Source organism: Haliotis rufescens, unplaced genomic scaffold (assembly GCF_023055435.1).
Source record: "Haliotis rufescens isolate VD_foot unplaced genomic scaffold, xgHalRufe1.0.p SCAF_14, whole genome shotgun sequence".
Lineage (NCBI taxonomy): Eukaryota > Metazoa > Mollusca > Gastropoda > Lepetellida > Haliotidae > Haliotis > Haliotis rufescens.
This window is the reverse complement of record NW_025963824.1, coordinates 28,025,368-28,097,456: the sequence shown is the minus strand read 5'-3', so window position 1 is coordinate 28,097,456 and position 72,089 is coordinate 28,025,368. Positions and strand designations below refer to the sequence as shown.

Here is a 72,089-nt window from a genome sequence, read left to right as displayed (position 1 = left end):
AAGTTGGACGTTGAAGTTTCATGACATGATACGTCATAACTCGAGTGGAAGAAGAGTGAGATGCTTGACACCAGGTGTCGGTATAGTTGTCAGCAATAAGACAACCTGGGGGTGTTAACCTGAGTGAGTGAGTGAGTGAGTTGGGTTTAACGCTGCTTTTAACAGTATTCCAGTTATATCACCGCGTGTCAGCTTAATGTGGGAGGAAAGCCCGAAGTGATCAGGTCTCAGACGTTTACCACTTCGGTGAAACCCACGAGCACGGGTATGGTGCTGACAAACCTAGAAACATAATTTGGGCGAACCGGGATTCGAACCCATAATCATAGGTTTCTGGCATGCCCAAGGGACGCAACTCTGCACAGCGAATCGCGGCGCCTCAGACGACTGGGCCCCCGTGCCCCTGGGGTGTTAACGAGTGAGTGAGCGAGTAAGTATGGTTTAACGCCGCTTTTAGCAATATTCCAGCAATATCACGGCGGGGGACACCACAAATGGGCTTCACACATTGTACCCATGTCATGAATCGAACCCTGGTCTTCGGCGTGACGAGGGAACGCTTTAACCACTAGGCTACCCGCCCGCCCCGGGGTGGTAACGAAGCACAGGGCTGGTGTATCATGTCTAATGTATAGTGTCAGAGGTGTTAATGACGCTTCCTGTCACGTCATTCCTGCTAGAAAACCAGGACAACAATTAATGACAGCTTGTTCATGCAATTAAGGATTATGTATTTAATGTTTTAAATCTTTCGTTCACAATTACTTCCAGTAGTTGTAGCTTATTCCATGTACGGCTAAAGAGTGTTAACGTTGGATGAACAGAGCTTCACAAAATGATTACGTCAGTACCATAGCTGTTTGATATTACAAAGCTTAAAAGAATATAAGAATTGGTTCTCAGGAAATGGCTTTTGAAAACACAGTGCGAGCAGGTGTCCTTTTCTTCTTCTTGTTGTTCAAACAAGTATGTAACCAAAAAAATCAGTTGTGTACAATCAACCCGGGAGAAGAGCCTCCCTTAATATGTATTCTTTGAAGAGTAAAATACAGGAATACAATATTTGACTACTGTTGGACAACCAGTGTGTGCTAATACACATATACCATGAGCTTTGATATTATTCCACAAGTTGAAGTTATTATCGTGACTCGAACATTGGAAGAAGTATGTCAACACATCCTTACTGAAGTACGCAAGTTCGTCCCGTTATAACACTATCTGGCTATAAAAGTGTTCATTGTGTATCTGGACTTATGTTTGTAATCCATTATATTACTTTTATCCAAGATTTCATTAATTTTGTTCACATTAATTTCAGTGAAATTGTGTCTGAAGTGATTGGCAATGACATCAACTCACCTTGAAACATTAGAGATACGAAGTTTCACATTACTTTCAATTGATTTGCGTACAGAAACGCATGCATTGAATGAAAAAATCAAATTATAAAAATAGCCCGCGTAAATACACAATGAAGCTTTTTCAGCAAGCGTACAGCAGAGCTAATTCACGAAACACAATTTTGAGCTTATTTAATATCTGAGTCAAACCATTATTTTGAACAGTCATATAATCTGCTGCAGGGTATGCTACGCGATGGTGGTCCCCCCATTTTGATGATCGCAGATGCGTCACTGTCTGGAGCTTGAAATGAACTCCTGTTAACAGCCACCCATGTTGAGGGGAAACGGCAGGTTCCATTCACCGGGGAGAAAATCGGTGCAGCAAACGACACAGAAAAATATGTTGTTTGCTTTGATAACAGTTATTGTAGCAAAACATGAAGCCCATCAAAATGTGGAATTTTAGGGGGGATGAAGACATTTCCATGTATCCGATCCCTGACTAGTTGGTAAATTCTATTTTGACACCAGTTATTGACAATGTACACGGAAAGAAAAAACCCGACACATTGGCGTTAGTAAATGAACAATCACAGAATGGAAAACAAAGTTTCTGTGGCGTATTTATGAAAATAATGGTGAAACGTTTTTGATGAGCTGTAGTTTGTGTCGCATTTAGGAAACGACACTGAAATTAACCAATGTGAGGGCTTACGATGGAACCAGGAATATTTGAAAGTCCAGTATTTACTAGACACAACGAAATGACTTTTGTTTTATTCTTTCATTTGAGATTTTAGGTATTTATTTTAGGTGAGTGAGTAAATAAATCAGATATATCCTGAATAAAATAATGCAGTTGCTAAGCAACACATTTTCAAACATGGTGACATTTTTTGCAATTACATGTCAGTGCCTGCAAGTTTCAATGCAACCCAATTCCACAACATTAATACAGAAATTTTATCCTGCAGTATACAGGGTACTGGCCTACTTGATATACTGAAATACAGTTGCAAGAGGCCTTTTTCCAAATTAATTAATACAATTTTAATTTTTTTTTCCATAGGTGTCGATAGGATCGAGGTGCGCCCTGATGCCAGTCAGGTAGAAGCGCCATACATCCGGGTGCGCCGTACGACGGGTGCACCGGCATCACTGCAACCATCACTGTGGAGGACCGGTACACTATTCACAATCGTGTCTGGCGACGTAATACGCAAAGTTGTAGTGAAAGTAGACTTGTACATACCGACAACCCACCTACGAGTTTGAAGTGTATTTAAATACAAACGTGAAACTCTTGATAATGCCAAAACGGCTTAAACTATTTACATATACACAATGTAACACCTCGCCAAGAATTGCATACGATAATGATTGCCTCGAATGTAGGAGACAAACATGTAATGCAATTACAAAATGGCAGGAATCAACGAGCCAGGTAGAAGAAAAAGCCTTTTCAAGTGGAATACACACATTTTTACTACACAAAAAGTGAACATATATGATAAGGTATACTTCACCTGTCGCAGATGAAATTTAACATTGCAGCAGAGTGATGATCACAAAATTAAGCCAGAAATTGTAGGACCACACGGGGGACAACATGTCTGTTTGGTGACAAGCAGGAATATGATCAGATGTGACATCACAAGGGACGGTCGCATGACAGCGGCCATTGGTCCTTGCAAAAAAAATAAAAATTGCGAGCCTGACCACCCAATCCCGTTAGTCGCCCCTTACGGCAAGCACAGTCGTCTTTTACGGCAAGCATGGGTTGCTGAAGATCTATTCTACCCCGGATCTTCACGTGAAAAGTAAACTGCAAACGGAACATTTTTTCTTCACCATGGACCATCGCAAGGTGCTGTTTTCTTTGTCATGAGGTAAGCAGTAGATGCAGTAATGCAGGATAAGTAAAAAAATTACATTCATCAGCTTGTTATTGTAGAGACTGTTCATATGACGGTTTGTGGAGTGAACTTTCTGGCTGATATTTGTTACATGACGAAGTGACCACATTTCCACAGTTGGACAGGGATACTATCTACCACCTGGGTTCTCCCACTTACCATGTAGATCAGACTCTTGCGTGGTCACTGGGTTCTGTGTAACCTTCTCGCTCTGGCTCGGATCCTGACTCGGGTCCCTCGAGGCTGAAATGAAGAATATGTTGTTCAGTCAGTGAGTTGGGTTTTACACCACTCTTCGCAAAATTCAGACTGGGGGACACCAGACATGGGCTTCAGACATTGTACTCATTTGGGGAATCGATCCCAGATTTTCGGTGTGAAGAGCGAACACTTTAACCACTAGGCTACCCCACAACCCCCATAAATGCTGTTTAGGAAACTAAATTTTGCAGGTAAGCATTATAACAACAGACAACAGAGTTTGGTTTGGGTTTGGTTTGTTGTTTAACACTGCACTCAGCAATATTCCAGCTATATGACTGCGGTCTGTAAATAATCGAGTCAGGACCAGACAATCCAGTGATTGACATCATGAACATCGATCCACGCTGTGACAAGTAGTCTCACTACTAGCAGCATTTGTGTATGACGTCATTTGTATAACGTCACTACTTTTCGGGTGTTCCGCCATCTTGCCTAGTAAGTAAAGTATGTCCACCAAACACTCACTGTTTGTGGTATCTTAATAGAACCCGAGGGGTCATGTCTTTTGTCTCAGACAGACATGAAGACCTAAACACAAGCAAATGGAATCGATGACATGCATCAACCAAGTCAGCGAGCCTGACCACCCGATCCAGTTAGTAGACTTTTACGACAAGCATAGTCGCCTTTTACAGCAAGCATGGGTTGCTGAAGACCTATTCTACCCCGGATCTTCACGGGTCTCTGACAACAGAGAAGTGGCATTCGACACGGTATGTGCCTTTCAAATTTATTCACTGATACGGTGGACTGACAAACGGCTTAAATTAATTAGATTTTGATTTAGATTGCTTTTAATCTACCCCACATGTTTTTAGTAAAAAAAAAACAAAACGCCTCCTGAATCCTCATGATAATAATCACTGGATTGTCTTGTCCAAACTCGATTATTTACAGACCGCCGTCATATAGCTGGAATATTGCTGGACGCGGGGTTAAACATCAAACCAAACCAAAAAACGGATTGCTTAAGTTTGAATTAGCCTAAGCTGCACACTGCCTTTGTGACAACCAGGTGAGCGGGGCTGTACAGGGTGTCTAGCCTTGCGTAAAGATATAATATAGGATAGTGCATTTCTGACACTCGTGGTGTTAATTATCAAGAAATATTTAAGCAACAACTAGGCTACTGTGGTTCGAAGGGATTGTGAAATCTAAAAGCTCAAATTGGCCTATACCTCTAGCATTAGGATAAACATTTTTTTCCGAAATCAATAGCTGTATTAATAGTGTTTTCACCTGTTGAGGAATTTTGATTCTTGTTCACATTTGGTTCCATGCCAGGATTCAGCCTGTCCCGCTTCGCTCCACTCCGTGCGTCTGAACTTCCCGCCGAAAAGGTCGTGTCGTCCACTCAAGCCGCTACAACGCCGCGTGTATCGCCAATATTGACCCTAACCTAACTTAAAGCTATATACTCTCCATTAGGTGGCACTTTCGAAGAAATGAGCGCCATTCTGCCTCGCCTGGCTGACATGCATTACGTGATGCACCAAGCAATTATTTACATGATGCACCAAGCAATTATTTACATGATGCGCCTATGCAAAATGTATCAAGAGTAGTCTCCCTTTGACCACGAATTAATATGTTGATGTTTGTTAAATTGTTTTAAATGCAGATGGGTCACTATCGAAATTTGTACCCCTTTTGGTACACTCCACGTGACAAAACGCACAACCAATGCACACAACCTTTCACAGAACATATAGCAAAGGCTTAACCTGTCTGCAAATCTAACACAACATATTTAGTTATGTTTTACTGTTGAAATGAATACAAAAACATTTTAGATACATTATGACCAAATGTTTCTGGAAAATGTTTCTAAAACGTTTCTGGAACCACACAAAATCACGTAAATAAAACATTTTTTAAAACATTGCCGGAACATTTAGTGAAATGTTTTAGGGATGTTTTAATTAACAACGTTTACATGCTTTTAATTTTTTTAATTTGAATTTTTACAAGATATACTGCTTTTCAATTGGACGAGAGGTCGGTCACCTGACCGCAAAATTGACGTTCATAAGTGTAGCATAGTCGCCTTTTACAGTAAGCATAGGTTGTATGGGAGTTCATTATATATATTGAAGACCTGTTCTAACCCGGATCGCCACCAATTGGAAGTCGGCGACAACTGTCAATATAATTTATACATGCATTTTGACGGTTGAGACTCTTTCATTGGTGATATGACTTGATGCATTGAATTTAAAGTTACACGACTATGTGATCGTGAGCAGACGGTGAGGTGAAATGGGGTTTAACGTCGCGTCCAAGATGATTGCACTTATATAGCGACGTGCATGTACGTGTATGTGTTTGTATGGCTGCTTGTACTAGTCCGGACTGATGCCGATTTATAGTGCTATCCCACTGAGATACCATGCCGCAGTTTAACATGAATACCCTACTCAGACACAGTATACTGACCCCGAGCCGACCAGTCCTTGTTTTAGACCCTTAATGCCGAGCGCCAGACAGGGTAACAACAAGTACCATCTTTTAACGTCTTTTGGTATGACGCGGCCGGGGATCGAACCCCGGACCTTCCGCTCTCCGGGCGGACGCTCTACCACTAGACCACGGAGGCGGTCCGTGAGAAGACGATGGTTAAAGGTTATAGCCTTGTCTTGACATATGTACCTCTTTACTTTCTTGCCATCCCTTACACATTTGAACAGCACACTTGATTTAATGTATATAGCATTCTCACTGGAAATCGTTTTGCTGAGTCAAATATACCTATTATGTCTTATGAAAATGATATCACCACAATTGTCACTCGCTAACATTACTTTTGAGTGTCCAGATCAGACATTTATTATCATTAATTGTAACCATTAATTTCCAGTTCTGACTTCGGCAATTACGAATTGAACGACTTGCTACTGATCTCATTAAAGTTTTATGTCAAGTACCACCATTCAACTTAATAAAACCCCACTCCCGTGATCCTTTTTTATTGAAACAATCAATTATTCAAATTATGGTCAACTTTCGTTAGCTTGTACATGCAAAACTCTGGCTTCGGAACTGTAAAGGTGTATAGTTTTCTCCCATCACAGTCACACGAAGATAAAGGGATGTTGCTTCTATCCAGCCAAGGGACCACTGTGACGGTGGTCCTACAAATGCTGGTCCTAATTGACTTGCGTGAGACAAGGAGATGGTTTGGGCCCAACATGTGTAAAGAGCTCTGCGAGGACACATTGGGGTGCTCGGAATATCTGTTCTCGAGCTGCCACCTCTCATGTAGGATACAGAACCGTGCTAGCTTATCCCACGGGGCAACGACACATGTCAACAACAAACAGGTATTTAGTTCATCCTTTCATTTGATGGATAGGGGATGTGGCGTAGCATTTGCTCGTCCCACAAAGAACCTAGCCATGGTTCATTTCATCACATGGTTCAATGTATGACTTAATTATCCATGTATTTCTGATGTTCTTTGCTGTGAGGTGGCTGGAACATCGACCAAAGCGACTGCTTTCACTAACAGAGTCTCTGTGAACAGCATTGCTGTTTGAATAGTTAGTGATTGATTGAGTCTGGTTTTACGCCGCTTTTAGCAATATTTCAGCAATATCAGGGTGGGGGACACCAGAAATGGGCTTCACACGTTGTATCCACGTCGGGAATCGAACCCGGATATCCGGGGTGACGAGCGAACGCTTTAACCCTTCTTCTCCCCCCCCCCCCCCCCCGGATTACCACGGATTATTAATCGAAATGGGTGTTATCTTACCCCCGGTTAAACGTTGGTCATGATGTCAATCACTGGCATATCTAGTCCAGTTTCAATTACTTTATAGCCGACGGTTTTTAGCTAAAATGTTACCGAGTGTGGTATTAAACACAACAAACAAACATGCAAACTTGTATTCAGATTTGCAGCAAGTCTCACATCGAAAATCACAGATGAGTTACAGAACCATCGGCTCCATGCATTTCTATAAAATGAAAATAACTATTTCCTTCAGACTGACACCAGAGTGTTAGCCTCACTGACCAGGACATGTGCCAAGTACTCCAGGATCTTCTACAGCAGAGCAGGCACTCTGTCCTGTGGCACAAGTGTTAACACTGGTAAGAGAACAGAATACATGCAAAAGCAAAGCTATATAGATTATATAAATACACAATCCGGTACAAGTTTTGGAAATCAAAGAAATGGGGTTTAACGTCTTGTCCAAGATTATTGCACTGATATAGCGACGTGCATGTACGTGTGTGTGTTTGTGTGGCTGCTTGTACTAGTCCGGACTGATGCCGATTTATAGTGCTAGCTCACTGAGATACGATGCCGCAGTTTAACATGAATACCCCACTCAGACACAGTATACTGACTCCGATTGATTGATATCATGAGCATCGATCCACGCAATTGAGATACAATGACATGCATTAAACAAGTCAGCGAGCCTGTCAACCCGATCCCGTTAGTCCCTCTTACGACAAGCATAGTCGCCTTTTACGGCAACATGGGTTGCTGAAGACCTATTCTACCCCGGATCTTCACGGGTCTTACACAGGGATTTCCGCACCTTTAACTAAAACAAGTAAATTGTATGACGTAACATGATATTCAACTTAAATTCGACGATTCGTAGATAGGACAGCCATTGGCGATGGTGGGATTGGTAGTGGTATCTTAGTTAAACGAAGTTATCCTTCATAATCATTGACCTGACCCAAGAATGACCTCTCAATTAAACGCTGATATTTTACCCAAGTATTTGTCCAGATGATTCGTCCAGATGCCCGAAGGTCAAACTCAGTCTCGATCGGCTTTGTTTGTAAGATTGAAATGAGTGAGTGAGTTTGGTTTTACGCCGCTTTTAGCAATATTCCAGCAATATCACGGCGGGGGACACCAGAAATGGGATTCACACAATGTACCCATGTCGGGAATCGAACCCGGGTCTTCGGCGTGACGAGCGAACGCTTAAACCCCTAGGCTACCCGACCGCCCCGTTAAGATTGAAAGAGGTATTTGTTCCAAACTATTATTTCTCTTTGTATTCATTTTCAGTCTCCGCTGGGGAACACCGAGTTGCGCATGCCATCTTACCACGCCTCCTAGCCATAGAGTACATGTCTCCTACAGAACAACCTTTCTACAAGTTCCATATGGACAACAAGTCCGTTGCTGTATATCCCAATCTCACTTCAAAGAAGGTTAAAGCCACAGGCTATTTGGGGGCCTTGAGGAGGGTAATATTGTCACTTTCAGACCCATACAGACTTTCCTACTTTACCTTAGGCGACAGCACTGTAGAGAAGATGAAATCAAACATTGTATGTTCTGCCATGTCTGTGGATGTGACTAGAAACCTCCTCGTATTAGCAATAGGACTTCCTTGGTCTGCCATGTACACCATGAAACCAGATGGAGAAGGATACAAACTCTTGTTTAACATTAGCCAACCATCAGGGGATAGATATGACTTTCCAACTGCTTTGGCCATGGATCTCGAACGCGATTTCGTTTATATGTGTTTACGGAACAAAATCCTTTCAGCAGACTTGAATGGAAAAATTAGGAACGTGTTATTCCAGGGGTCTTCTTTGCAAAGTATAGACTTTGACCCAATAGAAGATGTGGTGTATATCGGTAAGCAACGTGATGTACTTCGAATATCCTTGATGACAAACAACATACTGAAAATAGCTTCGTTTAAGACACCTGTGTTTTTCTTGTTGTACTATGATAACCAGATATATGCAAGCCTCTATTTTCTTGACTCATTAGTCACTGCCAGCGTACAGAATAAGAAGCAAGAATTTCATATACTTACGATAAAAAGGAACCCCAAGCCGATAATATTGTGTCGCATTGTGTAGGTAGGTGTCCCTGACAACACGGAATAATTCATACAAATCGGTAACATATGTTTTTAACCTGTTTTGAATAAAATTCATGTTCATATGACCTGTTCTCCTTCTCTTCCTGTCCACTTGCGTTGTGTTTCTGAATGAGTGAGCTCAGTTTAACGCCACTTTGACTACTATTGCAGTTACTACTACGAGTGTTTGCCGTCTTGTAGGTTAGGACCATAGTTTGATTCTCAGAATGTTTCAAGAAAGTAAAAGCACACAAGCTTTTCCACAATCAGGAATTATCTGCTAAAAACAATGTCCATGGTACTATTCCTGGGCCCACTTGCACAGAGAAATTTTAATTATAATGGATGTTAGGCTTGGATTTAAGATCGGGATCCTAGCTAAGATTGAAATCTCAACGGTGGGGGTACGAATATCTTAAACTTGACCTCTGTCTATAGTTGTCTACAAACGCGCATGGCTTGCTGCGTATGCGAACTGTAAAACAGGTTACGATGCAACACTGTTATATGGCAGTATGTCCCTAAGGCATTCGTCGCTTGATGACTTCACTGTCAAGAATCGATTCCAGAGATGCAAAGTACGCAAGTACCGGTCCTCATTGGGCCTAGTTACCCTGGTTCTGCCAGTTCGTGGCCTGCCTGATGTCTGCCCGGTTGCATCAGGTTGCAGGGCCCGCACGCGTTGTTGGAGTATCAGTCGTGGTGTTTCGGTGGTGGTTTTCAATCAGTGTGAGTGTCTGACATGCCGTCCGTACCATTTGTATACTCTTACTGCACGTGTAGTTTTGGCTGCACAAGCGGCAAGTGTTTTCAATATTTCGTTATTCAACACAATAGCGTGACGTGGTACGTGTATCACTTTCTGCATAGAGCATTGTTGTGTTTGGACGATGTGTTTTGCTTTGATTAAGTTTGAACTTGTATTTGTTTTTTTTGCCGTTACATTTCTAAAGTTTCTTTTGGCCGTCAGTTTATGACAGTGAGTGGTTTCCCAACTTGTCTCTCAGGGGGCACGGGTGGCCCAGTCGTCTAAGGCGCCGCGATTCGCTGTGCAGAGTTGCGTCCCTTGGGCACGCCAGAAACCTATGATTGTGGGTTCGAATCCCGGTTCGCCCCGATTATGTTTCTAGGTTTGTCAACACCATACCCGTGCTCGTGGGTTTCACCGAAGTGGTAAACGTCTTAGACTTCGGGCTTTCCTCCCACATGAAGCTGACTCGCCGTGATATAACTGGAATAATGTTAAAAGCGGCGTTAAACCCAACTCACTCACTGACTCACTTGCCTCTCTTGTGAAATGATGTGCACAGAGGACCCATTCGTTTTTTTAACAGTTATTTCAAATCGTTTTCATTTACAAATACCTATCTTAGAAAGGTAAAATAATTAATCACATACACGCAGACTTTTTTAACAATACTTTTATTCAAAAGTGAGGGATTACCTCTACAATTATACGTGAATTTGGTTTCGTCGTAAACATGTGTCTGATGAAGATCGAAAAAAGTCCAAAAGTTCTTTCCCAGAAAGAATCAAATACGTGTTGATATGGATGGAACATCCTCAAGGCAGAGTACACAGAACCCTTTGCTTTTTGTTTTTTAGTGGTATTTTCGTTGAGAAAGGTTTATTTTGATTGGTTGTTGGAATACTGTGAATATAAATATTACGGAACAATTTGGCATGAACATAACCCTTGTAATATACAAGTTGTGTCACCCAGACGTGGAAATATTTGATTTGGATTTCCTTTTTACCGGATAAGGACAGTTTCTTTAGTTTGTCGCCATCACTGTAGTAGAGGACATTTTCATGTGAATGAAAAGTCATAGCAAATAAGTTCCGACCCCTTTTAATTTCTGTTGTGTTCCCCTCAAAATCAACTGATATTATGCTCTGATGAAGACAGATATAGACTAGGTCTAGTTTCGTGTCCATGGCTATGGCCGTCGGGAACATCCGCTTCTGTTCTTTTATCATATTCAAGTGAAAGAGCAGGCTGTACTTGCGTCCATCGGATGTCAATGTGTAAACGGCAGACTTTGCGTATAGCACAGCTAGTACAAGAAGATTCCTCTTGTCGTCAATAGCCATTGCATTGCAAATAATGTTTTCCTTTATTGTCGTTTTGATATTTGTGTCAACAGAAATAGCTAAGAGTTTACTTTGATAAGGTTGGGACACAATACGTGCACGCTACGAAGGGAAAATATGTCACTGCTTTGACGCCTTTAAGGTTTAAATTTGGGTATATCTTGGGTGAAAAGTCGTCAGTGAAGATCTGATAGACAGGCTCGTTTCTGCTTGACAAGACGTTAGTCACCAACAGCCTCGATCTCAGCGTCCTGTTGCCTGCTCTATACACAACTGCAAAGGAATGAGAGAAACATAAGAACCATTCGAAGACACTTTGGTGCCTAGAAAGCGTATGACAAATTGTTAATGATCGGCCTCGCACAGGGCGCCCTAGGTCAACAACACAAGTCCAGGGTCGATTAATCAGAAACCAGGCTTGACGAAATCGAGGCCAATAAGGCAATCAAATCGATGATCACTTGCACCAGACTAGCGTAGTTTCAGTCACTGGCGAAACGATAAGAAATCGTCTGCATGCAGGTAGTCTGCATGCTCGGCGACCACATGTTGTCGTTAACAAATTGAAAGGTTTGTGTATGAACAATACCTTGAACAAAGTTGACTGCAACAACCACATACATTGGTCAGTATTAAGTTGGTAAAATGTTATATAACCTGTCTCGTTTATGCCCGGGAGAAAACGTCAACACATCAAAATATTTGGAGACATGCGAAGCTCAGTCAGAGGATTTATCAAAAGTGATCGGATGTGATCAAAGTTGATAATAGATAAGTAGTTTCTACACACGACAAGCCAAATCGGTCAGTAGACATAAATCTGCATGACAACTTATATGGCAGTGCTTGTAAGATGACAAATTGATCACATATTGATCAATAATTACCGTTCAAAAGATGCTGTTCTGTATCCCCATGTAAATTGAAGAATTATGGGTTATTATGTGCATACACATTTCTACTAAGTGAACGCTATCAGGGGGTTCGATATCACTGACTAGTTTCCTCTTTGCCTAGCTGATAAGAGTATGATTTTCTATCTGTCTTCCTGATATTATACTATAGTTTCCTGTCTGCATTGCTCATACAATAGCTCCTTTCTGCCCTGCTTATACAATAGTTCCTGTCTGCCTGCTTATACAATAGTTCCTGTCTGTCTGCTTATACAATAGTTCCTGTCTGCCTGATTATACAATAGCTTTTGTCTGCCTGATTATACAATAGTTTTTGTCTGTCTGCTTATACAATAGTTCCTGTCTGCCTGCTTATACAATAGTTCCTGTCTGTCTGCTTATACAATAGTTCCTGTCTGCCTGATTATAAAATAGTTCCTGTCTGCCTGCTTATACAATAGTTCCTGTCTGTCTGCTTATACAATAGTTCCTGTCTGCCTGCTTATACAATAGTTCCTGTCTGTCTGCTTATACAATAGTTCCTGTCTGCCTGATTATAAAATAGTTCCTGTCTGCCTGATTATACAATAGTTCCTGTCTGTCTGCTTATACAATAGTTCCTGTCTGCCTGATTATAAAATAGCTTTTGTCTGCCTGATTATACAATAGTTTTTGTCTGCCCTGATTATACAATAGTTCCCGTCTGCCTGATTATACAATAGTTCCTGTCTGTCTGCTTATACAATAGTTCCTGTCTGCCTGATTATACAATAGTTCCTGTCTGCCTGCTTATACAATAGTTCCTGTCTGTCTGCTTATACAATAGTTCCTGTCTGCCTGATTATACAATAGCTTTTGTCTGCCCTGATTATACAATAGTTTTTGTCTGTCTGCTTATACAATAGTTCCTGTCTGCCTGCTTATACAATAGTTCCTGTCTGTCTGCTTATACAATAGTTCCTGTCTGCCTGATTATACAATAGTTCCTGTCTGCCTGCTTATACAATAATTCCTGTCTGCCCTGATTATACAATAGTTCCTTACTGCCCTGATTATACAATAGTTCCTGTCTGCCCTGCTTATACAATAGTTCCTGTCGGCCCTGCTTATACAATAGTTCCTGTCTGCCTGATTATACAATAGTTCCTGTCTGCACTACTTATACAATATTTTCTGTCTGCCTGCTTATACAATAGTTCCTTACTGCCCTGCTTATACAATAGTTCCTGTCTGCCTGATTATAAAATAGTTCCTGTCTGCCCTGCTTATACAATAGTTCCTGTCTGCCTGATTATAAAATAGTTCCTGTCTGCCCTGCTTATACAATAGTTCCTGTCTGCCTGATTATACAACAGTTTCTGTCTGCCTGATTATACAATAGTTCCTGTCTTTCCTGCTTATACAATAGTTCTTGTCTGCCCTTCTTATACAATATTTCCTGTCTGCCCTGCTTATACAATAGTTCCTGTCTGCCCTGCTTATACAATAGTTCCTGTCTGCCTGATTATACAATAGCTTTTGTCTGCCTGATTATACAATAGTTCCTGTCTGCCCTTCTTATACAATAGTTCCTGTCTGCCCTGCCTATACAATAGTTCCTGTCTGCCTGATTATACAATAGTTCCTGTCTGCCTGATTATACAATAGTTCCTGTCTGCCCTGCTTATACAATAGTACCTGTCTGCCTGTTTTATATCGTAGTATGGTTTCTTGTTTGTGTGATTGACATCGTAGTATAGTTTACTGTATGTGTAGTTGATATAGTTGTATAGTTTACTGTCTGAGTGGTTGATATAGTTGTATTGTTAACTGTCTGTCCAGTTGATATAGTTGTTTATCATATAATGGGTAGGTTACTCGGCAGGTGAGACCCAACGGATAAAAATGATATCCGTTTGGGTCATATGCGGATGGAGATGCAAACATCAAAGGTCAAGTAGGGACTACTTTCAGTGTTTACAAACAAACATGGCATCGCCCTTGTCATTCGGCGATCGGGTCAGAATTAGCCATCGGGAATCTGGAGAAATTACGGGGATAATTGCATTCATTATCACAAGAACAGTCTAATATACTGAAAACCAGTGTCTAACTGTGATGTAGCTGAGGCATTTTATAAGTTTTGGCAACTTTGGAGATATAAATTTCGAAACAATTGTGCGAGGGCGCTTGTATCCATATCTGTGCTTGTAGACCTCTGCGGCTTGAAAGCTTTTCCATAAATAAAATTAGTTGCATTCGGCCGAAATATGTTCGAATTGTTACCCGTTTCGTTTTGTCGCTGTGTGTACATCTGATTGCACTTCTTAACGTTATGACAGGACAGGTTGACTGTCAACAACGTCTGACCGTGGCCGTGACGTCTCACAGACTAGGATTAGAGTAGCTTCCCTTTGACAAAGGGCAGTTACTCGAGCGGACAGGCCGATGGACAGCCGCGAAAGACAAGTAAAACAACTGTTGTTTTGCGTATATGTTGTTTCGCCAGTGTATAAGAAACAGATTTCAGTTGGAACCATATTGGCTACTGTCACTGCCCGACTGACACATCACTAACCCTCTAACGTAATACATATTAATGCGCACATTCCAGGAAAACTCGCTATGTTTCGGTAATGTTTGTACGAGATGGAAAGCAATTTTCAAGCACAGAGTTGAAGAATGCCATTTATATGATAAAGAGGTTATCACGCTTGTGTATTTGGGGATGGTAATTATGTATTAGGATTAAACACTTTGTATTCCTAATAAAGGATGCATACAATCCCCAAACACACTCGCGTGATAACCTCAATATAGTTTACTGTCTGTGTAGTTGATATAGTTGAAAAGTTTACTGTCTGTGTAGTTGATATGGTTGTATAGTTTACTGTTTGTGTGATTGACATCGTAGTATAGTTTACTGTATGTGTAGTTGATATAGTTGTATAGTTTACTGTATGTGTAGTTGATATAGTCGTATAGTTTTCTGTTTGTGTGGTTGATAAAATAGTATAGTTTACAGACTGTGTGGTTGACATAGTAAGTATTGTTTCTTGTCGGACTGGTTGAAATAATGGTATGGTTAACTGTCTGACTGGTTGATATAGTAGTTTGGTTTTCTGTCTGCCTGTTTCATATAGCAGTATGGTCTTCTGTCTGGCTGTTTCAAATAATAGTGTTGTTTTCTGTCTGCTGTCTCGTCCAGATACTACTTAGAGGGGAGATTTTACAAGATGACATATTCTTGGGAGAGCGGCTAGTAACGTCACTTTCCGTGATTAAGTTGTATGACCAATCACATCCCGGGGTAGGGTCGGGTGGCATGGTGCAGGGTTTAAAATTAATAGCCTGTGTGAATGAATGCAGTGCTGAGTATTAATCAGCTTTAGTGTATACCTGTCATACTGTGTATATGGAGTCGACGGTATATACTATAAACACTATACGCCAAACCCAAATTTTGAATATTATCTGTTACCCCTTTAAGGCAAGTACGGCTTACCTGACTGGCCAGTGGTAGAATATACCAAGAGAAAAAAGACTTTGTCAACTTTGTGATTCACTTTCAGTAGGAGATGAGTTTCACTATCTTTTCAGATGCGAAGCTCTTCTCCAACAAAGATTTCTGTATAATCCAAAAATATACTTCTTGTAGCCAATATTTTAAAACTCTGTAGAACTGTATCACGCAAAAGGCTAAACGATATAAGAAATGTGTTCAGATATATTGTATGTCTATATAAGTTAATAAGAAAAAACCGTTGACCCTGACACTCGTCATGTTGATGTAGCTGTAAATGCTCATTTACCACCGGTGGTGGCTTCTTCGAGAAATAAACTGAATCTGAATCTGAATCAGACTACACAGACGTGTACATAGACAGAGAAGTTCTATGGGGCTTCAGAAAGTGGAGCTTGACATCATTCTTCGTGGTGATAGGGTCCTAAAGACAGTGGATAATGTATGTTAAAATATAATACCATTAGCGGACAAATAAGAATGCAGTAATCTAACATGATACTGTGCTAATTGATGTTGTGTATTCCACCAACATGACAGAATATAACTGAAATTCAGCACCGAGGGAAGTTTAAACCAATTCACCAACTCAGTATGCGTGTGTGTGTGAGTTGGGTTTAACGCCGCTTATAACAGTATTCAAGTTATATCGCGGCGTGTCAGCGTAATGTGGGAGGAAAGCCCGAAGTGATGCATGTCTTAGACGTTTACCATTTCGGTGAAACCCACGAGCACGGGTATGGTGCTGACAAACCTAGAAACATAATCGGGGCGAACCGGGATTCGAACCAACAATCATAGGTTTCTGGCGTGCCCAAGGGACGCAACTCTACACAGCGAATCGCGGCGCCTCAGACGACGGGGCCACCCGTGCCCCCCAACTCAGTATGCATAACGTGGATGAATTACATTGATTATGTCTTACCACTCTCCGTGTGTTTGCAGATTGTGCCGCCTCGGTTATAGAAAATCACCATGTCAAACAGTTACTTTTATTTATATAGTTTTACAAAATGTGCATAATGATTAATATAAGTTGTAAGCAGAAAGAAATATAAGTTAACACTAAAATCGCATCAAAGGAAAGCCTTATCGTTTAGCTCGACGTCACACAATAAAAGTATAATTATAGGAATAATGGTCCCAGGCTGAACAATCCGTCCTTTTGGGTGAGGTGGGGTGAAATTGGGTTCAACGTCGCATCCAAGACTATTGCACCTATTGTGTGTGTGTCTGCCTGTACTAGTCCGGAATGATGCCGATTTATAGTGCTAGCTCAATGAGATACCATGCCGCAGTTTAACATGAATACCCCACTCAGACACAGTATACTGACTCCGAGCCGACATGTCCTTGTTTTAGCCCCTTAATGCCGAGCGCCAGACAGGGTAACAACAAGTACCATCTTTTAACGTCTTTTGGTATGACGCGGCTGGGGATCGAACCCGGACCTTCCGATCTCCGGGCAGACGCTCTACCACTTGACCACGGAGGCGGTCCGTCCTTTTGGGACGGTGTCCCGCATTATCATTAAGGATTGCTGATTGACCGTATTGCCGTATGCTTGTACGTATTATATGACAGACACGGCCAGAGAGGCAGTCGACTCACGGGACACACGGTCCCGGGACCCGTTTCCGTTAAATGAAGGCTCTATTCACACTAAGACGTTATACGTATGTATGGCGATCCCCTGTGACGCACCCATAAGTAACAATCTGTGTCACCCACCAAGAAGTAAAAACAGGTGTAAGATGCGGGCTTTCCCATCACCTCTCTACCAGAAGAGGCCAAAAATGTGGAGGAAATAAAATATCCAGATCTAAGACTATACTCAACAATAACATCTTAGTTGGAGTATTGCTGACCGGGGTGTTAAACAGGTGTTCTTTCATACCGACTCTACGACTGGTGTGGCACATCCGGGGCCACACAGGACTTATGTCACGTATACCCATGGCGTGACCCAGGAGGACGAACAGGATGTAACAGAGTAACTGTATTGTCGTTTCTTGTGGATAAACCTGAGAATAGGTAGATATGGAAATAGAGTAACATGACTCGTGAGAAGCCGGGTGATAATTCATTATGTTCCATTTCCAAGCAAATTATGACAAGAGACACAACGATTGGGCTTCAAACATCAAACCTATACGGAGAATCGAACCGCTCTTCTTTTATGAGCGTCCGCTTTGCCAACCACTATTCTGTCCTTGAGCTATAAAGTGGTTCTACTATAATTAAAACCAAACGTTTACATAATTAATTAAGAATGGACTGTCACAGATAAGTTATAGTTTTTATTCAGTCGTTATCAGGTTGGCGTGGTAATTGTTATTTGAATAAAGTATGTTAAATGGATACTTAATAACGTTTCAAATTCAAACGTCAGTCTATCCTGAAATATGCATAGTATGAGAAAATATCTTCTCTAAATGTCCCTCAAAGAGAAATGCAATTAGAAGAATCACTTTATGACAGGAGATGTGTTCTTTCAAAGATATGGTGTCAATGAACTGCTCGATGTGATTACGCTGGTAAAAAATATTTCCAGTATCTATGGATTGGAAGGTCGATTGTGGTTACAATGTATTTTTAACATCGTTAGTCTGTTTGAAAGAAAAGCGACAAAACCCAACCATATTCATAAGAAACTTCTGCCAAAAGCAGAGTCGAGTGTACGATTCCGACTTCATAATGAACACGCATTCATGAATCACTATGTAATAGTGATGACACCAGGTGTTCACGAAAAGTTGAGCGTGACTGTCCTGCCCGACCGGTGGCACCCGTTACAAACACATGCAAAGACAAGTCATTTGTCCACCTGGAAAGACACGGGAACAAAGGTAAAAGTCGAAATAGGGAACTGCATCGGAAATTATTTTTGTCACTGGTGCGTACACTTTGGAAATGTCCTCCCCACGTCTACCATAAAACTTTTTGAAAGCTTTACCGAGGTCTTGAAGGCTGAAACCTTGATAAAACAGCTTCTGAGCAAGAGTCGTATGAACCTGTTTGAAACCTTGGTGGAAAGAGCATGCTCGAATGACATCAAAGTTGTGAAATGAAACAAACAACGTCTGGAGCTGAAGGAATATTGCTCGACATAGAGATAAGTTGACTATTGGAAACCTGGAGTCATAATTCTTGTCATAGTCTTGTGGAGACTCGTATATTACTGGTTTCTCTGCCCGATGCTCGGTTATTTTTACGTCGCCTTGATAAAGCTGGAATCCTCGCTGCAACTGTAAACAACCAGACCAACCATCGAATTTTAAAAAGAATTGATTAATATGTTTTCATGCCATGCCAAGTCGCGGTTTGGTCCTAAATATTCTCTTTAAGTTGCAGCTTTGGTTTCAAGAAAAATAACTTGAAGTTTTTTCATCATTTCTATCAGCAAATGTGAACAAATCTTATTCCAGCCGCAATACCAATGCTTCAGTTTCCTAGTATTCTTTGTTACTGCTAGGACGATTCTTTAATTTGAATTACTTAATTTTACAAAAAACAACTTAAAGGAGTGAGTGAGGCAGTCAGTCAGTGAATCAGTGGGCGAGTGAGTGAATGTTGTTTCAGGAATATTCCAGCCCTGCAGAGGTGTCATCTAAATAATTGCGTCTTAAAGTCAAACTGATCGACACTGATCCATTAGCATTCGTAACGATCGACTTCACTACCATTAGGTCACTTTGATATGCAATCAGCCAAATCACGAGCCAGACCGTCCGAAACATCTAGTCGACTCTATTCAAAAGCATCTCAGTTACAGGGAAGCAGTTCTGCCCTGAAAAAAATGTCCACCATAGTTACAGGTGCTAAATGATAATCTGCATGTCCATCTCGTCTACATGCGACCAATTCTACCCTGAATGTCCACCTCAGTTACAGGGGATAAATGATACTCTGCATGTCCATCTCGTCTACAGGCGGCCAATTCTACCCTGAAAGTCCACCTCAGTTACAGGGGATAAATGATACTCTGCATGTCCATCTCGTCTACAGGCGGCCAATTTTACCCTGAATGTCCACCTCAGTTACAGGGGATAAATGATAATCTGCATGTCCATCTCGTCTACAGGCGACCAATTTTACCCTGAATGTCCACCTCAGTTACAGGGGATAAATGATACTCTGCATGTCCATCTCGTCTCAAGGGAACAATTCTACCCTGAATGTCCACCTCAGTTACAGGGGATAAATGATACTCTGCATGTCCATCTCGTCTACATGCGACCAATTCTACCCTGAATGTCCACCTCAGTTACAGGGGATAAATGATACACTGCATGTCCATCTCGTCTACAGGCGGCCAATTCTACCCTGAAAGTCCACCTCAGTTACAGGGGATAAATGATACTCTGCATGTCCATCTCGTCTACAGGCGGCCAATTTTACCCTGAATGTCCACCTCAGTTACAGGGGATAAATGATACTCTGCATGTCCATCTCGTCTAAAGGGGACCAATTCTACCCTGAATGTCCACCTCAGTTACAGGGGATAAATGATACACTGCATGTCCATCTCGTCTACAGGCGACCAATTCTACTCTGGAAGTCCACCTCGGTTACAGGGGATAAATGACACTCTGCATGTCCACCTCGTCTCAAGGGAACAATTCTACCCTGAATGTCCACCTCAGTTACAGGGGATAAATGATACTCTGCATGTCCATCTCGTCTACAGGCGACCAATTCTACCCTGAATGTCCACCTCAGTTACAGGGGATAAATGATACTCTGCATGTCCATATCGTTTACAGGCGACCAATTCTACCCTGAATGTCCACCTCAGTTACAGGGGATAAATGATACTCTGCATGTCCATCTCGTCTACAGGCGACCAATTCTACCCTGAATGTCCACCTCAGTTACAGGAGATAAATGATACTCTGCATGTCCACCTCGTCTCAAGGGAACAATTCTACCCTGAATGTCCACCTCAGTTACAGGGGATAAATGATACTCTGCATGTCCATCTCGTCTAAAGGGGACCGATTTTACCCTGAATGTCCACCTCAGTTACAGGGGATAAATGATACTCTGCATGTCCACCTCGTCTAAAGGGGACTGATTCTACCCTGAATGTCCACCTCAGTTACAGGGGATAAATGATACTCTGCATGTCCATCTCGTCTAAAGGGGACCAATTCTACCCTGAATGTCCACCTCAGTTACAGGGGATAAATGATACACTGCATGTCCATCTCGTCTACAGGCGACCAATTCTACTCTGGAAGTCCACCTCGGTTACAGGGGATAAATGATACTCTGCATGTCCACCTCGTCTAAAGGGGACCGATTCTACCCTGAATGTCCACCTCAGTTACAGGGGATAAATGATACTCTGCATGTCCACCTCGTCTAAAGGGGACCGATTCTACCCTGAATGTCCACCTCAGTTACAGGGGATAAATGATACTCTGCATGTCCATCTCGTCTAAAGGGGACCAATTCTACCCTGAATATCCACCTCAGTTACAGGGGATAAATGATACTCTGCATGTCCATCTCGTCTAAAGGGGACCAAGTTTACCCTGAATGTCCACCTCAGTTACAGGGGATAAATGATACTCTGCATGTCCACCTCGTCTCAAGGGAACAATTCTACCCTGAATATCCACCTCAGTTACAGGGGATAAATGATACTCTGCATGTCCACCTCGTCTCAAGGGAACAATTCTACCCTGAATATCCACCTCAGTTACAGGGGATAAATGATACTCTGCATGTCCACCTCGTCTAAAGGGGACCAATTCTACCCTGAATGTCCACCTCAGTTACAGGGGATAAATGATACTCTGCATGTCCATCTCGTCTAAAGGGGACCAATTCTACCCTGAATGTCCACCTCAGTTACAGGGGATAAATGATACACTGCATGTCCATCTCGTCTACAGGCGACCAATTCTACTCTGGAAGTCCACCTCGGTTACAGGGGATAAATGATACTCTGCATGTCCACCTCGTCTAAAGGGGATCGATTCTTCCCTGAATGTCCACCTCAGTTACAGGAGATAATTGATACTCTGCATGGCCATCTCGTCTCAAGGGGACCAATTCTACCCTGAATAATCGAGTCTGGACCAGACAATCCAGTGATTGACATAATGAACATCTATCCACGCATTTGGGATACGATGACATGCATCAATTAAGTCAGTGAGTCTGACCACCCGATCCCGTTAGTCGCCTCCCACGACAAGCATAGTCGCCTTTTACGGCAAGCATGGGTTGCTGATGGCATCTTCACGGGTGCGGATAACACTCGATATGAACATTTCGCTTTCCTATATGTGATGTTAGTGATATCGTCACAGCAGGTATTCTATTTGATTTATCGGTACAGACTATACGTGGATATCAGATTTAATGTTTATCATGTTTTTAAAGACGTTATATTTACTGCAAGATGAATCTTTTTAATTTGATAATCAATTTAGATACGACTGTATCTTTGATATGTTTTTTTTTTATTTCTTTGTTAAAATTTTGCAAGAAATGCAGTTGTCAGAGGCTGGTGTGAAATATCCAAGTTCAAACACATGATTACCAAAAGTCTTTTGCTGAAGAAGTACAAAATGATGATTTAGGCTTAAACACATTTAGTAGAAGTCTAAAACATGAGGTCTTCCTATATTTTGCTCTGGCGTGTTGTAAGTCATTCCAATGAAATAACAAATAGTTAAATAAATTCAGTGCAAATCAAACTACAGTGACTTATCCCAAAGAAGCTTAGTAAAAAATAATAACTTGAACAAGCAAATGAATATTTCAATATTAGTTCTTGCCATCCTTCCGTCATTGAAGTAAGTACAAGTTGAGGCCCGGATAACATTAACAATAAAGAGCTCACAACGCCACTATCAATAACCCTCAGTAAAATCCCCATGATGTCTTAAATGTAGTAGATAGTAGTTTTGTATGTATTGATCATGCTTAATTAATTAGCTTTTAATTTACTTCTGTGTGTCGTCAATACTGTTATTTTGTATATTTTAGATATTGCAGTAATTAACAATTATTTATTGTATTTCTTATTTCAGGCTGCACACTTAAGTAGTTGTAAGCCAAGTATCAGCATTAAAGCCCTATTCTAATGTCCTGTTAAACTAAGTGGGTCAGTCAACTTCTTGATGGGCAATCAGAGTGTATGCCCAGACGTCCTCTGGATTGGCTAGTTTTAAATCTGTGTCCCACTTTCAAAACCCTTTATCTTCACCCTGCACTTTGCATTAACACTTCATGGATCAGTGTGCACTGGACTGAGAGAAAGGATAATACTTATATAAAGTTTATCACGAGGGATTTATCACCACAGAAAATATATTAATCAGACCTCACACCCTAGCCTCTGTCATTATGTTTTGGGGAATACATATGCACATATTTATGGCTACAGCATAAATTTCTGGATGTATGAAAAAGATTTAACGTAAATGAAGTTTATAAAAAAGGGTATTGCCCAACAATCAAAGACCCGTTTCTAAGAAAATTTGGTAAAATAAGGGTTTGAAAATATTTTTTCAACAAAATGACAAATTCATATTAGATTTTATCATTTAACTAAAGGATATATCCATGACATATGACATAAAAACATGTATGTCATACTCCCCAATGACACAAGTATGCAGTGGGACTTTTTATGCCGGTTCACGTGAGTAGGTGTTTACAAACACAATGGATACCTTCAATGTTGGAGACAATGTTTTAATAGATCAAAGGGGAAGTGCTATAGAGATTATCATGCGAGTGTGTTTGGGGATGGTAAATATCCTGTATTAGGAAGAAACATTGTATTTAGCGAGCCTTGGCGAGCTAAATACATAGTGATTATTCCTAATACGGGATATTTACCATCCCCAAACACACAAGCGTGATAACCTCTTTATCATATAATGACATTCTTCATTTCTGTGCTTGAAAATCGCTTTCCATCACTCACAAATATTACCAAAACATTGCGAATTTTCCTGGAATGTGTGCATTTATATATATTACGTCACACGGTTAGTGATGTGTCAGTCGGACAGTGACAGTACCCAATATAGTTCCAACTGAAATCTGTTTCTTATACAGTGGCGAAACAACATATACACAGAACAACAATTGCCTACACAAAATGTTTTTTTACAATCCACCGGTCTGTCCGCTAGAGTAACTCCCCTTTGTCAAAGTCTATGAGACATCAAAGGCTTGTGATGCATCCTCTAAATAACAAACTTCCGTCTCTCCGGAGAACTGCACTGCCTATAAGTGAATTACCTTTTATCATTGTGTACTTCCCTTGATGCTGAAAATAGTGTAAAAACAGTATATGGTGAAGTACATGTATTGACAAAATGAGCTGTAAGTTTTGTTGTGTAAACTGAATGCAGTTGAAATCAATGAAAAAATACATAACTAGTTCGCTGGTAACTTAAACACACGTTATTTAAAGTTAATAGTAAACGTTCGGGAAGAGTGTATAAACACGTATCGCTGTATGGTTCTTATGCAACATAAATAATCTAGGGCAATGTCCAGACAACAGGCAAAAATACCATAATTAATAACCACGCTGATAAATTCAGGAATTAAAAAGGAAAAACGAAAAAAAAAAACCGTATTGATTGTAAACACTGAGAGTTAAGGGAAACCCCGGAACGTAGTTCACACAATTAATTCACACAAAAAATGTTCATATCGTGTGAACATTTTTGGTTTATTCACATTTGTGTGAACTCTAAATATCATATCACATGACTACCCAGTCATCCAATTAGCATGAAAGAAACAATGTAAACTTTAAAGAATGAAATTATATAGGTTTGCCTCAATATGTTTTGTTTGTTAAGTTTGTTTGTTGTTTAACACTCAGCAATATTCCAGCTATATGACGGCGGTCTTTAAATAATCGAGTCTGGACCAGACAATCCAGTGATTGATATCATGAGAATCGATCCACGCAATTGGGATCGATGACATGCAACAAACAAGTCAGCGAGCCTGACCACCCGAGTGAGTGAGTGAGTTTAATTAAAGTCACGTCGGCAATATTTCAGCCATAATGTGACTTGAACGATTTAGGCAATATTAATAAATAAAACTGTCGACGATGGAGAGTATAATAACCAGCAAGATATCACAGATTGACTTAAAACTAGTTGTAGAACATAAAAACTATCTGATTATTAGGATACGATACGATATAAAAATGAGGCGATAGATCACCAGCAACAAGGTTAAGGTCACCATACTAGGGACCAAGGGGACTTACGGTACCTCAGATACCTGCATGGTTCCCCAGCAGTATTTACACCTTTACCCAAGTTACTGGTGATTGTTGCAAGTTTAGCCAGAGATTAAAATCAACAAAAAATTCTGCAGTTAATATATTTTGAAAGTGGTGGTCTTACATACCCTCTTAGGGGGACAATAATTTTACTCAACTTCAACGCCCGTCGAGGGCATAGCTACGAACAATCTTAGTTAATAATCATACACTACCGATTTATAAAATATATAACTTTTTACATCAAAATTTGTGAATTAGTTCTATATCTTTTAAAAAGTTAATGATGAAACGTGAATTAACAAGGCTAAAAAGGTCCTTAACAGTTTTGACATTGACATATTTATCCCTTGTGAAGGAAAAATCAATACAGTCAATCAGGACATGCTTGACTGTGATTCTCTCATCACAAGGGATACAAAACGGAGGATCCTCACCTTTAAAAAATATTCATTAGTATATCTACTATGGCTAATGAGTTATCGTCGTAAAATGACCTCTTCAAATCTGGACTGACAACCCAAGTTGGTATAACCGATATTTGGTTTAATTTCATGTAACTTATTCATACCTGCTTGGGTGCCCCACTTCTTTTGCATCAGATCTCGGATGTAACATCGAATCACAGTTTTGTAATCACTGTATGGTATAAGAAGTGGTGTTACAGATTTGTTGAGTGCTGCCTTTGCAGCAGCCATTGTATTACCTTTTATGTCCATATGACTGGGCAACCAACAAAAGACAATGTCGTATTGGCAAGTTGAAAGATCATTGTAAAGTTCTAAAATATCTAAAACCAAAGAGTCGAAGAGACATTATTTAGTGCCTGAAGGCAAGAAAGAGAATCAGAAAAGATGATAAACTGTTTACATGCAGACTGTTGTTGAATATATATCAAGGCTGTAAGGATAGCATTGGCCTCAGCAGTGAAAATAGAGCTATTGTCTGGTATTCTAGATGATATGGTTTGCAATCCAACAACAGTGGCACTTGCTACTTTGCCACTATCCTTGGACCCATCAGTAAAGATTGAATGGTGAGTGTCATATTTATTTCTTAATTGTAAATATTCCTGTTGATATAAAACCAAAGTCATGTAAATCTTTTAAAATACCATTTTTTCCATTTGGATCATAGGCTTTTTCAAGATCGAAAAAGATTGATACAGCAAGCATGCTGGTTATTTACAATGGCATTTTTAATGAATGATTCTAAACGAACCAGATGGTCAATAGTACTTCGATTTTTGCTGAAACCACATTGCATACTTGAAATAAGATAATTGGTTTCTAAAACCCATACTTGTCGATTATTGACCATGCGTTCCATGGTTTTACAAACGCAGCTAGTAAACGAAATAGGTCGATATTTAGATGGATCGGTATGATCCCGGCCAGGTATGGTATAGGTATAACGATGGCATTGTGCCACGAAGGAGGAAAGTGTCCTGATGTCCAAACATTATCAAAGATATTTAGGAGCGTTTCGAGACATGCATTGGGTAAATGTTTAAGGAGCTGATAGTGTATATTATCAGCCCCTGTTGCGGTAGCATGAGCTTGCGCTAGGGCAGTATTGAGCTCATGTAGTGAAAATACTTCATTATAGTCTTCACCATTATCCGAATTAAAGTTAATAGTTTTCTTTTCTTGTTGATATTTATATTTCTGAAATTTTGGATTATAAATGGATGATGAAGAATGTTTAGCTTAAGTTTCACCCAACGTATTTGCGATATCAATTTTGTCAGTTAATAGACCATCTTTAAGATGATGAACACCAGAATTTGAACCTTTCCCTTTCATTTTTTGTATCATGTTCCACACCTTTGCCATAGGCGTGCGGGAATTAATCTTTGATACAAAGTTTTGCCAAGACTGTCGCCGATTTTGTTGAAACGTACGTCGAGCCTTGGCATCATTTATCTTTACATTATTTGAATTATGAACTGGAGGATGATGGCGAAAGTATTTTTCAGCCTTCCTCCTACTCTTCCTAGCATGTTTGCAATCATCAGTAAACCATGGTTTACGAATGTGTGGTTTTAAAGAGGACTTAGGAATAGTTTCATCAGCAATGTTATTCAGTTTATCCGTGAACAACTGAATAGGATCAGGGACATTGATGAAAATGTCAGGTGTCAATTTGTCAGTACAAAGTGTCTGAAATAATGGCCAGTTGGCCTTGTTAAAATTCCACCTTGTCACAGGTGGATCATCATTCTTGTTAACAGCTGAAAGTATTGTGGGGAAATGGTCACTGCCACATAGGTCGTTGTGGGCAGTCAATTCAAATTCGTTATATACATTTAGATCTGTGAGTGACAGATCAAGAGCAGAATATGTTACAGTAGCGGGATGTAAATATTGCATCTGATCCATCATAAATATGCATAAATTGTTATTTGAAATGAAATCTTCCAGGATTTTCCCTTTGTTGCTGGTATCAGTACTTCCCTATAGAGGGTTATGCCCATTTAGGTCACCCATGATGACACATGGTCTTGGGAGCTGATCAATCAAAACCTTGAAGAACAGACTGCTGAAGAGGAGACGATGGTGAAATGTATACAGAGCAAAGGGTGCAGGTTATATGTAAAGAAAGACAGACAACAACATCTTGAAGGTTGCCTTTGAGAGGGACAGGGCTAGGATGACATCCTGCCTCACCAAAATAGAAGCGCCACCTGTGGCTCTGTCACCTGGAAGTGAAAACGAATGATACGATTTGTACTGACGAAAATCAAATTTATCTGTATTTTCAGGTATGTTTCTTGTCAGCTAAACGCTGATGGTTTAAAATCTTGCGATGATAACTGTAGATCATTAAAATTGTTCCTAAGTCCTCTGCAATTCCATTGTATTAAATTAGAAGCTCCGCTCATGGAGGTTCAACGGGGGTACGTAAGCGAGTGGAGGGGACATTCCTATGTACTTGGAGGGGTGGAGTAACCTCCATGTCCAATGGTTCAAAGGGATTATAAACCACTACAGGGCACGCAACAGGAGAAGGCTCCTCCAAGTGCTGGAGTGCCCTGGTCTTTCTCCTCATTTGTTTTTAGTTTGCTTTTTTGATAGATGGGCTTTCAATTTGTTGACTGGTTAAAGTTTGCAGACTCTCTGTCTGAGATGAGGATGACAGTGTTGCTGGTTTACTTGGCGTAGCTTCATCAATGATGATCTGGTCATCGTTGATCCAAGAGATCTCAGTTTGACAAATGGATTTAGTGATTTGGGGACCTGAAGACAGAGAAGTGACTGCGGCTGAAGACACTGCGGCAGAATATGTTATACTGGAAGGTGTCTGAGATGGTAGAAGTAGCTTTTTGGCATCAGAGTATGATATGTTGTTTGTATGCTTGATTTTTAATATCCTAGATTCATGAACGAAAATTGGGCAGGATTTGGACGAAGACAAGTGCTCCCCACTGCAGTTGGCACATTTGAGCACATTTGTGCATTCTGTACCTTCATGAGGACCACTGCAATGGAGGCACCTTGTCTTGGCAGTGCAAGAGTTGGCCCCGTGACCAAAGTGTTGACACTTGAAACACCGGAGTGGATTTGGAACATAAACCTCCACTCCGATGTTGAAGTATCCAGGTTTAATTGATTTTGGAGCAGTAGACATTGAAAAAGTGAAGAGATAATTTTCTGTTTAATTATATTGCCATCTTCTGATTTTCGCGTGAACCGCTTAACAGCGGTGACACCTTGATGTTCTAGTTCAGTCGCAATCTCTTCTTCTGTCATTTCTGACAGACAACACGCTCGATCTCTTATGATACCTCTACTAGAATTCAGTGTGTTGTGCACTGAGACAGCAACCCGCATGTTAGCAAATTGTTTGAGACCCAACAAATTGATAGATTGCTATCTCCGTGCACATTCCACGATGATGGAACCAGAACGAAGACGAATAACGTTCTTCACTCTGCCACAAGCACTTTGGATGCCCTTTGATATGGCAAAAGGCTTCAGAGGAGTGTCATCTGCTGATGCTATAACGATGAATCGTGGCCAAGAATCTGCAACAATAGGTGATACTTCGTCGTCAGACGAAACAAAATCGACGTGGCGACGTTTGTTTGCTTTAAACGAACCAGGAGATTTGTTGTGAGACATGATGTGAGTATTTGATTCGACACCTCTGCTCCCCACCAGCCTTCGAGTGTCAACAAGGACCCTGACCACCTGATCCCGTTAGTCGCCTCTTACGACAAGCATAGTCGCCTCTTACGGCAAGCATGGGTTGCTGAAGATGCTTTCTATCCCGGATCTTCACGGGTCTACACACCCTGGGTGGTTTGTGATGAATGAAGGAGCATAAGACTAACAATCTCAACTTCTTTATTATGAGGAACACAACGTTTCGGAGTATATGCTTACTCTTGCATCAGGTGAATGAATGCTATGAGACAGAGACCATACATGTGTACATGTAATAAAAGTAATAAGCTTAGAAGCCAGCAGATAATTTGCAATGATAGGTGGAAGCCAACACATCACAGTAATTAGTGAGTGAGTGAGTGAGTATGGTTTTCACGCCGCTTTTGGCAATATTCCAGCAATGTCACGGCGGGGGACACCAGAAATGGGCTTCACACATTGTACCCATTTCGGGAATCGAACCCGGGTCTTCGGCGTGACGAGCGAAAGCTTTAACCACTAGGCTACCCGACTGCCCCTCACAGTAATTAACGTTGATTGTAATGTGCAGCTGCATGCCAGGACTTAAATTCTCACTGATTGGTGATTTGCAATGGACAATGGGAAAACTTGTGGAGAGCTCCAAACAGAAAAGGTAACCAAGATAATAATGAGTTCAATTCAGTCGGATTTCGCAAACGTAATATGCCTCTGTGTCACAGCTTTCATCATTCCACTTGTACTGCTGATGCCGACGGAGGTCTATGCAACTGCCGTCTCCACTGGGTTCTCCTGGAGCCCACGGTGGCGATGTGATGGTGTTGTTGTCAAGCCACTGCCACTCCTTGGCGCCATCGTCATATCGGGCTCCAATCCAAGTTGCATCTGCAATAGATTGTTTGTTTGTTGTTTAACGCCGCACTCAGCAATATTCCAGCTATAAGACGGCGGTCTGTAAATAATCGAGTCTGGGCCAGACAATCCAGTGATTAATATCATAAGCATAGATCCGAGCAATTGGGATTGAACAAAGTCAGCGAGCCTGACCACCCGATCCCGTTAGTCGCCTTTAACGACAAGCGTAGTCACCTTTTACGGCAAGCATGGGTTGCTGAAGACCTATTCTACCCCGGAATCTTCACGGGTCCATCTGCAATAGAAACCGAAGATTATCAATTCATTACTACAGTTTGATGGTTGCTTAATGCCAAAATTCAGCAGCATTCAGTGTATGACAATCCAGCTATTCACTGTGTCTGATCATCCGATCCATTAAGTCGCTACTATTGAGAACACATATTCTAGATCTATTACCACAGAAATCAATAATCAGGATTAGAGATCATCTGCATATAATTTTCGATAGCATCATGTGACTGACAAAGTTACTCTGGTGCAAGCATATTGATAATTCTCCATCACTAATCTATTACTTCTGTAATTTTCTGTATGAGTCTGAACTTATAATGCATCACTCCAAAGTGACCACTCTTGTTTAGGGCTACAATTATCGAGACTCATCTTTCCAACAATAATGTGATAAATCTAGTGTTTGACAGTCTAATTGTGTAATCTTATTAAATATTAATATTCATTATGCAACAGAAAGTTGCAGTTTATGTTACTGAGGTGGATATTTGTAAATTGACCTTTCTTTGACCTTCAGGTTAATCGTGTGTGCCCGAAACAACATATATAACAATGAAGGTTCAACCACTTCTGAATACATCTAGGACATGGATGTTATGATTTGGAGTGATGCATCAGAAATTCATGCTGACTTATTTTCAAATAGAGGGACGAAACTTTGTTTAGAGCAAAATCACACCACTAAAGACAATATATTCCGCTTTTTCAAACTTTTAATAGACTTGAGTACTTCTTGGCTTAAATTATAACACATTTGGGTTACGAAAGTCTCATTGTGTGGTATCTGCAGTATATTTTCTGACAGGTGGTGAGATTTTAGGCTAGGGTCACAATCTTGACCTTTTGTCCTATGGTGACCTTCATAACTACCTTGCTGGTAAAGTTATTCAACTTTCGAGAGCACCTAACATATTGCAGCACCAAATCTATGCTGCATCTATGTCCATATCGAAAATATAGCGACTAGTTCTATAACATTTGGTAAGTTAGCAATAACGTAGGCCCGTGAAGACGCCGGGGTAGAATAGGTCCTTAGCAACCAATGCTTGCCGTAAAAGGCGACAATGCTTGTCGTAAGAGGCGACTAACGGGATCGGGTGGTCAGGCTCGCTGACTTGGATGATGCATGTCATCGATCCCAATTGCGTGAATCGATGTTCATGATGTCAATCACTGGAATGCCTGGCCCAGACTCGATTATTTACAGACCGTCGTCATATAGCTGGAATATGGGCCAACAACCAGCCAACAAACCAAGCATGTTAAACCTAAACCAATGATAAGAATACAATAACTAAACAAAAACATACCGAAGGATAATTGATTCAGAAGCTCTCCCAACTTATCATTTTTGCTGGCAGTGTCAGGTCTGATCAGATGTCCTTGGCTGTTGGCGCATGTTCTTTCAGCATCAGCCCAGTTCTTTTGCTCTTGGGTTTCTATCCTGTAGCACATGTCAGTGTCGGCATCCCATGTGTAGCCAGGAGATGATGCACATACTGAAAGAAAACAGTGAGTGAGTGAGTTTTTTTTAACGCCGCTTTTAACAGTATCCAAGTTATATCACGGCGTGTCAGCTTAATGTGGGAAGAAAGCCCGAAGCGATGCAGGTCTACCCCTTCGGTAAAACCCACGAGCACGGCTATGGTGCTGACAAACCTAGAAACATAATCGGGGCGAACCGGGATTCGAACCCTCAATCATTGTTTCTGGCGTGTCAAAGTGATACAACTCTGCACAGCGAATTGCGGCGCTTTAGACGACTGGGCCACCCGTGCCCCCTGAAAGGAAACAGACATTTGCTTGTTTATGTTTACTCGTAATCTTCGTCTAATGTCCTGCGCACTTTCATCAATTCGTGCATAATGAAAATGACTTGAAATATAACGTGAAATTAATATGCCAATTCCCAAAAAACTACTGTCACCGCAGTCAGTTCCAAGAAATATTACCGGGCATCAAATTCCAAATAATACATCTGAAAAGATGGGATCTACGTTGGTTAAATCAAATACTGTTTTTATAACATTACTGGTATAGGTAAGACTTTTCTAACTGATCATCTGGTCACTTTCAGTTTACTTGACACGACGTGGTCAACACGGCACATGCGCAGTAGGTGTCTGTGCCTGTGGAGTTGCGGCACGTGTTTCCATCAGGGCCATGCCCACGGTCACACCTACAGGAACCCTGGTGACAGTGGGAGTTGAGCAGAGACTCGCAGTCCACGTCCAGCTCACAATCAGAACCAACCGTAGACAAAGCTATACCACAAAGGTGAGGTGAAATTGGGTTTAACGGCGCGTCCAAGATTATTGCACTTATATAGCGACGTGCATGTACGTGTGTGTGTTTGTGTGGCTGCTTGTACTAGTCCGGACTGATGTCGCTTTATAGTGCTATCCCACTGAGATACTATGCCGCAGTTTTACATGAATACCCCACTCAGACACAGTATACTGACTCCGAGCCGACCAGTCCTTGTTTTAGCCCCTTAATGCCGAGCGACAGACAGGGTAACAACAAGTACCATCTTTTAACGTCTTTTGGTATGACCCCGGACCTTCCGCTCTCCGGGCGGACGCTCTACCACAAGACCACGGAGGCGGTCTATGCCACAAAGAGTGGTATATACTGTTTGCGTTCGCGATTGTCTGACGAAGACTTGTCTTTTCTTCCTAAACTTCTTTTTCTTCTCAAGATAATTGCCACGGTTTTACAAATAACCCTCACAGACTCTCATGGTGAGAGGTACAGGACTGGGTGGGATAATAACATTATTTAGAATAATAAGTGCCAAAATAACAGTTAATATATCAACTAACTTGTTCCAAGAATAAGGCTATGTTTTTAAAAATTAAATCTAAATTATCCTTACGTTTGCTTTGTCGTATTATGTGTATAATATCCTTGAGTTCGTTTTACACAATTATCAAAAATCTAGTTAACTTATATTATTCTTGAGCGATATACAAACAATTTTGCTAATAATAATATATAAGTAAAGGATTAAGAATGAGAAGTTTTTAGTATGAACTCTGTAAAGACACACGTGCAATAACACACTGTGTGACTAAATCTGAATAAACTGCTTTTGAAGAAAAAGTACATTCCAAAATCTATTGATGTTAAGACAAGTATAGTCGCCTTTTACGGCAAGCATGGGTTGCTGAAGATCTAGATCTATTCTACCCTGGATCTTCACGGGTCTCGATTTAGAGATTCTTGAAGCACATAACAGTATTTCTTGTGGTCAATGTGACATTGTCATTGTTTGTTGCTCAGCCATGTTGGCATTGCGGGTAACTGAAGAAACCATGTCGCCGCTAGAGCAACTCTTGACAATTCAATATATCTACATCACATCTAATGCGGTGAGTTTAAACCATCGATCAAAAGTTATAGATGGGATAATGTGTAAATATAAAACGCCAACCTCAGAGAATAATCAGTCTCGATTATCTGCCCAAACAATACATAATAGTGCTAAAATAGGAATGGATCACTGCAAACCAAGTTTTCGCGAAAAAGGTAAGCATTTCCTGCTCTACTGGTCGCCCGCGCAATTTGAGCGGGGTAATAACATTATTTATCATTTAACTTAAGCATTTATCCATGACATAAGCTTATGACATAAAAACATGTATGTCATACCCAAATGACATAAGTATGCAAATTAGATATGCAAATTAGATAACCGGAAGAGCGAGCTGTTTGATTTGAAACTATATATTATAAGTGAAGTTACACCAGAGATATAATCAGATTACACAGAATCGTTGTTGTTACCGTTATTAAAGTTTCAATTATTCTGCAAAAGTCTGTTCAAGTATTTTGTTTAAAATAATCCGAGGAACTTTTTTTCTCAGCGAATTGTTTATTTTGGTTTACATGGCTATGGAAAACATGTATCACTACGCACGATCTATACGTAAGATTTCGACAAGTTGCTGATGTTAATGTTTAATGCAATTATTCCTTAATTTGGAAGCAAAAATGTGAAAATGATCAATAGAATTCATCACTCGTGTTTTTTAATATGGGAAATATCAACCTCGTCCCGTTAATCGGTATTTGCCTCGCCAAAGGCTCGGCAAATACCGATTAACTAAGACTCGGTTGATATTTCCCATATTAAAAAACACTCGTGATGAATTCTCTATGTAGCGCCAACTATCCAAGTTGGAAGTCGGGTGCTTTATGAATGCTTTACGTTATGCCTCCCTGCATTTATTCATGATATCGGCTTAACGGAAAACGTATGCTGTCATCATGTTTAATGTAGTTCAGATATGTGTCTGGATGTATCTTACTTGTGTCAATCGTGTTTGTTTTATATTGACTCTGTTTGTACATAGATCAATTCATCTCGTAGCTCTATTGCTGATATACTCTTAAAAAAGAGAGGCGCAAAGCCATATTTGTGTGAGGTAGGAAAATACATTTATACGAGGGACCGTACAAGATACTGAGCCAAAATGTTGTGGAGAAAACACTTGGTGGTTGTAGTCATCTCAGTTATCGGTTCATAGGAAACGGCCCGTTAAGATCCGGGGTGGAATAGGTCTTCAGCAACCCATGCTTGCCGTAAAAGGCGACAATGCTTGTCGTAAGAGGCGACTGACGGGATCGGGTGGTCAGGCTCGATGACTTCGTTGATGCATGTCATTGATCCCAATTGCGTGGATCGATGCTCATGACATCATTCACTGGATTGTCTGGTCCAGACCCGATTATTTACAGACCGCCGTCGTATAGCTGGAATAGTGCGGCGTTAAACAACCAACCAACCAACCAACCCACAAAGTAAAAATCCAAGGGGGAAGGTCAGCTACCATCAATAACGCGTACATTTTGTATGTCCCCTGTTGGAGTCGATAGTAGCCTGACATCTCCTGCCCATGGAAGAGACGGGTATGCGAATCACATCCTGGGGAATGGAACCCCACTCGGCCTACAACGCCAAAGCCAACTGCTGCAACGTCTTGGGTTGTGGTTGACGTTGGAGTTGACGTCGGCGTAGCAGTCTATCCAATTCATCCCACAGGTGCTTTATCGGGTTCGAATCCGGGGATCTGGAGGGCCAGAGGAGAACATCAATGTTGTTGTTGTGATGACAGGCTCTTGTGATCCCTGCTGTGAAGCATTATCCGGCGTAACGTTCTCCCCGACGTCCGTAGACCCGTGCTCTTCCATCCCCTTGTCGGAGGAGAAATCTTGATTCGTCGCTGAACCAGACATCTCTCCATCGCAGTTGAGACCATACCCTGCGTTGACGACACCAATGCAGTCGTTGTTGACGATGTTGTCGACTGAATATGACGCGTGAAACAGGACGTAATGTTCGTAGACCTGCTGCTCTTAAACGGTTTCGTAAGGTCTGGTCGGAGATTCTGCGCAGTCCGGGTATTTGGGATGCGGTTGCGGTGGCTGTGGTCGTCCTTTTACGTAGGTGGCGCACTCGGATGTAGCGATCTTGGGCGGGGGTGGTTACTCTTGGTCGTCCCGGCCATGGCCGATCACGGGTCGACTCATGCTTTTGAAACCGACCCCATAGCCTTGTGATGGTGCTGGGCGTTACATGGAAAACCCTGGCTACAGCTGATCAGGATTCTTCTGCCTGCAAGTGGCCGATGACGTTTTTTCTTTGCACATCTGTTAATCTTGGCATGTTGTTGAACTGTCACTGTTCGATTGACGCAGATGCCAGGCAATCAAAATCCCTGAATACCGTTCATAGTGCCTGCAGTGCGTGCAGCTCCATGGTCCTTTTGTCAATTGACCGACTTATGGTTTGCATGTCCTTGTTTTGATCATTTTGATCCGCGAAATTTGTTACTGACACTATAACATATAAAACCTCTTAATTTTGCACCTCTTGGTCCGCGAATGTTGTTTTTATGGCCACAAATATCCGTTTTGTTTCTTCTTTTTTTTAAGAGTATACTTTTCCGATGCTTCGTTTAATATTAACTCATTCACTTATACCGGCATATGTTCTGTTCAAAGGCCAGTGTGGAGATTTGATCCAGAACTATAAGAGAGAAATGTCAGAAATGTAATATTTATATGGTCGACCCTACCATATAAATGAGCTTTCTTGTGCGGGGAGCGTACGAGCTAGGCAGATACTTTCTCCTGTACTGCAAGAACATGTGGTTCATGTGGGTGTTATCATTATAGAAAATGGTATTATGAAGATGTCTTGCTTTTTACATAACATTTTATTTTTCACAGAGAAAACACTAGATTAGTATTGAAACTGTTCGGGTATATATATATTATTTTTCAATTATTATTTATCATCCAAAACTGGCTCCCACAGGAGATATAGCTTGGATGAGATCAAGCGATATCTACACTGTAGATATCGCTGCAATGACATTACATCATAATGCTTTGCAGACCTTGTGATGTCACTGGTTACCATGACGTCACAATCAAATGACATCACTAATGGCTCTGCGACTGAAGCTGTTTGCAGTACTTTTTACACTGAAGACACTGATAATTAATGTCTACAAATTGAAAAAGTTGAAAGAATGATGTTGGATGATAAATAAAATCTCACCTTCGTGTCTTTTGATATCAAATATATCAACACTCGTTGATAAAAGTGGCAAAAATCCTCGGCAAGCCTCGGAATTCTTCCACTTTTATCAACTCGTGTTGATATATTTGATATCAAAAGACACTCAGGTGAGATTCTCTATATATCAACTTATCAAACGTAGGATAATAACACATACCGTTTTAATTCTGTTTCTACTGAAACTCTCCGGGTTGTCTCGGACTAAGGTTTTGACAACATTCGCCATGATTTCACGTATTGAAGAAGGAAAAATGAAAATAATTCAACCAATTTTTAGCGTTAATAAAACATTTGTCATCTGCAGTTTACTGAGAAAACAATCTTTCTCACAGATAACACCTAAGTTGAATTTGGGGATAGAGTATTTAGGCAAGAAGTTGGCATCCCCATGGCAACCAATTATGCTCCCCTTCCTGCTGATCTGTTTCTTTATGCTAGGATTGTCAAAGTCAAACAAGTAATTGGCGAGGACGTTTAACTTAAGCTTCAGGTTTTTCGATAATCTGATACCATTCAATATCCACCAAATAGCCAAGACGAGGAGACCAAGGGACCGCCTCGTCTGTTTCCTATTAAGATCTATGCATAGATTCAGTGACAAAAAAAAACACCACAAGACTGTATGACGAAGGGGGTGGCTTAGCCTTTCCAATATCCAACCTTCTCTTCATGTCGAGCAATATGCCAGCAGCTCCAGCCTTATGTGTCTTCACATCACAACATTTGAGGTAAAAACGTACATTTTCTTTTTTATGAAGATTTCAAAGAGCGTCGTACGACTTTTCCTCACACACACACACACACACACACACACACACACACACACACACACAGGGGACAGTTTACCCCATGTACAACGAGTGGCATGACATAACGTACCTCTGATGGCTGTATCGTCCCGACACATCTGCTGAAATGCAATGTTGACGTCACATGCTACGTCGAGTTGTTGAAGTTTCCGAAGTTGCGTACAGAGGACATCAAGATGACGGGCGCAGGAAACAGACCATACAGGATACAGAAACGCATAACAGAGAAGACGTCCGGTGTTACAGGCGGCCATCGTTGTTTGTCTCCAGTACCACAAGGACGCGTGCTGAACGAAGTGAATCTGTGTCTAGCTAGTTCCATTATTTATGTGATCCCATTACTAATGGAACATGAGACGATGCACTAATGGGCATAAATGTTAACCCAATATGCTACTCATTAACATGTCATAATTTATCATTCTGAAAGTAAGGGTTAGCAGGAGTACAATCTGTCAAACTCAAGATGAGAACATTTTATTGCCTCAGCGGTTTTCGACAGCACAATAGTGTGTGTACTTTAGAGGGGTTTTTGACTTTCATAAAAGAGACGAAGTTGGTCTTGGATTTGTTTATGTTCTTCATTTGCAAATTCAACTGAAAGAGAATATCATACACTGGGCGACGTAAAATCAATGTTTCACATTATCGGAAACAATGTTCCATGCAATACACTGGTCTGCTTGATGGAACCACTCACAGATGAGTTTTGGGGTCGTCAGGAAGAAAGTAGGTATCCACAACTGTAACAAATTCATGACCTTCATCACACATACCGAGCTGAACGTATTCCACAGTGCAGGGTATCTGCTGTCTTCAAGCAGTCATAGAAGATGATGGATATTTAAGGTTGGTTGTTGGTTGGTTTGGTGTTTTACACTGCACTCAGCAATATTCCAGGATCATCCGATCCCGTTCGTCGCCTCTAACAGCAAGCGTAGTCGCATTTTACGGCAAGCATGGGTTGCTGAAGACCTATTCTACCCCGGGTCTCCAGGGGTCTGTTGTAGAGAAGCGCGCTTCATGGGTAAATCAAACACACCCACTCAGACCGTTGTGGGTTTCAAATGTACCAATATCTGCGTGTCTTCACTGATCCCTTTCATTATAAATAATAGTGCGATGAAACTATTACTTTGAACAGATTTATGATCAGACGTGCTACCAGAAACCTATGATCGTGGGTTCATATCCCGTGCTCGTTGCCCAAGCTCGTGGTTTTTTCACCATAATTGTAAACGTATGAGAGTGAGTGAGTGAGTGAGTATGGTTTTACGCCGCTTTTAGCAATATTCCAGCAATATCACGGCGGGGGGACACCAGAAATGGGCTTCACACATTGTACCCATGTCGGGAATCGAACCCGGGTCTTCAGCGTGACGAGCGAACGCTTTAACCACTAGGCTACCCGACCGCCCCTTAAACGTATGAGACCAGCATCACTTAGGGTTTTCCTCCCACATCAAGCTGACGAGCTGATGTAACTGGAATACTGGAAGTTCACTCACCATCTCACTCATATCTAAAGGCGACTATGCTTGTCGGGTGGTCAGGCTCGCTGATTTGGTTGATGCATGTCATCGATCCTAATTGCGTGGGTCGATGCTCATGATATCCCGCCGTCATATACCTGGAATATTGCTGAATGCGGCGTTAAACAACAAACCAACACTGCAAACACGAAAACGTCGTTTTTTTCCGTATATGGTCATTGGACGGAAAAACGACGTTATTTGGACGTTTTCAAACCATCGTTTTTCCGTCCAAATAACGTCGTTATTTGACATCGGAATTTACTGGGAGAGAACGTTAGCGTTAAGCTCCTCCCTTTCTTGATTGACATTGTCAATCAAGCAACAGCGTCTACCGGTATTTCTACTTCTTAGATTTCATTGGTCAGTCCCCGCGTGTTAGATTACAGGCCCGCGTTTGACGCTGCACTCGAAGCGCTTAGCGGAAGTACTGAAATCAATCGTTCTGCGCATGCGGATTACTTAATGCCTTGACCAAATTTTCCGTTCTGTGCATGCGCGATTTCGCGTATTGTTTCCTAGATTTAATGTCACCACTATTTGACAATGGTTCATAAACACAGTCACGTGAAGGTTCGGAATCGTAACGAGTAACCTCATTTAAATTGAAGAGGATCCCCAGTGATATGGGAGATTCCAAGATGAAACTATTCTATGGCTATCTAGGCTGCCACCCAAACCGATCTAAACGGGACCCGATAGCTTATTGTATGCTATATAGTCATATGGAAGTGGACAAGAACTATACATTGTATTCCGGCCGATTGTTCTTGCATTTACTTATAAGTCAGGAAAATGGACTTAAAAGGGGAGTTGTTGAATGTAATTATTTTAATTATTAAATGTTGCCTATACACTAATCTGGACGAACTTCTCATTGTTCTGTTTATGTCATCCTATATACTGTTAGTATGTTACCGTTCTAAAGTCAACCTCTCACATAACATTATATTGTTCATAGTATCAAAGTTTAATCAACAATATCAAGAGCAGCGATTTAAACCACTGAAACACCCAAACACAAGGCTGTTATCAAGCGCTAGTGCAGACGTGATGCATCGTAAAAACTGTATCGTGATGTCTTCAGAAATACAATTATACTACGAGATAGTACGGCTAACGCTGACTCACCGGTGGAACAAAGACAATATCGCTAATACAGATATAACGTATTTGAATGTTAATACTAAAGACAAACAATCATTATTTTTGCAGTGACGATATAACACGTATACACGTTTATAGTTAACTTTCATCAGTTTTGCTCTTCATTTAAATAACTTTGTTTTCACATATATATGTAGCAATACCGGACAAGCATGTCATACATAATTATGGGGCAGTTTTCAATCTTGTACCGACTTACTCTGGTGTTAATGAGCGAAGTTTATTTGCTTGTGTGTAAAACCCCGTTTTTCTGGTAATCCTATTATTACTTAGTTTATTTCTATCTAATGACACCCTGTTCTCTGGATCATGGCTCCGTGACTATCCATAACAATTTAGATGAACATTCAGTTCAAGTAAATGAATGAGTTTGTTTTGACGCTACAGTCAGTCAAAAAACCAATGCTGTGAGGTTTGAACTCTGCAGGGGGCATTCTCAGTGGCTTCAAACGCGCTGAAATGTTTTCGCCTTGCATCCAAGATGGTGGACAAGTGAAATCGTATGAAATTTGGCTATTGTAGGTCCTATCTCTTTTTTGATTACCCAATAAAGTCAATTCATAGTTACACGGTTGTGAAGAAGCTTACAACTTTATAAGACTTATTCATCTCATTCCAAAAAAGCTACTCGCGCTCACATAAAGTTGTAGTTATTATGTCACTGTTTTATTTCTTTAAAAATATATTACATGTTCAACAATAACAATTAAGATGAACATTCAATTTCCGATATAAGTAAATGAATAAGTGTGTTTTACGCCACAATCAGTCAAAGACCAACGTTGTCCGGTCTGATGACACACAATCTACCAGGTAGCACATTGTGTACACCCTATCCCCATTGAAGTCTCCACTGTGGGTATTCCTGGGGACGAAAAGGCCCCATGTACCTAGGAATTTCATCAATACATTCATGCGCGGCATTCTCTGCCTAAAGAAGATCATATAGTTAACATGCTAATCCAACTCGAACTTCCTTCCCGCTCAAGATGAATGTTTTATGTAACATCCAACAGGCCCACATTTACGCACGCACGCACGCATGCACGCACGCGCACACACATATTTGGATTTACCAATCCCTGAATTGAGAAGACGTGCGTTACGAAGCTCCTCCAAGTCATCATCAATATCCGTATATGTCTGTGATATCATTACCCATCCAAAGCCGAATATACATTTATTGTGTTTTCTTGACAGCAAATGTTATAATTGGGATAACACTTTCTGAGTAAAGTACAGATTCTCGTACTTTCTTTGGTTGAGTCCCGTCCGGGATTTGAACCCACACTGTGAGTGAGGCACCCAATCGCCAGAACACAAAGTTGGCGATCTAACCCAGCCACCGAACCAAAAATGTTAGTCCAGATGACGTATACTTTGTGTACTCCTCTGACAAGAGAAAAATGGCACGGCTTCTATGACCGAAAGCTTTGAACCAACAATGCCTTTAAGAAAGTGGTCAACAGTAACACACATTATATTTGGATACCACTTTCTCAGTAAACTACATATTTTTAGGGTGAAGATAATAGACGTTGATGGTTGATTATCAATGGACAAATTAAAGCCAAAACTTAACTTATGAATGATTGGTAATGGGAAATGGACAATGGGCAAACGGGAGGCGGGGTAATCAGTGCCATGCCAGTTATCTGTTGGCTTCCCTTGTTGCGTTCCCTTCTATGCTATCTTTTTACTTTTGTTGTTCTTACAGGTACACATATATGTTCTCTGCCTCATAGCATTTAATGATATGCACCTGATGAAGGAGAAAGTATATATTCCGAAACGCAGTGTTCCTCCGTTGACATTCATAAATATTTTTCCTTGTGTGTATCAGTTCTTAATGCCCTTCAAAGACTCAATCTAGCTTTGTTTTTAAATGTGGTGATATTTGCGAGGAATATAATATGGTCATGCCTATATACATTTGGTTCTTTGTCTACATAAGCATTTAGACATACAATTTAGAGCTAAGGACATTGCTTATTCTGCAGGCATGAAGTACACGTCATAGCAAGCTGTGATCTTTATTCATACTTTAGATATTCGTAATGGAGATCTGTAACTGAAGTTTACCGTAATCTTCCGCAACTCTCACCTCCTGACCAGTTGAACGTCTTAGTGCATTCAGATGCCATTGTAAAATTCCAGGCTGCCCCTCTTTCTGTGATGTTTTGACGGATGAAATCTATTGCGTTATAATACTCTCTGTTTGCTGAGATATAATATGTACATGTTGTAAAATATTTACGATATTTTAAACGTGTAATTCGATGCATATGCAATGCAATGTGAACATAAGTACGGATGCACGAAGGCGGTTATAGTCATAGTTATACTGCGATGGATGTAGGGGAATGGTAGGGGGGTATATGTATGTATGAAAGCACGAATACCGATACATGAGGGCGGATAAAGTTATAGTTCGATGGATGTTGGGGAATGGTGGGAGGATGGATTATGTATGAAAGCATGCGCATGGATCCATGATGGCTGACGTAGACATAATGGTGGGGAAAGAAGAATGTGTGTGTGTGTGTGTGTGTGTGTGTGTGTGTGTGTGTGTGTGTGTGTGTGCGTGCGTGCATGCGTGCATGCGTTGTGATACGAGGGTTGGCGAACATGTTGTCAGATGATTGTGTGAGTAAGTTAAGTGGTTGAGGATATGGCGGGTATGAGTATTGATACATGCAGACTTGGGGTTGGGGGACTGGGTGTGCCTGTACTGAGGTCTTTTGTTTCACTCACTTATAGCGTTTTCTTTCACTCAAATACTGTTTTACGCATTTTTATGACTGAAACTGTAGTGACTCAAAGGTCATACTGGCCGGGCATTCAACATATCTACCCCAACTACATACGTAGCCATTTTTATGCTGTACAATTCTTCTTCTACCTCACACACACACACACACACACACACACACACACACACACACACACACACACACACACACACACGCATTAATTGTTTTATGAAATGTATCTTCGAGAGTGAGTAAGAAACTAGAAATAACTGCCTTTGTTCTGTAAACCTCACCAAGTTTCAGCTTTCGCCTCTTCCTTTGTGGACTGAGGTTTCACATTTGTAAAATGATCTCTCTTATCTGTCTGTACCATCAACTTAACTGCCCTCACCCCCTGCAGTTTTCCCGTCCCATATTGCCAAGCAGGTGACCCACAAGGAGGAATACCGCCCTCCCTCAGTCCAGTGATACTGTGCCTAGCACAATATGTTGGGGATACGTAGCCTTGCTGTGGGCAAACATTTTGTAACAATTTGGCAAACTTTGATATGTAAACAGCAAATATTATTCAGTTTTATTTCAACAAAAACGGAAAAAATCGGTTCCTACTTATTTTGTGGATACCATAACAATACATCAAGCCAATAGATCGTTTGAGCTGGCATGAATATAAAAAATAATTAGCAAGTCGATAGTCATAATTCCCTCTGTTGGTCCCACGTGAAATGTTCTTCATGAATAGAATAGATGGCTGATAGACGTTCGACCGAATAATATCATTTGCTAACTTCAACTGTTCATCTAATTTCCATGAATGTATGTTACATAGTTCAAATGTTCATGGGCTTCTTCACTGAATGTATAGTGTGGAGGACTACTTCACTTGAGGATCAGTAACATAAATAATGATGATAATTATGATAGTATTGCCATTATTATTCCTTCAGATTATTAAAAAAAAAGTTAATATTATGTTTTCATAGAGAGAAAGAGGTATGGAGATTGTGAGATTATTTTTAGCATCGGAATTGTTAACATAACTCTTAAAGATATTATGTTTTGTTTGTTTGTTGTTAAATGCTGCACTCAGCAACGTAAGGATATTAAAACATTACATTGAGGTTCAGTTGTATTTTTATATTTGTATCATTTTGCAAATGTTACAAAGACCTGATAAGGGATATATAATAATGTATAGTCGCTATTCTTAAAGTAAGAATATGTTAGATTTATCAACCAGAAATATTGCACACAAGAGGATAATCATATTTCTTGACACTATTCAACGTCGAAGTCAACGATATTTGTGTATGTTATTGCTACAGGACACGGATACGTCATGATAAAGCAATTAGAAATTGGCATTTGATGATATTAGATAGCTACGCGATAAATCACAAAGAACAAAGAAGGAAGCGATATTTATTTCACGATAAAACATTGTTCTATCATGACGTCATTTATTGAGATTCGAACATGCACTCGCAACTTGAAAAGTAAAATTTGTAAATTTGACCTTATTTTTGAGAGGTATGTGTCTAGTGAGTTGTTCCCAAAAAATGTTGCTGGAGAATCCGAAAGTGAGAGTGATATGACAATCGGTATTGGGAGAAAAGGTACAGATGATTGACGAGAAAATTGTGAGAATATGCGGGACCAAACTCAAATCCTAAAATGGATTTATCTAGCATGGCCGCTGTCGGATTCGATTCAAGGAATCATCATTATTTAAGTACGGGTAAATATTGTAAAGCGTGTATTTTTTCCTAATTTAACACCCTAAATAGGCTGTACGTAATGTTGATATCTCATATAGAAATAAACGAGTCTCGATCGTTGTTTATCGTACAATAAACAACTCCCACTCGTCGTTTGTTTCTTAATTACATGACCATATACACTAACATTATATCGTTTCATGTTTATCGGTAAACAAAAGCGACATAAGCATTTCCATTATCATGAGAAACCCTTGCCAAAAGTAGCGCCAACTGCACCATTGCGACAACATCAGGAGCATGTTTCATGATTCATCATAATAAATGATGACATTGGATGCTCGCAAAAACGCGAGCTCATTCCGATCCACTAGTGGCACCCGCCACAAACACATCCAAAGGCAAGCCAATTGTTCACCCGAAAAGGCAAAGAATTGCATCTGACATCACTTTTGTCATTGATACGTCAAACCTGGAAATGCCGTCTACACGTCCAACACAAAGCCCAAGCCAGGACCCAAATCCTTCAAACCCGGCCAAAGTTCTGTTAATTACATACATTTCCCCCTAACCTTAAATAATCTATACTAGTTCTGAAGTAAATCGTATTTACCCGTATGAATCGTCTTATGTTATTTATTGCCGATAAACAGAATATGCACACTTTCTGAAAGTACTGTGTGATAAGTCACGCACCAAACCTATACTCTCGATATACATGCTGCTCTTACTTAAAAAAGATTATTGGGTAAACAAGATACGTATATTAAAGTACCATAGTTTCCTGATGTGCTCTCATTCTAATTTGAAATAATGGCATAAATAGTTACCACTCATCTTTCAATATTTTTCAAGGTTGGGTTAATCACGAACATATTTGAATATGTACAACATCTATACTTACTTATCTTTATACTTAAAGGCATCAGGTTTGTCTGTCTTAAGAACCCGAAACAAATATGTCCAACACAGCCCAATATTTGGCTCTTGGCTCCTTGTTCTTATATTTTATAAGTATTGTTTAAACAACTGGTTTTTTTCTGTAAAATATGTTCATCTCAGAAATTAGATGTTATTCTAGCATTAGGTCTGTGGTACGTTTACTGCATCAGCATTACATTAAAACGATATTACATTATATAAATCCATACAGAGGAAATGCTTATCATTTATCTTTTAAGGAAGAGTGCAGGACGACATATATGTATGGACATTTGGATGATACAGATATACCTCCTTAAAGATAGTGTTCGTAGATGACTGTAGAAAATGGAATAATTATGTGAGTAATCGGGTTAATACCACGTTCAGCAATATTTAGCCATATTGCGATATTGGTTTCCAACATACAAGACGGACCATGAAATTATGACTTGAATTTGGGCCTGGCTTTCTGGTGTGATGTAACATCCCAGAATCTCCGGTAGAAAAAGGGCTCAAAGCACGAATTAAGATCACGAGATGATACTGATGTATGCATCTGGACATATATTTGCGTAGTATTACTACCTTAATTCATCAGTATGTATGTATTTTGCATAAAAGAAATTTGAGTCTGAACCTGTTGAACAAGGCTTGTTTCATTTTGGGCTATAGCATTGCCGCAAGGCCTGGGCGGAAGGGAACACCTGTTTGCACCCATCAGATACCAATCACAACTTCTCTCTCCAAAATACGAAAAATGTCGGAAGTGTATCCTTCTAATTTTCTATTTAGATACATGTTTTAACTTTAAAGTAGTTATATGTATCTCATGTATTATTGGTATCTGTGATGATGGTACCGTTTTGTTGCCATTGTGTAGCTTTTGTGGAGTTATTATGAATATCAAATACATGCCTTGAAATATGGACTTGTGAAAGAACTCATCATTGAATCATTTGCATTTAAATTAATGCATATACCATTTACTTGGCGTGTATGGACATATTATCCATCTACTTATACACACTTATTATGGACATATACAGAATTTCATTGTACCTTATTATTTAAAAAAATACCCGTGAAGATCCGGGTAAGAATAGGCATTCAAAAACCCATGCTTGTACGAAGGCGACTTGGCTCGCTGACTTGGTTGATGCATGTCATCGTATCCCAAATGCGTAGATCGGTGCTCTTGATGATAATGACTAAATTGTTTGGTCCAGACTGGATTATTTACGAACCACCGTCATATAGCTGGTATATTGCTGAGTGCGGCGTTAAACAACAAACAACCAAACAAACTCTATGTAATTATTAAACACCTTCCAACAATGAGAAATTAAACTTATATTTTCTAAATATTCTGTTATATTTATAACATAATTTGATTCATAATTTAATTATTGCGTTGCTTTCTTCCCTGTCATTCAATGTGCATGTTCAAACCCCTAAACTTTTAATATTTCATTTTTCATAAATGGCTACGTTAGTGCGTTGCCTAGATCTCTCGTTACCTACTCACAAGAATAGATTAAAATAATTTGTTATACTATCATATTTCTGTTTATCTAATTCATAATACGAAATTGATAATTCATTTATAATAGTATAGATCATATTCATGTATATCACTATCTGATGCTAAGGTTTTATTTCAGAAAATATAATTAATTCAAAATGTAGAAAGATACACAATTTGCCATTATTTGACTTTTAAACTTTACAAAGTATGATATAATGATCAGAATGCCTGTAACGGGTAGTATTTAAGAAAGAAATATTTGTCGAGAAGTCCCGTTTTTTCAGATATGCCCTTCAGTAGTATTATTGCATATCTCCAGAGAGAGGTTTACATTGTAGTTATCATTATTTGTGGATAATTCAAAAAGCAACATAGAAAATATATATGCTACCATGACGAAAGAATACAGAGTATACATAACTCGCAATTCTATATATTCAGCAAACAGCCCAAAACCGAAACTCCACAACATATCCGATTACACTGATTAAGGCTGTCCCAGTTCTCCATGCGATACTGACGCCCGTTCGTCTCCCAGACCATACAGAATAAATTTAAAAGGAATCCAGCTCAAGTCTAGAACGATTTGGCAAGCCTAGATTGCCTTAATTCTATCCATGAAAGTAAGCATTAATAAAAAAATATTGTTCTTGTCTGCTTCAGATTATATTTTGTAGATACTTATTTTAACTAGGAAAATTGTACTGACACCGGCGCTATTGAAGCTATCCATAAGAATTTCGAATTGCCGTCCATTGTTCGATGTCAATACATCGATGACAAGTGAGGTTATCATAAAGTAATCGTTGATGCCGCGCTACACTTTGATAAAAATTATAATCAAGTTGACTGGTGTGTACATTACTACAGTGAACATGTACATGATCATGCCCTAATAATCAAATGCCGTAATGTCAAATACTAATTTATTATTGTGTGATGAATTTAACTGGATTTAACAAGACCAGCTTGCCCCCCGCTGGAGCTCCCGGATTTTGGTTATATCATCTAACATGGCCAACTCTGCTCTTAAGTAAACAAGAACCTAATCAGCGAGGGGTCCTTTATCATCCCTATGTGGCTGCTTATAAAAATCTGATATCTTTTCCCAAAGACCTGGTTAATAATATATTTTCTGCTGAATATTCGAAACAAACAGAGTGAGTTGGTACTACATGTACATATGTATACGGTTCTATTTTAAATGACGAAAACATTATGAAAACAATTTGTTTTAACGCCGCTCTCAGCAGTATTCCAGTGATATATGACGGCGGTCTGTTGTATATGAAATATATGCAAATTGAATCTTGAATCTTGAAGGTTGTAACATTTCCGCAAACAAGTATCACATGCAGTATACAGTATATCAACTGCAATATACTGTATACATCAGTATACAGTGTGTCGCGAGCTCTGCGCTGGGCTGGAGCACACATTTCCTACACCTCTCCCTTCGGCAAACACATCACGAGGGTTGCAACGAGGTCACAGGTCAGGCGTGCACTCGTCAGTTGTCTAATACGGTCAAGAGTAAGATCTTCCGGAAGACCACTGCACTGGAGGTATGTGGATTATTGAGGAGGTACTACGTGTTTGAACTGGGAGTTGAACACTAAGCACTTTTAGAGAAGAGCTCACAATAAAACGTTATTGACTCGCGGACGGACTTGTGTTTTCATTTCAAGACGTACATTTATCAGGTTGAACTTCCTAACTGTAACAATAACTGAACTTTACGCCTTTTATACACATTTGTGATGGGGCGACAATGCGACAACGAGACATATTTTGACCTTGAAAATGTCGCGTTACGGCATCGTCGCCCTTTTGTAAAATAAAGAAAAGCATTATCAAAGAGCGACAATGCGAACACGCGACAATGCGACAAATGGCCAATTGTCGCGCTTTTGTTAATTTTGACACGTTTTGCTTGTTTTTGTAAAGGCGTCAATGCGACAATGCGACAACGAGACAATGTCCCTTCCATAGTAATCCGTGCAAATAAAACTGAGTAATGAAATAGAAGTCTGACATGCCAGTTAAAAGATAGAGTGTTGCAGCTTCTGATTTCATAGATCTTCAAGAAGGGTTATCAATAATGGGATGGGTGATGAGTTCAACTGCATACGCTGTGATTAACAATAATGCTCCGAGTCAATACATTTTGTCAAATGTATGACATGTATTACGTGAATGAACATATTGTTTATACTCGTCCATGTTTTTGACGGACAAAATAATTTACATGCTCGGTAAAACTGAGGACGGGCATCATTGTGTGTTTCCGTGCTTTGTTCAGGTGAACAATTGACTTGTCCTTGCATGTGTTTGTGACGGGTGCCACTTGTGTGGCAGGATACGCTCACCTTTTCCCGAACACCCATTGGATGACCTGAACCACTTCGGATTTTTATCCCACATCAGTCTGATACACCATGATGTAACTGAAATACTGAAATACTGTACAGTTGAAAATGATGTTTACCGTAGTGTGTTACTGCAACTGTTCATATTTTGTGCAGTGATGTTATGTAATATGTAAAAGAAAGCATATTCAATTATCCAATTGATTTGAATAGAATATACTTGCGTCAGTGTATTTTATTAACGCCCCAAATCGTAATTTAAACACATAAAATAACAGATCACGCATGGTGCCTTGACTTACTACTAGATTTAATGGGCCACCCCGGAATAAAATAGTTCCCCCCAAAGCGAGGAACATATGTTTTAGTATGTTTACAAGAAATATATTCCAAACAATATCCTCATTAGATGAGAAGATCTTTTACAGAATTACCTCAGTAAGTCAATTACAATGACAGAGCGCCGTAATACATTTACATCAAGTACAATACGTCAAAATGGCCGACACGATAAACGTGACGGGAGATATTTTCGAAGTTGTTAATTAACCTATGGCTATTTCAAGCCTTTGGCATCACTGATCAATTGGCCGATCATTGAAAGGTGATTGTGAAGATGTGTCAAATAGATACTAAGGTAAATTCATAGATTTTTGTAAATTGTCACTGCGACAGTTTGGATTTTTTTTCGTGTTTTTTCTCTCTGGGATGGGTTGTAGCGAGGGTATCCTTAAATGGGCTTGCAACCACGCTTCTGTATGAATTCGTACCAGGGAATTCCAAGGGTTTTCCCCAGGAATGTGGCAGTAGTCAGTGTTTAGGCCTTTTCAAGAATACAGTCACGTGAAGAACGTCATGTGACCGACCTCGCGTCCAAGTCGTATATCTTGTAAACTTCACATTAAAAAATTAGTTATTATTATAACCAAATGAAACACAACCCATTATCCAATAGGGGTAACTGTACATAGCCGTTACCACAATAAAATTAGTAACATTGTTTGGTTTGACTTCTTGGCGCGTGTCTGAATTCCATTAACATGTAACATATCCTAAAACTAGCTTATCAGCAAATCTTGCTGCACTGCGCGCGACAGATACTAGAGCAAGGCATGCCAGAAATACGAAACCTAAAGCTTCCGAAAGGAAGCCTTGGACATCACGTGCGTCGGGGGACCAGCGCCATCTGATTGGCCGTTAACAGTTGTACAAGGCGGAGCAAAAAGCATCGTTTTTCCGTCCATTTTACGCTTGAAAAACTCGACCCTTTTCTGGACACTTTCTAGACGCTGACCAATTAATCAATTTTAATGAATTTTTAGTCGTTTTTCCGTCCAATGACCATATACGGAAAAAAACGACGTTTTCGTGTTTGCAGTGCAAACCAAACCCAAAACCATTACATGTAAAGGGGTTCAACGGTACATGTTGACCAATTACTACCAGTTGTGGTTTACAACCGATCAGTGTGCTTCCTTGTCAATGAGCCCCTTGTAACGCAACCCTTTTGTTTACAATATCTGAAATCATAAGGGTTCCTTTTTGTGTTTATAAGATTTACTTCCCAACTGATATACTAGTATAGTCTACCTGCATTCGACAATTCAAATTGCGTGGATCGATGCTCAGGATGTCAATCACTGGATTGTCTGGTCCAGATTCGATTATTTATAGACCGCACTCATACAGCTGGAATAGTGCGGCGTTAAACAAACCAACAAAAAATATTTATAATGAAAGAGATCAGTTGAGACACGCAGATATTGGTAGATTTGAAACCCACAACGGTCTGAGTGACTATGTTTGATTTACCATGAAGCGCACTACTCAACAACAGTTATCTCCCAATGCTTACTGTTCACGCTGCCCAAAATAGCTCGCCTCGCTAAACGGAAACCGGCTGACGTCTCCGTGCTGTAGAGCAAAGCGCAGTTTGAGGAAATAGGTCACACAGACCTTGTTCCCCTCTGATCACTGCGCTCGATAAACACAAAACCGCTTAGTGTTGACATTTAGAGTTAGGATGTTTTAAAAACTATACTTATGAAGATTTATGAGATGTATTTTGTTCACATCTCATAAATGTGTGATGCATCCTACTGTAATAACTGTAAACTGTCTCTCGGCAAGCAATAACGCCGCACTGTGACCTCTGTGTCAAACTTGTCCCTGTGTCCATGGAAACAGGCTCTTCTTGGAAATACGAACATCATTGAACTCGACAATACCTCAGAGAGACGCAATGATAGTGTTCGACTGTGTTGCGTGTAATGCACAAGTAGAACATACGCAAGAAAGGCCGTCGTTTGTATCCCTCGCACACAGCCGATGCTGTTGTGACCCGGCGAAGCTGTAAAATCCAGGTCAGTGCAAGCTCGAGAATGTTGCTGTTTGTAGACTACATTACAGTTCATGACATGGCGTCCTCGGCAACTCGTTGAGGGCAAGGGCTGTACACGCCGAGATAACGCTTATCATCTAGTCTCTGAAATGAACATATCTTACAGAAAAAAGTTAAATTATCTTAATAAAAATATATAAAAGGAGCACAGAGACTCTCTTCATTTTCAGATACTGAAGTGATCTAGACTTGCCAAACATTATAGACTTGCATGGGCTGTACTGGATATATTTATATCGGGGTCTGTAAGACAGAATAGGCAAGACGAGGTGAGGTGAAATGGGGTTTAACGTCGCGTCCAAGATATAGCGACGTGCATGCACGTGTATGTGTGTGTGTGTGTGTGGCTGCTTGTACTAGTCTCGACTGATGCCGATTTATAGTACTAGCACACTGAGATACCATGCCGCAGTGTAACATGAATACCCCACTCAGACACACTATACTGACTCCGAGCCGACCAGTCCTTGTTTTAGCCCCTTATGCCGAGCACCAGACAGCGTAACAACTTTTAACGTCTTTTGGTATGACGCGGCTGGGGATCGAACCCCGGACCTTCCGCTCTCCGCGCGGACGCTCTACCAATAGACTACGGAGGCGGTCGACTAGGCAAGGACTGAACACACTGATACAAGGCTTATCCATCCCGGGAACCGGTACGGCGAACTCCGTGCATAAAACGTGATCTGTACAGTAGCAGAACTGTGTGGAAAGGTTAAAATCAACGTCAGGAGGTTTTGCATGCATACTGATTGGATCAAGCTTCTTTTAATACGTGTTTGTTTGTTTAATTGTTGTTAACGCCGCACTCAGCAATATTCCAGCTATATGACGACGGTAGGGCCAGACAATCCAATGATCCCGTTAGTCGCATCTTACGACATGCATAGTCGCTTAGGTGGCTGAAGACCTATTTTACCCCAACTATTCACGGGTCAGGACACCTGTGAGTACCTCGAAAATACTTATTCTGCAAAATCCGGGGACCGTTCTACCATCGCCGATACGAAACCTGATGATGAATGTATATAATGGGACAAAAAATAAATGGGGTTTAACGTCCCGTTAAGAAATACTACACTTATATATAGGTGTGTGTGTGTGTGTGTGTGTGTGTGTGTAAGTCGGGACTAATGCCTGTCTGTCGTCCATCTCTTGGGTCCAGTCTTTGTTTTATCCCTTAAATGCTGAGCGCCGGGCAGGGTAACAACAAGCAACATCTCTTAAGGTTGGTTGGTTGGTTTGTTGTTTAACGCCGCACTCAGCAATATTCCAGCTATATGACGGCGGTCTGTAAATAATCGAGTCTGGACCAGACAATCCAGTGATTGATATCATGAGCATCGATCCACGCCATTGGGATCGATGACATGAATCAACCAAGTCAGCCAGCCTGACCACTCGATCCCGTTAGTCGCCTTTTACGACAAGCATAGTCACCTTTTACGGCAAGCATGGGTTGCTGAAGACCTATTCTACCCCGGAATCTTCACGGGTCTCTCTTAAGGCCTTTAGGTTAGACGTGGCCGGGGATCGAACCGCCGATCCTCCACTCTCCGGGCAGATGCTCTGGCCATCAGACCAGTGTTTCAAAACACAACAGTAAATGTATATTTATATTTCAGATTAAAGACGTTTTCCCCTATCATGGGCCCTGGCTGTTCGGAAGAACAAGCATGACTTCTCAAAGGCTGACAATTCAATTGGCTTTGTTTACCTCATCACTCATGTGCATTGTTTTCGCACATGAACATATACATGTACGAGTGAAACGAAAGTCTGGAGACCGCCCCTTGTCAGGTAAATAAAACCATTCTTACCTTTTGTGTGCAGTGGCTGGTTGGTTGATTGGTTTCATGTTTAACGCCCCACTCAGCAATATTTCAGCTATATGACGGCTGTCTGTAAATAATCGAGTCTGGGCCAGGTAATCCAGTGATTGACATCATGAGCATCCATCCACGCAATTGGGATCGATGACACGCATCAACCAAGTCAGCGAGCCTGACCACCCGATCCCGTTAGTCGCCTTTTACGACAAGCATAGTCACCTTTTACGGCTAGCATGGGTTGCTGAAGACCTATTCTACCCCGGAATCTTCACGGGTCTTTTGTGTGAAGTGCTTCTTGCTTCATCTTCGCAGTCATTCAACAAGATCAGGTTATTTCTGAGAACTGTAACATTATATATATCTGCACGGATGTTATTTCAGTTTGGAGTATAACAAAAGGACACACGAGAAGGAAATGGCATACCTGACATATTCTGTCTTCATAGACCACCTCCGTGGTCTAGAGGACAGAGGGTGTGCCCATAGGGTTTTGATGGTTCGATCCCCGACCCTGTCATACCGAGATACGTAAAAAGGTTGTACTTGTTGTTACCCCGCCTGGCCTCGGCATAAATTAGTCTTCATGTTAAACAGCGGCATGGTATCTCAGTGGGCGAGCACCATAAACTAGGCATTAATCCGGACTAGTAGAAAAAGCCACACACACACCACACACGCACGCCTGCGCGCGCGCGCACGCAAACACACAGGTGCATGAACATCGTTATGTAAGTGCAATAATCATGAACGTGATGTTGAACCCAATTTCACCTCCCCGCTTCCCCCCTTCCTGTATTTATTCTTAAGTGGAGTTCAGATGATATTAATAGAACAGTAAACGTCAAAATTATCCAGTCGTTACTGCAGACAGATAATGTACTCACCAACGATTCGAAACAAAAAAAAAAGTCAGCTTCCTAGATTCACATACTATTGTAGCATTCTTATCGATGACAAACTGTATCCTTTGAGCACAACTTTTCTGACATATGTCTTATACATCAAGAACATATTGTGATAGCCACACACAAGAAGAGCTCTCGCACATCACTGACCCAAGTTTTGTCTTTTTTTTTGTCCAGGTCAATGCCTCTCCTTCAACAGAGGTGGAAGTAGTCGAGTTCATTACTACGCTTGTTGCAACAACATCAACGACACCGACTCCTCCTGCGATGGACGAACATACCATCGAGCATCAAGTGCGAGCTACTGCAACTCCGGAGGTACAGACAACGGACACGGGGTGATTGTGTCGTCATTTGCCTGTGGTGGGTGTACGGGGCAGGGTAATGTGGCGAACACATGCAAACCTAGCAAATGGTTGGACATTCCTGGAACATGCTTTCTGTTTACTTCCTGTTTCGAAAAACACTGTAAGAGGCTCTACAGTCTCCAGAGCAGCGGTTTAAATTTGCAAGTTGTAGACCCATCGAGTTCTTCCATGCCTGAGTCCTGTTACAATGGAGTATGCGATGATGGGGAAACCACTGACAACTGCCCTGCCGACTGTTGTTTCAAACTAAACCCATCTCAGTGCACATGGGTTAAAAATGACAAGTGCATTCCGAAGTTTTGTGACACTCCCTCATGCTCAGCTAATGGTGGAGTAGGGGTCTTCTCGACCGGAAGCACCTACATTATTGGTATCTTTGTTCTTGGGCTGGCGATAATGTGCCTATATTTAGGCAGCAACAAAATTACGTATTTTTGCTTCAGATGTTTGTCTATTTGTAAGAAACTTTCTTATCACGGTGTTACAAATGCATGTAGAGAACCACCCCCTTATGTGTAAGAGCTGGAGCAATTTAGGACGCAACAAATTGGGCATTTGTTCTTTGAATTCTGGACTATTCTCAAGAAAACATTTGGTGTTTAAGTTGGTTGGTTTGTTGTTTAACGCCGCACTCAGCAATATTCCAGCTATACGACGCGGTCGAGTGTGGACCACACAATCCAGTGATTGACATCCTGCGCATCGATCGACGCAATTGGGATCGATGACATGTATTAACCAAGTCAGTGAGCCTGACCACCCGATCCCGTTAGTCGCCATAGGTGGGGATTTCAACGCCCGGACAGGGCCACTGTCTGATCATATTGGATCCGTGAAGATCCGTGGTAGAATAGGTCTTCAGCAACAAACGTTTGCCGTAACAGGCGACTAAAGGGATCGGGTGGTCAGGCTCGCTGACTTAGTTGGTGCTTGTCATCGATCCCAATTGCGTGGATCGATGATCATGATGTCAATCACTGGATTGTCTGGTCCAGACTCGATTATTTCACAGACCGCCGTCATATAGCTGGAATATTGCTGAGTGCGGCGTAAAACAACAAATCAACCAACCAATCAGATATGATAACAGATGAGGAAATAAGGCAAGTACTGAAAACTTTAAACTTGAGTGAGGCAGTTGGGTCGGATAGAATACCGCCGAGTTCTACAAATACTAGTATTATGCAAATATTGTCCCATACTTAAATCTACTTTTCAATGCTAAATTACAGAAAGGGATTTTCACTTGTGCTGGGTTATTGGGCCTGTAATTCCTTTATATAAATCTGTTGACTCAACAAATCCGAAGCATTATAGAGGCATATCACTCCTAAATGTAATGGGAAAATTATTTATTATTGTTGGTTAAACTACTCAGGTCATTGGCTGTAATCAACGAGATCTTTTCGGAATCCCAAGCTGGATTTAGAGAGGATAATTCAACAACTGATAATATTTTTGTTTTGCAGGCATTCTGTCAAAAGTATTTAAGAAAACCAAAACATCGCTTTTCTGCCGCGTTTATAGATTTTAAAAAGGCGTTTGATTTTGTGATATAAAGAAACTGTTGCATGTACCTATTCAAAAGGCCTTCATTGCAAAATGTATAAAGTTATTGAAAAAATGTTTTAACATGTGTGTGCATGTGTGAAAATAAGTCAAAGTGGATCGGGTGTTTTAACACCTCTTGTGGAGAAAGACAAGGCTGTATGTTGAGCCCATTATTGTTTGTCCCCTTAATGACAATCAATTAGTGTCTGATGTTGAGGCAAGTGAATGTCTGGAACCTTTTGCATGTGAAGTTATTGAAACAATTAAGCTGCTGCTCTTTGCAGATGGTATTGTCCTACTTGCAGACTCGTTGATAGATTTGCAAAGATGTATTAGAATTATTTTGTAATAAATGGGTAAAACAGGTAAGGATTGAATATTATGGAAGTCAAATATTATGTTTTCAGAAATTATGGGTATCTAACAAAGTGGGAAAATGGTTTTATGAATCTAAAGAAATCTCAGCAATGTCACATGTCGCATTATATGTTCTTCAAGGTTAATCTGATCTTTAGCTTGTGAGATTATTTCATTACAGACTAGAAAGTCATATTTTCCGTTATTTCAACTTATGAAAACTTGCCCAGATATATATGTTACTTAGTAGATAATGTTTACATCAGTTAACTTTACTGAGTAGATAATGGATATTCCCGTTCACTTGTCAGCGTATATAATGTATACACCAGTTGACTTTACTGAATACATATTGTATATAGACTTGCCTGAGTAGATAACATATCTACCAGTTGACTTGCCTGAGTAGATAGCGTATATACCAGTTGACTTGCCTGAGTAGATAACGTCTCTACCAGGTGACTTGCACGGGTAGATAACGTCTCTACCAGTTGACTTGCCTGTGTAGATAACGTATCTACCAGTTGACTTGCCTGAGTAGATAACGTCTCTACCAGTTGACTTGCACGAGTAGATAACGTGTCTACCAGTTGACTTGCCTGAGTAGATAACGTATCTACCAGGTGACTTGCCTGAGTAGATAACGTATCTACCAGTTGACTTGCCTGAGTAGATAACGTATCTACCAGTTGACTTGCCTGAGTAGATTATGTATCTACCAGTTGACTTGCACGAGTAGAAAACGTGTCTACCAGTTGACTTGCCTGAGTAGATAACGTATATACCAGTTGACTTGCCTGAGTAGATGACGTATCTACTAGATGACTTGCCTGACTTCTCCACAAGCAATCATATGACACAGTATGCCAAAATGGATTTTATATGGAACGTGAGCAAGAACAGAATGCAAGCAATGTTATTATTCCATGACGTCATTGATAAGTATATAGGGGTGTGGCTGGCGTGTTTAACAAATCATCATGGTACATGTATTTTTACTCGGGGTCTGATTATTATTATAATGCTGTCCTTTTATCCTCTGGTGCAGTACTCCTGCCCTTTCGGTGGATCTGAAACAAAACAATTGTATTCAGTATTTCTCTGGCTGCATGTCAACATAATTCCCACACCGATACAACAGGAGAGACACGAGCGGGGCTGTTGTCATCTGCTTATCAACCAAACGTGTTGTTTGCAGCGAAACCAACCTCTTTTAGCAACAATCCTAGTTAGTTGGGCCTAACGCTGCTTTGTGGGAGGATAGCGCCAAGAGATGCAAGTCTCAGACGTATATCACAAACATAATCAGAGAGAATCTTGGATTCCAACACATAGCCACAGGTTACCGGCACCCCTAGTTCTACACAGCGAATTGCAAAAACCAAGACGACTGATCGAGCAGGTTAATGAACAATCTGAGAGGTGAATGAAAACCATCACATCGACAAACACTTTCCAACTCTTGCTGCCTTCAGCCAATCGTTCCTGTAGCAATCGCATACATCAAGAGTAATGCTGCTATTATTATTACAATTCTTATTTTGTATCGTTTTCATCATGATTATAATCATCACAAGAAGAGTGAGTGAGTGAGTGTGGTTTTACGGCGCTTTTAGCAATATTCCAGCAATATCACGGCGGGAGACACCAGAAATGGGCTTCACACATTGTACCCATGTCGGGAATAGAAACCGGGGCTTCGGCGTGACGAGCGAAACTTTTAACCACTAGGCTACCCGACCGCCCCTGAACGTAGGAACGTATCTGTTTGAACGTATTATTGTGAACATGATCATGCACATCAGTATTAAAATATTGATATTAACATGATATTAATATGACTTCGCATATATATGAATGTATCGGTATGAACATATCAGCATAAACCTATAGGTATGGACATATCTGTATGAACGTATCGGTATGAACATATCAGCATAAATCTATAGGTATGGACATATCTGTATGAACGTATCGGTATGAACATATCAGCATAAATCTATAGGTATGGACATATCTAAATGAACGTATAGGTATGAACATATCAGCATAAATCTATAGGTATGGGCATATCTGTATGAACGTATAGGTATGAACATATCAGCATAAATCTATAGGTATGGGCATATCTGTATGAACGTATCAGCATCGATATAGATAGATCTATCGATAGCATAGATATAAATCTAGAAGGCAGTTCTCCGAATATCGTACACTTTTGGTCGCCGATCTCAATCACTAAGCTTTGTATGCAGATACTGTGTCATGGGGCATACCAAACGAAAGGTTATCTAATCATCTTGCGACCCCATTAAACCGGTTGTACATTCCGATTTCCGTTTTGACCACTCGTTTAGTCAAAGGAGGCCAATAACGATCGCTTAAATTCGTACAGTGTGACTGTAATATCGTACGCTATTTCTTCTAATATCGTACATGTATTTTAATTCCGTACAGCACCTGAACGGTACTCCCGTAGCTGTTATTTCTTATGAAAATTTGTATTTATTGGTTGAATCAAAATTCGAATTATGGCACGAAAGGAAATGCATAGGTTCAAAAATTATGCTTAATATGTAGATCTATATCCCATTATTATTAATCATTAGTAGAATTTATTACTGAATTACGAATGTTGTCATTTTTAAAGCTAATGTTACAAATAAGTAACAAATCATAGTTGAAAGATTCGTGAAGGTCTAAACATGAACAGTGCACATATATTGTTCAGTTACAACGCCTGTTAAAAATGGCGGAACCAGTCACGAAAACAATTTAGTATTATGCTGAAAAGTGTATCAATGCAAAGAGCCAATCCTATTAAACCTGGTATTATGATCCGATAAACATGTAAGCGAGGCTACCTGTCAGGAACTACTTTTGACCCACACATTGATACAATGTCTGCTTAATCAATAAATTATTGACTGACGTTCTTAATATAATACGTTTGGATAGGGGTTTCCCGCTGTGTTAATTGGTGTTTCAAACTTGACTGCATTCAAATAAGTTGGCTCAAAGTGATGAATGGTGCGGTTCGCTCAAAACTTGCACTGCAATTTCGAAAGTTACTTTATTGAGTAAAAATGCGTCGTAAACTTCGGGTATATTTATGACATTACACGAGAAGGAAATTATTACCCTCTTGTGTTTCCGTATACCATATGTTAGAACTAAGAAATATACAGATCTCGTTTATTCTTCCCCGCCCTGAAGGCGGGCAAGTATACGGGAAACATTAATTTTGTAGCATGTTTGTCGACATGTTGGTTTATTTGAAATTTCAAACCACGCATTTACGGAAACAAAACATACAAATCATGTGCGTGGAATGTTGATGCTATTCTTTTCCAGCAATAAGAGATACTTCAAATCGTCTTTATGTAGTTAATTGATGCATCCGACCGTTTCTGGTCATTAGTGACATTATTAAACCATTCATGTTGATCCGATGTCCTTTTTTCCTGATTTTCACGGTGTATACAAAAGAAGAACTGTACTCCGGAGATCGTAAATAACAGCATAATGTAAAATATGTTCTGAATATGCTTATTCATGAACAACGACGACATCTCAATATAAATGTAATATGGCTGAATTTCACATTTTACATACCACACTTTTGATTGTTTGGATGCTCATGTTCACTGGAAATATTTGGAATAGTTATGTTCCGTATTTTGAATTAACCCAGTCCTCCGTGTTTTTTTAATCAGTGCACCGCACATAGCCACACGTGAAACGTTTGGTAGCAAAGTCAAAGCAAAATCGGAGTAGTGTGTCGGCGAATTTGCATCAAGGCTGTAGTATTTTTCAACCGTTTAATGGAATTCAATGTACAGCCGTAGTTCTGGTCACTCATATATTTTGTGTCCCATGGCTCAAACATATTTGCGTCTGTATACCGTGTTCCACTGACCTCGATAATCTGTTGGATGAAGGCACATCTCTCTACAGTCACATAGTTAACACCGAAGGCTATGAGGGGTATTTAGGTCATAATCAGCTCCCAGCAGCCGATGCCTCAAGCGATATTGTCTACATAACAGACCAATTTTATGGCTCCGTCACAGGTGCTCCAACTATTGAAGCAGGGAAAACAAATTTCATAGAATCATTTCAACAAGCAATATTGATATCCCCGTCACTTTTGGTTACTTTTAATGATGTCTCCATTCGATTTTTACGGATTTTGATTCGTATGCATTATTTGACCCTCATCAGCGGAATGGTTTGGGTCAGATTGATCCGAATGGACAAGCGGTTTTACAACTGTTTAGTAGTATGGCTGAATCGTTATGTTTCATCTTAACAGTATATAAGGTGACTATGCTTGTCGTAAGAGGCGACAAACGGGATCGGGTGGTCAGGCTTTGGTTGATGCATGGCATCAATCCAAATGGCGTGGATCGATGCTCATGATATTATGCACTGGATTGTCTGGTCCAAACACAATTATTATATAGAACGCCGTCATATAGCTGGAATGTTGCTGAGTGCGGCGTTAAACGACAAATCAATCAATCATCACCACATGAACTCAAACCAGTCAGTGTAACAAGTAAACCACATTCCACAACAGTTACTGACACTGGATAAAAAACAGTACATAGAAAAAGACCAAGTAACTCAACTCATTATGATCACAATTACTATTCTTAAACGTAAAACAAGAGACGAGGAATCTCCGTTATTGATTAGTCCCGGTATTGAAATATTCTCCAATTACGTGATAATATTTTGAGTATGGGCATCTGTGGTTGTGACAAAAAGACCTTATCTAGTATGACTTTTTTGCCATATGGGGCCCTTAGTATTTTCATTTACATTATTATAACCAAATGCCAAGTGTAAAAAGAATTTGATCTATTATTTGAGTATGTGCATCTGCCAATGTTGGCATTTTGATACTATTTCCACATATTTACATTTGTGCCAGAAATTGCTTCCATTTCCTTCGATCTCCTTTTTAAATAAAGACCCAGGTTAGAATAGGTCTTCAGCAACCCATGCTTGCCGTAAGAGGCGACGAATAGGATTGAGTAGTTAGGCTCGCCGATTTGGTCGATGCATAACATCATATTCCAATTGCGTAGTTCGATGCTCTTGGTGTCAATCACTGGATTATCTGGTCCAGACTGGATTATCTTCAGACCGCCGTCATATGGCTGGAATACTGCTGAGTGCGGCGTTAAACAAGAAACTATTTTTAAATATACCTACCCTATGCAAATGTATCAACTGTATTGCCCAATACTCAAAATAAATGATATTTTTTTCCACAACAGCGTTGTGTTATTTGTGGTTAATTTAATTATGCTCCTTCATGACTTTCAGTAACATCATAATTACGCGTTTGTGAAGCATCACATATGGCGGGGAACTTTGATGCTCTGCATCAATGTTTTCTTTTCTCTTTATAAGATAACATTAGCGTTAGAAGCTGACTTCCAACCCTTTTGCCGAGCTCGCCTCGCTTCCATACGCGATAGTTTTTCTCTTTCCTGCTTTTCTTTCTCGTCTCTTTTATCTGCCTTCATCTTAATGATCTCATCACTTGTTAGTATGTGGTGGGAGGTCAGCTTAGATGGATTTGATTTTGAACTTTGTTCTTTAACCACAGGAGCCGGAAGGGAACACCCAGACTTAATAGCATCCATTGCAACAGCTTCAGAGACCGTGGCTAGTTCCACAACTATGTTGCCAGATTTGTCCAAAGAATAGGGGGTATTACCTGTCAACACAGCTAAAAATGAAGTCAGTGGGAGACAGGAGAGATGCACCCTCTGGTAACACTGCTTCAGATGTAGAAGGAACCACTGATGTCATTGGTGTAGCAGACACTCCGGCATCATGTGTGATAGCTGAACTATCTGTATTCACCAGAGTGTCAGCCACAGCAACAGCACGAATATCAACAACCCCCACTTTTCTGGAAGAATCAAATCTAACGTCAAAGGGTTTGCTGGGGGCAAATGCCTGATCTGGAATTGCTTTTCTATTTACGGGGAATAGTCAACATTTGCGAAACCAACTGCACACATTTGAGGGTGTGAACGCCTTACCGTAGGCTTCCTTGAACAAACGGGGCCATTCCCATTTAGTTACTAAGCTGTTCGGGCTTTGCACCATAAACTCACTACACACCCTGTTCCACTCCCTGCTTAGTGGACCAAAGACTGACTTGTCCAGAGGACACAGCCACTGGATCGTGTGAGGAGGAAAGGCTAAGATGGTTAAATCATTTGCCTTTGCCTTCTCAACAAGCCCAAGCGTTTCGTGTGAACTGTTGCTGTCCAGTACGATAAGTTGAGGCCTCTCTGGTCCATACCCAGAGTGTCCTCCATCCATGCACGACTCTGGTATGTATAGGCCGTGCCAGGCACTCCAGCCGGAGTATTATATGCGTGCAGGCATTTTGGCGTCTTCCCCTTCACTATGGCCATAGGGGGAATGTTGTCACCGGCTGCGTTCATGCATGCCAGCACAGTTACATTATCTCGGGTGTTTCCCACGCGCCCTGGGACATTTTTAACCCCCGCTTCCGCCAGCACTTTGGTTGGTTTGTGGGTCAGTGGAACACTCGTTTCGTCAATGTTCCAGATATTATCTTGGAGCCCCAGATCCGTGACAATTTGTTCAAGTTCATCAAAATATTTGGTTGTCACAGAGGGGTTGAGCATTCTAGCTCTGACTGTGGACAAGGGAACGGGACATCTTAAATGAATGTTGTGGGGACGCTTTAAAAATCGAGCAATCGAGCCCTTGCCAGGCACACCACTCTTGAATGGGGTCTTTCAGACGCTTGCTAATACCGGCAACCTTTAAGATAAGTTGACGTAGGGTTATGCCAAAACCTGTCAGTGCAGCAGCCTTAATTCGGTCAGCAATTTCATCTTCAATTGCTGCCGTCAGTACTGATGGGCGCCCAAGACTACCTCCCTCCGATTTCCCATGGACATGATCACTAATGGTCATGGCAGGTACGTTGTAAAGTTTTGATGCTGACCTGAAAGACAGACCCTGCCCCGTGACAGCCGCAACGGCACACTCCAGGGCCTGTTTAGAGTACTGGCGTCTTTTCCCCATCTAAAAAATTATACACAAAACCAACTTTATAAATTTTAATACTGCCCAGTTTGAATCAAAACAGAACGAACAAGTTGGAGCATATTGTCTTGATGAAGTCCAGAACATGTCTTGCTAAATATGTGGCAGACACGGGGTCGTTTATTGTTTTCCAATATACCAGAACGCAACAAACAACGATTGCCACGATCACTATATCACCTCCGCTTCCAAATATTTCATGGCGCTGAACGGATTTTGAAAGTGCCATTTTCTGTAAAGTTGACAGAAAACGTACAAATATATGAATTATTGTAATTAAGACAGACATATCTTTGTATTGGGTTTAAATGAATTCCTCATTTTGTATTAGCTACAGTATGAATAATACAGTTGTTCCTCGCTGATACCGATTGTTTTACCGATTGTGCTCATCATTTCTTAATATTTCTTAATATTTCATATAAATAAACTTATGACAGTGGGCGACTACTTCAAAATTGACTTCAACAATGACCATACACTAAGGTGACAATATAAATTCTTTTTGTCATTTTAATTTGTTTATCAATGCTTATTCAAGCGTTTCATTAGAGGGTACATCAAATGGAAAATTGAAAAATTCACTGTACGAAATTAGAAGCTTGCAAAATATTACAATAATTTGGGCATCAAATATCGACACAGCAAAAAAAATGCAGTTTCCGGTATCCGGATACCTGCCGGATACCACCGGACACTTACCCAAAACGCGTCCGGGTATCCGGTGGCAGATACCTTGCCGGATACCAGATCTGTGGTATCCGGCATGGACACCTCACCGGAAAGTATGTCACCTGGAATCCGGGTATCCGGCACCGGATACCTCACCGGATACCTCAATCTGGGTGTCCAGGGATCCGGCACCGGATACCTCATTCTGAGTTTCCAAAAACATGTCACAATTTGGGGGGTGCATTTTGTTCAATTAAGTGTGAAACACCTAAAAATATATTGGAAACTAACCATGAAAATTGAACATTGCTGAAGGTATCCGGCAGGTATCCGGCAGGTATCCGGATGCAATTTTTCGAGATGTCTTTCTCCTAGTAAATAATGTTAGCCTGGGCATAGCAGATAGCTGTAGTAATATGCTGTGCTATTTTAGTTGTAAATATCCCCTTGAAGTTGAGATCTATGGGCATGTACTTTTGGTGAAAACATTTTTCAAGTTCATATATATTTCAATTTAGATGTTCAGCGTATTAAATGAAAAGCATTCAGTCCTGGTATGATGGTATCCTTACATATCATCTTCATATTCCCAGTTTGTTTTAGCCTAGTGGTTGAAGCATTCGATTCACCACATGGGTACATTGCTTGGTGTCACCCATCATAATATTGTTTGAATTTTGCTCATAAAGTGGCATAACACCATACTCACTCTGACAAAAAAATGAAAGTCATTGGCTATGTGCTCACTTGGGCCTTTGTTCCTGGTGAGATTAAAAGTTTATTTTGGAACTGTATCAATACTTGTTACATCTTGACAGACGAGTTTCATTGAAGTTCGAAACAGAATATCATTAACCCAAATGGGTGCATAAGACTAATGGCATCCACAGAAAACACCTAATAAAGTACTGGTACATAAAAATATCTATGTAACTTTTCTACTGACATGGAACTAAAAACTTCGTTAAGTGAGCTGTATTAATTGTAGAAAAACATTCAGGGCATTAGTATATTTGATATATGTTAGCACCTATGTTATGAATGATCAATATCATATTTCTTTAAAGAAGCAAAACAAAAAAATTGTTAAGATAAAAAATCATATTTATTGATTTTATGACATTTCATTGGTTCAGTAACCAGAGGTGTTTGCAAGAACATTCAAAAACAGAAACAGATGCTTCAATGCCATTTTCTAAATAAACAAATTAGTCAAATCTCAGAAGAATTTCAAGGTAGAAGAATATCTAAAGTCAATTATGTTTGTGCAGTAAACCACAAAAGTCATTCAGATTTGTATAGTCAGCGTCAGTGTACACCACATAAACAGTCTCACTGCTGTGGTATTGATTCCTTTAGACTTGATTAATGTCGTAATAAAACAACCTACAGAATCACACTGATGTGGCATTATTCATTCAGAATCATCACTTTCTGAGGTGAACCTGTTAGTTGTTCTGGGGAGGATTATTCATCATCCGGAGAGTCCTTTGTATGACTTGTCTGATCTGGTGTCATTGTGAAATCCAGGTGCCTGAAACAATTTATAACATCTTTAAAAGCTTGTTATTAAAAATATAAGAAACACACATATATTGACAAAGGGTAAAAATTTGGTTTCTCAATGAGTAAGGTAATGACAATTTATCAAGCAACTGTTAACCAAACCATGTTAACCAATGTAAAAAAGCCATAGCAAACAGTAAATTGTACAGAAAATACAAAATTGTAATTGATCTTCTGAAAACAATTCCTGTAGTGCCATAAGGCAGGCTCACCTGAATTTTTCTCATATGTTTGCATTACATCAAAACATAAGGAAAGGTAAACAAGGCAATGCAAATTGCATAAAATAGGTTCTTATACATAAAAACAGAACTAAAGTATTTGACGTAATAAGCGCCTCGCTCTAATAAGCGCCCATGGGAATATTTGCTAATATATTGGCTAGTGAACAATCCCAATTAGGACCCTTTCCAATTAATCAATGTATACAAGACTTATTTATTTGCGTATAATACACACTTGTGTGTGATATGCATTATCATATTTTTATTTATATTTATCTTTAATTCAGATTAACAATAACGGCAAAAACTGCCAAATATATTGGTCAAGTGTAATCCTAATTTAAGTAGTTCTATTTGGTTTTGGAACTTTTCAAGGGTAATTGTAAATCATTTGATTGTTATAAAGTTACACAGTATTGCATCTATCGTCTGTTTCTAAATACAGTGGAACCTATCTTTGACTTGTGTGACATAATTGAATCATACCCCAAGTTCATTATGCATTGTTATGCATCTGCACAGAGTGGTCAAAGTCCTTGTCACACACATAGTTTGCTACAAGGCAGAATCCAATAAGTACAGTTGAGACATCAGGCTGTATCCAGACAAACTGTCTGATAACCTCAGGTATGGTCTTGGTCGCATCAAGGGATGTAGCTAATCCTAAATAAACATTAAACAAGTGACATAATCTCTTCTACAGAACACTTGATCAAAGCCTGCCCCACCTTTGATGTTTATCATCTCGTTACGCTCACAACAGCTCATTAGCAAGATGAGCTCAATGTCAACTCATGGTGGATTAGGGATTAACAGGGCAATTAGTGTCAGGTGGGTATTATCACTTGCAATTGTCTGTTAATTACTTAATTGAGTAGTGACGGCTTAATTAGTTTCCAACCACACTGACTGTTATGCTACTTATCAAGTCAGTTTACTGGTAACATGTGTCTGTGGACCAAGGAAATGTATCATGCCAGATACTTAAAAAGTTCTACTCATAAGTAATAAAATAATGACAGTTTTGATACGCAATTCTCCCTACAAAGACATTTAACATTTGATATACATAAACTGTCTGTTGAAACTATGATGATGCTAATATACAAGTCGCACTAAACAACCTATTCATATACTGGTACCTAGCCAAACAAACATAATTTTTTTTATGTGTATGCACATGCTTGTACACATATACGTCTACTGGCATATCACACATACAAACAATCATTAGATGGATGTAATCGTTCAAAAATATTTTACATACAAAAACAAGTGAACAGATTCTGTAATAGCATGGTTAATATTGGGAGATGTTTTAGCATTTCCATTTTCACAGAATCGAAGGCATATCCTTTCATGACTCAGATCAGCTTGTAGTGATTTAAATTCACATAAAACTGATTCATGTCAAATGACCTATCCCGCATGTGTGGGACCTGTTATAAAAATACCATTCATTACTTATTTGTGTGTCCAAATTATGCTATTATTAGAAATAATAGGTATTATTATACAGCATGGATATGATATAAGAAAGCTTTATATGGAATTGTTGAAAATTATGTACAGGAAAACATTGAAATAAATCAATCAATACGTGCATTTATCTCAGAATCTGGTAGATTTAATCAATATGGACTTCTCCTTCATTATCTACTTATAATCAGATGATTACATTATTGCTCAACTGATAGTTTGCAATAGTATAGAATTAGTATTTTATTAATACTTATTTTGTATTTCAGCATCATTTAGATAAGCCATCGGCTTGTTTGCAAATCCAGTTCACTATAAAAAAAATATATGTTTAAAACACATGTAGTAGAACATATTGCAATAGTTAAGACCCGAAAAGAAGTTATGTGTAGGATCTTCAAAATGGTATCCACAAGAGCAGGTTGTAGAATCATGTTGGTGTTTGTTGTTTAACTCTGCACTCAGCCATATTCCAGCTATATGACGGCGGTCTGTAAATAATCAAGTCTGGACCAGTCTATCCAGTGATTGACATCCTGAGCATCGATCCACACAATTGGGATACAATGACATGGATCAACCAAGTCAGGGAGCCTGATCACCCGATCCATTAAGTTATCTCTCACAACTAGCATAGGTTGATCATGTTGATGGGGACTAACTTCAACCTGGAATCCCCACGTGAGTAAGTATGCGGCTGTTAGCTTTGTTTGATGTTTAACGCCACACTCAGCAATATCGCAGCTATGTGGCAGGAATCAAACCTGGGTCTTCAGCACGAAGAGTGAACGCTTCAACCGCTAGGCTACCCCACCACCAAAAATTCCCCAATGATAAAGTTGTCATCATGGTTATTGTTCAACTAGTTCAAGTGAAAATGTTCATACCCTTAAAATGTCTTTTCTTCCACTTCACGATGATCTCTGATGCAAAACTTCCCTGTTATTAAAGCTGTTCTTGATTCTTCACATCTGGAAAAATATGTTGAGGCTATTAATCATTCTCACAGAGTACATGGAGTATATGAAATAAGACAGTGAGTCACATTAGCATACAAATTATCCAGTTAAAGTAAACATATTTCTACATTATATACATAAGCAAATACTAACATATGATAGACAGGCTACTTGTCATATAAAAATATAATTATACATTTACTTACATGTTGGCTATAAAAGTTAATGTGTCACATGTGACAGGCTTACATGTGGTAAATTACTTTAATACGTGATCATTGTAATATTCACATATTCCTTACCTTAATGTGTCACTTCAGCTGCCAGCATGACCTCAGCTGCAATCTCAATATTTGGCCAGTTTTGACGAAAGGACCGATCGTGTTCAGTGTATAAGCTGGGCCTCGTCTCTAATATAACTTGGCGCATGTTGACGACGCGCATAGAGAGCCGGGAACCAGCTTATGTCGTGTTAACCTGGTTCCCGGCTCTCTATGCGCGTCGTCAACTTGCGCCAAACAATAATGTGATATTAGAGACGGGGCCCAGCTTAGTGTTAACCCGGAACAAGCCATTTTACCCATATTCCCCTACGGTCCAGGGCGCCATTTTAGAACATGGATGTAAACAAACCTCGTGTATCGATAAACACTGTGATTCTTGATTACGATAAGCTTACCTCGTGTATCGATACATTGTTCTCATTCACCTCCACCACGGAAATGCCGGCCGAAGTTCCTCTCAGCCATCCACAACGCGGAAGTCAACAGTATTTGGAAAGGCGATTGGCATTGCCAGGTACGTAGCAGGGCTTCGAGGCCTTATGATTTCTGTGCAGAGATCTTATGGAACGGATTGATGTAGATATTTTCCTGCTCTACATACTTTACCGTAAACGCCAAGGGTCCTTTTTTTAGTATTATGGTCAACTGTTTGTTAGCATAAGAGGCGTAATGGATTTGTGGTCAAAACAAGATGATCCAAATTAGATCCGCTTTTTTATAGATAATGAAGAAAAGTACCAAGATCTAGGAACGATTATTAACTCTTAACTTTCGTGGGATGCTAATACAGATTATAATTTACAATAATGGCAACCAAAGACTTTATTTTTTTTACGCTTAGGATATTGTTATAATTACACTGTTATGTCCTTGTTTTGTATAAGCTTCATAACTTAATCATTCAATATTTCATGGAATGACTCTGACCTTGGCGAGGATCTTTTTTGCAACAAGGGATTCCTTATGTAAAGTGTATGTTGAATGACCCTGGCTTTGTTGTCAAATAATTGTTTGACAGTTGTTAAATATGGGGTTATGTTTTATCTCTGAATGTTTGGGATGAAATATTTTAATAAGGACAGTTCTAAGTTGGAAACTCAACTGGGGCCTTTTCAATTGAATTCAATGTACAGCATGTACAGTTTGGACATTTCTCTAATGTGAATGCTACTTATGTTTGCAGAATGTCTGGATGAATGAATGAGTCAGTCATCTGCACAGCATCAATGGAAAAAGGGAAGCAATGAGGAACAAGAGAAGAGTAGCAGTGAGTGGTAAATATTTGAAATTATTCTGTTTGGTTCATCATGTTCATGTAGCTATTCTGCAAATAATTCTTCAGTTTGCTTGTTCTTTATCACCTGTTGGCATGGATGGCCTAATTATCAAAGGCACTACAACTTGCTGTGCATAGTTGCATCTCTTGGGCTTGACAGAAACCGATGGTCGTGGGTTTGAATCGAGGGTAGCATCATACACTTGCTTGTGGGTTTCATCAAAGTGGTAAACATGTAAGACCTGCATCACTTCGGGCTTTCTTCCCACATCAAGCTTACATGCCGTGATATAACTGGAATACTGTTCAAAGAGGCGTTAAACCCAATTCACTCATTTAACACCACATCCAGCAATAGTTCGGCTAAATGACAAGGATTATAAATTAATCAAATCTCAAATCTCAACTAGACAAACCAGAGATTAATGTTATGAGCTCGATCCAGACGCACCGATGATGACTGTTATGGACAACATCCCATGTTATTGGGTACGATTACGAGCGATCAATGAGCCCACTTGCTACCTCATCTATTACTTTGGCTTGTATGGCAAGCATAGGTTGCTAGGAACATTTTTAAGAGATGTCAGTTAATGATTGTTTCAACTCATCAGCATGGAACAATATATATCTCAATTGTTTGGTATATAACAAAACTCAAAGATGATAAATTAAGTGAATTTGCTGCCTTTTATCTGTAAGTACATGTTGCAACAATTCTTTTCTTTTGCTACAATCTTTATACATAATTTTGCAGAAACTGAAGTCCAGCTTGAGATACCCGGATGACAGGTTGACAGTCTGGAAGGACCCTTCCAGATATCCGAAGGGATTGGCAGACAGCGATGAGGAGAGTCCTGTTATTTCAATGGGAGCCTACCGAGAAGTTATATGCCAATTGACACTGGGACACACTCACAAAGGGTGGTCAGGCAAATGTGAGAAGACCAACCAATGCCAAGTCGGAGTGGGATCCTTCAAGGACGTTGAAGAAATTATTGTCTTTGGCCATGTGGTAATCACTTGAAAGGAATGATGTTTGCGACTACTTGTCTATAAATGTGGACCCAAACACCAAATAGAATGTTCACAATTCTACTAACACAATGCAACAGGGATAGAGCCCATCTGGCCTCCCCTCATCCTTGTTCCTGTTTTTCCATGGCAATATAGAAGGAAAAGGATGTTTGAGGGCAAGTAACTCTGAACTGGTGTGCATGGTCTGCTGATGCTTTCAAGTGAACAGTTATCCCGCTCTGTTATGAGTAT

The 72,089-nt window shown here is 40.2% G+C and overlaps 2 protein-coding genes and 1 long non-coding RNA gene across 3 annotated transcripts in view; 1 reads left to right on the top strand and 2 right to left on the bottom strand.

The window, feature by feature from the left end:
• The window catches only part of LOC124131285, an 8,312-nt gene extending 3,290 nt beyond the window's left edge, over positions 1-5,022 (bottom strand). Inside the window, exons 1-2 of the long non-coding RNA XR_006860631.2 lie at positions 4,766-5,022; positions 3,422-3,505 (exon numbers count right to left, since the gene is read on the bottom strand). This is a non-coding gene — a long non-coding RNA (uncharacterized LOC124131285). The remainder of the gene's footprint in view (positions 1-3,421; positions 3,506-4,765) is intronic.
• Positions 5,023-29,525: 24,503 nt separating this feature from the next.
• On the bottom strand, positions 29,526-38,221 carry LOC124131302 (C-type lectin lectoxin-Phi1-like). Its single transcript, XM_046494496.2, has 3 exons — positions 37,919-38,221; positions 31,758-31,946; positions 29,526-30,183 (listed from the first exon to the last, which is right to left on the bottom strand). The coding sequence occupies exons 1-3, from the start codon at positions 38,100-38,102 to the stop codon at positions 29,975-29,977; spliced, it is 582 nt and encodes a 193-aa protein (XP_046350452.2). The 5' UTR covers positions 38,103-38,221; the 3' UTR covers positions 29,526-29,974.
• Positions 38,222-51,763: 13,542 nt separating this feature from the next.
• On the top strand, positions 51,764-56,294 carry LOC124131284. Its single transcript, XM_046494458.2, has 3 exons — positions 51,764-52,199; positions 53,863-54,037; positions 55,152-56,294. Exons 2-3 carry the CDS (start codon positions 53,914-53,916, stop codon positions 55,859-55,861), a joined length of 834 nt encoding a protein of 277 aa, XP_046350414.1. The 5' UTR covers positions 51,764-52,199; positions 53,863-53,913; the 3' UTR covers positions 55,862-56,294.
• The last annotated feature ends 15,795 nt before the right edge of the window (positions 56,295-72,089 follow it).

What these genes read in the sequence shown, in the direction of transcription:
- LOC124131302 (XM_046494496.2), bottom strand. Translation starts at nt 38,102, where the DNA reads ATGGCCGCCTGTAACACCGGACGTCTTCTCTGTTATGCGTTTCTGTAT. An exon ending in GGACGATACAGCCATCAGAG is followed by an intron (nt 31,947 to 37,918) that starts GTACGTTATGTC and finishes GTTTTCTTTCAG; the next exon opens with TATGTGCATCATCTCCTGGC. An exon ending in TCTGAATCAATTATCCTTCG is followed by an intron (nt 30,184 to 31,757) that starts GTATGTTTTTGT and finishes AATCTATTGCAG; the next exon opens with ATGCAACTTGGATTGGAGCC.
- LOC124131284 (XM_046494458.2), top strand. Translation starts at nt 53,914, where the DNA reads ATGACTTCTCAAAGGCTGACAATTCAATTGGCTTTGTTTACCTCATCA. An exon ending in TGGAGACCGCCCCTTGTCAG is followed by an intron (nt 54,038 to 55,151) that starts GTAAATAAAACC and finishes TTTTTTGTCCAG; the next exon opens with GTCAATGCCTCTCCTTCAAC.